Source organism: Corylus avellana, chromosome 7, assembly GCF_965113065.1.
Source record: "Corylus avellana chromosome 7, dhCorAvel1.hap1.2, whole genome shotgun sequence".
Taxonomy (NCBI): domain Eukaryota; kingdom Viridiplantae; phylum Streptophyta; class Magnoliopsida; order Fagales; family Betulaceae; genus Corylus; species Corylus avellana.
This window is the reverse complement of record NC_142496.1, coordinates 9297376-9369464: the sequence shown is the minus strand read 5'-3', so window position 1 is coordinate 9369464 and position 72089 is coordinate 9297376. Positions and strand designations below refer to the sequence as shown.

The 72089-nt window shown below is 36.6% G+C and overlaps 3 protein-coding genes across 3 annotated transcripts; 1 reads left to right on the top strand and 2 right to left on the bottom strand.

Annotated features, from left to right (window-relative positions):
- Nucleotides 1-24003: 24003 nt before the first annotated feature.
- On the bottom strand, nt 24004-30026 carry LOC132185766 (NADH dehydrogenase [ubiquinone] 1 beta subcomplex subunit 10-B). Its single transcript, XM_059599544.2, has 3 exons — nt 29689-30026; nt 29554-29606; nt 24004-24294 (listed from the first exon to the last, which is right to left on the bottom strand). The coding sequence occupies exons 1-2, from the start codon at nt 29972-29974 to the stop codon at nt 29575-29577; spliced, it is 318 nt and encodes a 105-aa protein (XP_059455527.1). The 5' UTR covers nt 29975-30026; the 3' UTR covers nt 24004-24294; nt 29554-29574.
- A 998-nt stretch (nt 30027-31024) lies between these two features.
- On the bottom strand, nt 31025-32390 carry LOC132184814 (LOB domain-containing protein 40). Its single transcript, XM_059598585.2, has 2 exons — nt 31991-32390; nt 31025-31884 (listed from the first exon to the last, which is right to left on the bottom strand). Exons 1-2 carry the CDS (start codon nt 32178-32180, stop codon nt 31256-31258), a joined length of 819 nt encoding a protein of 272 aa, XP_059454568.2. The 5' UTR covers nt 32181-32390; the 3' UTR covers nt 31025-31255.
- An 18188-nt stretch (nt 32391-50578) lies between these two features.
- LOC132185285 (kinesin-like protein KIN-14J) lies at nt 50579-58957 on the top strand. Its single transcript, XM_088518455.1, has 20 exons — nt 50579-50678; nt 50768-50925; nt 51027-51134; nt 52295-52520; nt 52674-52801; nt 52892-52975; nt 53085-53162; nt 53248-53340; nt 53443-53487; nt 53626-53967; nt 54054-54135; nt 54220-54315; nt 54394-54573; nt 54759-54865; nt 54955-55060; nt 55414-55576; nt 55668-55921; nt 56078-56241; nt 57634-58157; nt 58867-58957. The coding sequence occupies exons 1-20, from the start codon at nt 50579-50581 to the stop codon at nt 58955-58957; spliced, it is 3129 nt and encodes a 1042-aa protein (XP_088374581.1).
- The last annotated feature ends 13132 nt before the right edge of the window (nt 58958-72089 follow it).

The following is a 72089-nucleotide window of genomic DNA, read 5'->3' as shown; positions in this document are numbered from 1 at the left end:
GTACATTATTTGAATGATGATTGTGGAGGGAGGGATGTGTTGTTGGGGGCTCCAAATGAAGATGATTGGAATAAGGTTCGACACATTGTTAAATTCTTGCGTGTGTTTTATGACGAAACAATTCATATGTCGGGTTCCTAGTACTCAACTTCTAACTTGTTTTTGGGTATTCCTCAAAATGTTTATCATTGTTTGGATGAGTATTGTGAAAGTAATGATTATTCATTGAGTACCATGGCAATGCAAATGAAAGAGATATATGATAACTATTGGGGAAATTTTTTGGCTATTAACCCCTTGTTGTTTGTTGCTTCGGTGCTTGATCCACGTTACAAGATAAATGTCTTGGAATTTTGGTTCCAAACGAATGTGGGTCTAGTAAAAGCAAAAGAAATTGTTATCAAATTAAAGGATGTCTTGAGCCGGTTATATGAGCAATATGCTAAGAATGAAAGTGGGGCTAGGTTTGGAAATGAAGAGCGTAGTTGCACAAGTTCCAAAGGTGTGGGTGTGGGTGTGGGTACTAATAAGAAAGATACTTTAGCTATTTACCATTCATTTCGGGCGTCCAAAAATGTGATGATGTGTCGGACAAAGATAGAGCAATATTATACGGAAGAGGTGGAGACTCCAAGTGACAACTTTGATATTTTAATGTGGTGGAGGGTAAATAAGGTAAAGTTTCCGGTTCTCGCCGTGATGGCACGAGATGTCCTGGCAATTCCACTTACTTCTGTTGCTTCTGAGTCGGCCTTTAGCACCGGAGGTCGCATCATAAATCCTTTTCGAAGTTCTTTGGCTCCGAAAACAGTGGAAGCTCTTATTTGTTGTCAAAATTGGTTGAGATCTTCTCCCAATTTTCAGTATGTTGAGTCACTTTTGCCTGATATTGAAGATGAAGAAAGCTACAAGCTTGAGTCGGGTAATATTTGTTAATTTCAAATTTATTCATTATTCTAATTATTTGATTAAATTATTTTTACTAATCCTTTAAAAATTTCATTGTGGTAGAAATTTTGTCTAATTCCCTCACATTTGACGCGAATTAAGGCTTAATGGATGAACTTTGCGGGGTAATGTTTTGTTTAAAGTATTTGGTAAGTTTTTTGCATCTTATTTTTTTCTTATTTGATATTTATTTCTTACTCTTTAATATTAATTACTAATATTGATTCACTTTATTTATGTTTTGATTTGTTGGATTATTGAAGGAAGCAAATTTAAGGAATTGAAGATAATCTATGTTCGAGGTGGCTCAAGGAAATTATTGTGTAACCTTGTTGATGTTGATGTTTATCCATATTGATCATTATCTTTATGTTTTCTCTCTTTTATATTTGTGTAATGGTGTTGCCAATGACTTATTTTCCTTTTGCTAAGTGACTTTAATTAATTAATACTTTGTTTATTATTCATTAATGAATTTTATTTTAATTTGAGTTTGGGTAGGTTTGATGTTTTTTTTTAAGTGATGGCATTTGATGGGATTTCTTTACCTTTGGTAAAAGCATTTTTCATTAACTAGTTTTGCTAGTCTAATTAGCATTCATTATGTTAATTAGTCCATTTGCTTTGGAAAAATGTATTTTATAATATATAAAAAAAAAAAAAAAAAAGAGTTGAAGTGGATCAATATAAAAAAGCTTCAATTTTTAGCCCAAAAAACAAATATTTGGGTCCTAACAAAAAGTATTTGGTCCCTAAAACAACTCATTTTTAATAAATTATTTTAGCCCAATAAAAAGTATTTGGGTTCTCAAAAGTCAAAAAAACTCATTTTTGGTTTTTGGCCAAACAAAATAAATCAATATAAAGCTCTCGGTTAAATCGGTTAACCGGTTTAACCGGACCGTTTAACCGTGTACCGTTTTAACCGAAATTATCGGTTAAAATTCTTATTGGTTCAGTATCAGTTAATAAACCATTTAACCGAAAATTATCGGTTAATAACCGATAAGGTCCTTAACCTGACCGTTTTGACCGATACCCAGGCCTAGTTTTAAAGTTTGGGGCTTGTCAAATCTCGTGGTAATTCAGGGGTCTAAAGTGAAATTACCATTTTTTTTTTTATTGAATATGTTAGAAATTTTTTCTTGTGTCAAACACAACCAAATTTCACATGTAAAAGAGAAAAAATGTTAATAAAGGAGTCTGTCAAGGATGTCAATGGAGAATAACTCTAATGCTTAATTAAGTTAATGAGTATTTTAGAAGATGGAAACTGTTAAAATATTCGGAATAAAAGTTTTGGGCAAGGACCAAAAGTTCATTTTTACCTATTATCGTAATGATTAAGTGATTAAATTTATTTCTTCTTATTAGCTTAAACTTTTGGGATAATTGTTAATTTAACATGGTATCAGAGCCAAAGGCCGTGTAATCGAATCTTGACTCTGTCAAATTACTCTTCATTTAAATTAAATATTCCATGTGTTAGATCTCAGATATTAAAAAGAAGTTTGAGCCTACACGTGAGAGAGAGTGTTAAAATAATGATTTAAGTGATTAAATTTATCTCCTCCTATTAATTTAAACTTTAGAACAAATGATAATTTAACATTACCTCACCAGATGCTGGCCATAACCCTTATCTCACACTCAATTATTTCCACGTGGGCCTTAATTTGAGTGTCGTGTGTCCCTTGAATCTTATCCATATTTCACAAGATGCACTTGGAAGAGATGGTGGGTAGATGGTATTGAGAATGAAAAAAGAAGAATATCTCTTCACACTATAGATGAAATGCACTACTTAAAGAAGTATCGGCACTTAATTATTTTCCACGTGGGCCTTAGTCAAAGTGCTCACAGCTTAAAAGGGTAAAACGACGTATTTTTGTGGTCGTTTGTTGTAGTGCCGATAATTTACTAGTGTATTATTCTGGGCGTTTGTTAAGCGCCCGTAATTATTTTTCAAAGAGAAATGAAGAGTTTTGGAGTTATTGTGTTTGGTGGGTTGATTGTTTTGGCCAAATAACGAGGATTTCATGGTTAATTTACTGAATTTCTGTTGGATTTGTGGAATTTGCTTTGCATTAATGCAACCAAACAAAATGATGCATCATAATGGAATTAGACCCAGCCATACATGCATTTGGCCAATAGCCATTTCCATCCCATAAAAGCATAGATCTTATTCTATCATTTATTTACTTATTTATTTGAATAAATAAATAGGTGAGACCCAACACGAAAAATATTTAATTTAAATGAGAGGTGAATCAACGAAGTCAAGATTTGAACTTAGGACCTTTAACTCTAATATTATGAAAGAAACGACAATTGTAAAAAAAAAATTAAAGGGAAATGCGGAATGAAGAAAATAGATACTAGAATTAAATTACGTGGTTCGATCTATGACCTACATTTACAGGATAAAGCCCTAAGGGCTACACTGTTGCTCTTATTCACTATATAAAAAATGATTTGCTTATATGGGTATTTATAGACCGCAAATGATCCTTCTAGCTTCCAATATTAATTGCACTCATATAACTCCCAATTGCATTATAAATGCTCAGTAACCCTCACATGTAGAATAAATCCTATGTAACTCTCACATGTAAAATAAATTCTTGTGACCTACACAATATATTCTAACATCCCCTCAAACTTAAGGTGGAAATTTGTGAAATCTTGAGTTTGAATTTGTTGAGGCCAGAAACTCGTTGAAGTTAGTGGTGGTTGGCAGCGGTGACTGAAGTTGATGGCAGTCGAAGATGTTGACCAAAGATGGGCCTTTAACAATAATAGGCCAAAAATATTTGGTCAATCAAAGGACCAAAATATGGCTAACTAAAGGCTAAAATGAAGCCAATTATGGGGTTAAATAATAGGGTTAAATACTCTTTTGCCCCTTAGGGTTTCAAGATTTTATTTTTTCTCCCTTAGGGTTTCATTTTTATCACATGAGGTGCCTATGGTTTTCATAAAGACCAAAATGGTAACTCCATTAAAATTCCGTCCAAAACTTAACGAAATGCCACGTAAGCACCAATTAGATGGTACCACGTGTCATATAATTAATTTTTTTAAAAAAATATATATATTTTTTTAAAAAAAATTGAGGGTGGTGACCATTTGGGGGGTGGCTAGCCACCCCCTTTGGCCATGGGGGTAGCTTGGCCACCTTCATCTGGCCGGTTTGCGGGTGGCAAGCCACCCCCACGGCCGGATGGGGGGTGGCTGAGCCACCCCCAAGGAGCCCATTACTTCCATGACCTTCACGGCCAATTTCTTCAGTTCTGCTCGGTATTCAACCATGGCTCCTGTCATCAGCATCATAAGTTCATTTTGAGTATTTGAGTTTCATAAATTTACAGGTTCAAATGCTACAGTAGACATAATAAAGCATGGATTTCATGCAAAGATGAGACCCACATGGTGCCAGGAGATGGAATCTAAGGGTTGTTTCGGCCACCACTTGGGCTCCTTGGGGGTGGCGAGACCAGATTGGGGGTGGCTAGGCCACCTCCATGGCCAAAGGGGTGGCCTTGGGGGATAACTCAACGAGTTCCCCCTAGGAAGACTTGATAGCTAAAAGTTACAAGCAAATGCCAAATGTTGAAGATTTTATACTTATTTTTCATTACTAAAATTGCATCTATTAGAATGTGAATTGTCATTGCTTACGTTTATAAACTTTTTGGACATCAAATGGATGTTAAAATTATTTTTCTAAATGTTGAAGAGATTTATATGGAGCAACCTGAGGGACTAGTAATCCTCGGTCAAGAAAACTAGTAAAATCCTTGTATGAATTAGAGCAAGCTCCTAAACAATGGCATGACAAATTTGATAAGGTGACGTTGTCTAATGCATATTTGATTAATGGTGTAGGTAAATGCATAACAAGTTTTAAAATAATGAATGTGTCATTATTTGTTTTTGATATATTGATGACTTGCTTGTTTTTTGAACTAACATTGATGTTGTGCATAAAGCTAGATTATTTCTTGCATCTAATTTTGATATGTAAAACATAGGTAAATCTAATGTCATGTTGGACATTAAAGTGATTAGAGATAATGATTGCATTATTTTATCACATACATATTATGTTGAAAAATGCTTAAAAGATTTGAGCACTTTTATTATCCACCTATGTTTGCACCATATGATTCAAAAATACACTTTGTTAAGAATCATGATGATGGTGTTTTTGCAAGAAAAATATGTACAAATCATTGGAAGCTTGATGTTTTGAAAAATTGTATATGCCTTGGTATTACATATATTATTAGTAAATTGAGTATATATACTCATAATCATGGTATTGAGCCATTGTGATGCTATCTCTAAATTGTTGAGATTCTTAAAGGGCACAATTAATTTTGGTTTGTCATATTGTGATTATCATGCTATATTGAAAGGATATTGTGATGCTAATTGCATTTTTGATTCAGATGAGCAAAGCCTAGTAATGGCTATTATGTGTTTACTCTGACTGGAAGAGCTATCTCTTGAAAGTCCTCAAAGCAGGCTTGCATAGCAAGGTTTACTATAGAGTCAGAGTTAGTTGCTTTGGAGAAAGTAAGAACTGAAGATAAATTGCCGATGAGCCTATTGATAAATTAATTTGCTTTTATATGCTAATTCAATTCCACCTGTGTTTTCAATTTGATTGATAGGCTGTCATAGCTCGAGCAAAGAGCAAAGAATTTATAATGAGAAAGTGCACAATATTGTGAGGCAGCTTATTGAGAACGATATATGTCCATGGACTTTGTGAGGTCATAAAAGAATTCTATAGATTCTTTGACCATGCCACTAGCAAGAAGGCTAGTGAGAGAAGCATCGAGGGAGATAGGACTGATACCCAAATTATGACACTGTGATTGATACCCAACCTGTGTGATTGGAGATCCCATGAATGAGGTTTAATGAGAAACGAATTCACAAGTGAAATGAGGTATGGTACTGTCAATTTATGTTTATTAACTATCTTGTTGATAAGATTAGTGATGAGTCCATCCCTATGGTGTAAGACAGTATAAGATGTAGAGTGATTAAGAATGAGCTTAAATCTCTTAATGGATCTATAGTCCCTACCTGTTGGGATGGGGTATTCTCTGCACACACTCTTGATGGATACCATCTATATGAGTGTGGAGATGCTATCTCCTATGAGACTTGAGTAGGTCTTTAGAGTGCTCATGAAATCTATTTTATGGTATAACAACAAAAGATGCAGAGTGAGTAACTTAATGGGTCCATAGTTCCTACTTGTTGGGATGGGGTGTTCTCTGCACACATTCTTGATGGATGCCACCTATGTGAGTGTGGAGGTGGTGCCGCCTCCTATGAGACTTTGGCAAGTCTCTAGAGCACTCATGAAACCCAGATGCGCATGGCCTGTATAAGGCACCAACCCGCTAAAGAACAACCCAATTTTTTTTTATTTGATTTGATTTTTTTTTTTTAGAAAGTTATGTGGATGATAAGTTTGGTCAACTTGTGGATTTGGTTAAAAGTGTATAAGTTACCATGATTCATTAAGTTCCTAACTTATTTATCCTAGGTGCGGTTAAAACCTTCAGGTACCACATCGATGCATGCTTTAAATCTTCTTCTATTTTAATGTTTGTAACATGTGGGGATTGTTGTAATGTTACAAACCTGCTTTAAGTTTTCAGCCCTTTTTCTTAACAGTTTTTATGGTTTCTAATATTCAAATGCTTATTAACATTTGTTATTAAGACATTCATGAGCTTTACCGCTTTTTACCATTTGTATTTAAGACAAGATAGCATTTTACTCTAAAGCAATCTTGTTTCATGAGTATTTAATATAGTATTATATTACTTTGATAACATTTTAAAGTTATTGATTTTTCTTTTGATCATTTGGTCATTAACATATATTGAAGATTATATTATAACCATTGGCCATTAATAAGTTTTATGCATTTGATTCTTCAATTGATATGGTCATTATTTCGTCGTTTTGATGACTTTTAAGAGAAGCTCCACACACACACACACACATATATATATCACCAAAAGAGTATTTTATAAGATGACTTCTTTGGTTTAAAAATGACCATTGATATATTGGCTACATACATTCGGTTTTGAGCTTTATTTTTCTCTTTCTCTATTCTTGCCCCACTAGCAATGATTTTTTGCTATTGCAATTTATATGCATCCCTCAGGCCCCAAATCCCAATACACACAAATCTCATTATCACACAATAGAGATTATTCTAAATGAGAAAACAAAAGACAGGAATACAAACTCTTCTTCTTTTGTTGGGATAGGATGGCGGCTGGTCTCTATTTCTCTTTCTCTTCCACAATAACACCCTTTCTTTTTCTCTCTTATTTTGGCTCCTTCAAAAAATCAAGAAGAAAACAATCGGTGCCCTTTGATCACACACCCAACAGCCCACCTTTCTACTATGCCGCACTTGTGAAAACTGAGAAAACCTTGTGATGCTAGCTTTGTCAGGTTCTGTGTTGTGATACTTCTAAAGGCTGAACATATGCCTATATATAAGGCTCAAAGTCGGTGCTTTTTCTCCTCTTACAACTAGGTCTTGGATTCTATGTAGTACAAGGAAAAAACAAACATTTCCTTCTTAGAGAAGGACAAAGCCTTGGGGCCCATACAAAGCTTGAGGGGTCAAGGCACCCACGTCAACAATCTCCACCTTTGCTTGAATCCCATCAAGTCACAACAATACGAATTTCCTTTTGATGCCTCCGCCTAAGCCCCTAAAGGCTATCACAATTCATAAGTGTCACTCATGTCCAAGCACGTCTTGAACTTGAGCATAGGATCTGGTTTAGACAGACTACCATGCTTCTCTACCAGTCCTCTAGGCCACATATCTTTCTCTATTGGCTCTTTCTTTCTGTAGACCCATCTGCACCCTTTAGCCTTCTTTCCCTTGAGCAATTTTGTCGATTCCCAAGCTTTACCATTTTGTAGTAACTCCACCTCTGTCGGTATGCCATTCTGAATAGACGATGAGACTCCACTACCAACTGTCAGAGCAAAGGAAACCATGTCCTCAAATTCATACCTCTCCGGTGCTTTTTGATCACATTTCTCTCTGCCTCTTGCTAAAGAATAAGGCTCTTCTTAGTGCTCTGAAACTCTTGACGATTCTTCATCATCACATATGTCCGTGAGTGAATGCTGTTCATCAAGCTCCACCTCCACGACCTGTTTCCCTTTTTGGCTCTCAGTCGATACTTCACCCTCACCCTTTCTTAACATATAGCCCTCATCAAATACCACGTCTCTGCTAACAATCTTCTTCTTCGAGACTGGATCCCAGAGCCTATAGCCTTTAATACGAGATTCCAAACCAAGACAAATACATTTTCTTGACTTTGAATCTAATTTCGATCATTCTTCACTCTGCACATGAACATATGTCGAACTACCAAATATTCTCAACATAGAATAATCAACCAATTTACCTGACCATACTTCCTTTGGAACCTTGAAGTCAATCTCAACGGTTGGAGATCGGTTGGTGACAAAGCATGCATAATTAACTTACTCAGCCTAGAAACTCTTTGGCAATCCTGCACTCAACCTCATACATCTCACATTTTCCAACAGTGTTCTGTTCATCCTTTCGGCAACTCCATTCTGCTGTGGAGACCCTCTCACTGTGAAGTGATGAGTAATGCCTTCTGTTTTGCAGAATTCCAAGAATGCAGTGTCTTTGTATTCTAACCCATTGTCGGATCTCAGATACTTCACTCTTCTTCCAATCTGATTTTCCCCCCGCGTCTTCCACTGCTTGAAGATGGTGAAAACCTCTGACTTGTGCTTCATAAAATACACACATACCTTTCTTGAGAAATCATCAATAAAACTAACAAAATAATGTGCGTCTCCGTTTGATGGCACCGCCATTGGTCCCCAAACATCTAAGTGAACATAGTCGAGAACACCTTTGCTTGTATAAGATGCCACCTTAAAGCTGACTCTTCGTTGCTTCCCATACAGACAATAATTGCAGAAACCCAATTTACATGACTTTACACCTTTCAACAAATTCCTCTTGTGAAGCTCAAACATACTACGCTTGCCTAAATGACTAAGCCGAATATGCCACAAAACTATGTTATCATTATTTAGTTTTGCCGAGGTGGACACTGCAGCTCCGCCTATAACTATGTCCTCGAGTAACTTACACAAATTGCCAATTTTCTTGCCTTTCATTATCACCATAGCACCTTTAGTTATTTTCATAACTTCATCTTTGGTTGAATAACCATAGCCCAAAAAATCTAATGTGCCTAATGAGATTAAATTTTTCTTAAGGTCGGGAACATATTTGACATTAGTGAGTATCCTGACAATCCCATCAAACATCTTGACTTTTATGGTACCTAGTCCAATGGCTGTTGTGCAAAAATATACCTAAATTAATAGGTAAATAATTGTACGTTTTAACTCGCAAGTGCACAAGATCAAAACAATAGTATAGTAGGCAAATACGAGATCATTCCCACGAGGATTGGTAAATTATGTTTAGAAGTAAATTCCTATTTAATTAAAAGATAAAATTCAACTGTCACGATTGAATTCAATAGAATAAAAGATAAACAAAAACTAAAGGATTAGGGTTTTGATATCCACCACTAATTATATTCAATTAATATAACAATATGCCAATGCTTTGATCAAGTTATGCATATTTAATGTTTGCCAACCTAAGGGTTAAACCCTAACTCCTTAAGCTATTAATTTCCCTAAGCAACGAATTAGCCACTTGGTCCATACTCTAATTCTTTTCTTTCCTAAAGGATTTAGCATGTCTATACTAAGTTGTTCTTTAGAAAAGCATATGTTCTATGGAAATCGACAAACACACAAAGCCTAGGGCATGGATACATACTCCTAGTTCCCTATGTTGATTAACCCAAGAATCGCGGTGTGGATTCTTTTGTTACTTAAGTTAAACCCAGGATTCGGTCATCCAAATTGATCTAACTAACAAGTCCATACCACATGCACATGTTGATCAGGCATACACATATGAGGATATGATTGCGACTGGTCTCTTCTATTTTTGCTCTCACTATGCGGCTATTTCTCTCTTGTTTTCTTTGCTGCCATACTCACTACGGCACGTCTAAAAAACCAAGTAGAATTGATCTCTTTTCTTGCAGTGTAGTAGGCCCTCTTATTTTCTCTCAAGAAGAATAGGGCCTCTGTCTGAGCACACATGTAACGACCCCGATGGACAAGTCAATTAGCTAGTAATTGATCCCATGGTCCGTCTCCCAGCCCTATCCCTCACGGGACAAGACTCAGGGATTTCAACCTCTCATAAATGAGAGACCTCAGCGGAAGACTTTCTAAACTATACGAATAATGAGCATTACATACACAATACACATTCATACACCAGAGTAAACAAAATACCTCATAATATAAAGATAATCATCAAATGTACCGGTCATCAGTCCATCATCAAATAAAGTTACAACCCATAATATAATTATCTTAACAAAAGATCAACAGATCAAATTCTAAGTTTAAGCAAAGCTAGGGAGATAACAATCTTGATCATGTCTGCTCGGGTGGTTCCTCCATCAGTCCACATAGAGTGTAACCAGACTGGGTCCAAATCCTCAAAAATTACTCGGATCAAATCCTATGCGATCACCCACGGGCCACGTTTGCTCCGAAGGCATCTTCCTCTAAGCTAGCTAAACTGCGCGATTACCGTAATGGAGGGAAAAAACATAAAATAAAGGGGTAAGTCTAAAGACTTAGGAATGTGAACGCAGATAATGCCCATGCCAGTTTTTATAATGAACTCTAGTTTTTATAAAGTATGAAACAGTTCCATCATGATAGTTTATCATAAATGTGATATAGATATATGATATATGCATATGATATAAAGTAACGGTCATAGTTCAATAGTATGGTGTACCCGAGATATTACCCATTTTCAGAAGGATTGACGTTGTCCCGAAGGACCTGTAATACAATGCAAAAGCCCCAGTCATTGTGCGCTACCGTACATAACACTAGTAGCACGACCGAGTCCAACCTCGGGTGGCCCACACCGCTAATGATGCTCATCCTGTAGTGACTGCCCATTAAGGCTATACTGGTCATGAAACAACCATTGGATCCAAGGCCTATATAACATACCAATTTGACCATAAAGTTAACATGTATAGTAAGCTCATGGCCATTACACCGCATGTACCAGTGTACCATGTCATACGATGCAATTTATCTTGTTTGTATTTTATAGGCATGCTTTTTACAAGTCTCACTTTGTTAACATATTCAACACAATATTTTTCTGAAAAATGCTAGAGTTCATGTGCAACAAGTGTAAATCGTAAGAGTTACAAATATGCATGTTTTGGTACACAAAATAAACGTGTAGTCATGGAAAAATAACAGCGAGCATTATATGAGTTAAAACTCACCTAGGTCGATTAAATCCTCTGAGTATTCCTTCAACAAGTTTATGTCCTCCAAATCTGTGAAAACCCTTCTATTAGTCCTAGGTCTGACTAAAACAACATTCGAGCATGAAAACATGAGCTATCGAACGGTCGACCAAAATAGTGTTCCCTGTAATGCTTCTGACCATACGTCCGGGCCCGATGTCGTACGTCCGCCCAAAACGTTTCAGGTAGAACCTTATTTTGTCCATTCATCTTTCTATCCTCCCAAATCGATTTCTAAGGCTACCAAACAGCTTTCTAAGACTAGCTATCTCAAAACAATGTCTTCATGCAATAACAAACATAATGGATTGCTAAACCCAACTCTAAACAACATCAAAGGTATAATATGTCTAAATCTTAAACCAACATCTAAGCTACTCTAGAAAGCCTTAAAGGAGCATAACGACTTAGAAAGAAAAGGTTAGGTGCAGAGGGTTACCTTCAAGAAAACACCTCTCCTTCTCCACAAAACACACAATCTTACAAGAACACACTCACAAAAGGGTTTCTAGGAGCTTGGGGTGAGTTTGAACGAGAAAAGGGTGAGGGTAGGGTTACTATTTATAGAGGAAAAAAACTAGAGACGTTCACCAACTCTCTTGAAAAGTAGAGTACGTCCGGTACTATTGGGGCGTACGTCCGGTACTGTTTACACAGCGATCCAAAGGCTGTAGCGTACGTCTGGTGGTCCCTTATCGTACGTCCTTGTACTATTGGCAGAGTACGGCATACTTTTGACAGCATACGTATGGTGGTCCCCATGCATACGACATCTACTAAAAACAGGAGCGTACATCCAGCAACCCTAACGTACGTCCAGTCAGAAATTCCAAAATACCCAAAGCGCCCTTCTAGCTATTCCTAGTGACCCAAAACCCAAATTAACCCTCTAACTAAGCTACCTAAGCTCAATTAATTATTTGGGTCACAACAACACAACAGCCCACCTTTTCACTAATATTGTGCGGCTCTGTTGCTTGCCCCATTCACGCACAACATTATGGCTTTATACATGGGCAAAGTTGGTGCACTCCAATTCTCCCAATACAAGTCATTCATGGATTCCATACAAAACAAAAACCACAAAACCTTTCCTTCTTAGAGAATGACCACGTTGGGGACCCATAAAGCATGATGGGTTGAAAGTCACTTATATCAACAATCTCCACCTTGACTTTAAACCCATCAAGTCCCAAAAATACGAATCTCCTTCTGATGCCTCTGTCCAAGCCCCTACGGGCTATCACAATCCACAAGTGACACTCAAGTCCAAGCACTTCTTGAACTTGAACATAGGACCTAGTTTAGACAGAAAAACCATGCTTTTTTGCCAGTCCTCTAGGCCACACGGCTTTCTATGTTGGCTCTTTCTTTCTGTAGACCCATCTACACCCTTTAGCCTCCTTTGCCTTGAGCAATTCTATCGATTCTCAAGCTTTACCTTTCTATAGTAACTCCACCTCTGTCGGCATACCATTCTGAACAGATGATGAGTCTCCACTACCAGCTGTCAGGACAAAGGAAACCATGTCCTCAAATCCATACATCTGCGGTGCTTTTCGATCACATTTCTCTCTACCTCTTGCTAAAGAATAATGTTCTTCTCAGTGCTCTGAATCGCTTGAAGATTCTTCTTCATCACATATGTTCGTGAGTGAAAGATGTTCATCAAGCTCCACCTCCACGACATGTTTTCTTTTCTAGCTATCAGTCGATGCTTCATCTTCACCCTTTTTTAACATATAGGCCTCATGAAACACCACATCTTTGCTAACAACCTTCTTCTTTGAGACTGAATCTCAAAGCTTATATCCTTTAACACCAGACTCCAAACCAAGACAAATACATTTTCTTGAATTTGAATCTAATTTCGACCGCTCTCCACTTTGCACATATACATATGTCGGACAACCAAATACTATCAACATAGAATAATCAATTGGTTTACCTGACCATACTTCCTCTAGAACCTTGAAGTCAATCCCAGCAGCTGGAGATCGGTTGGTGACGAACCATGTATAATTAACTGACTCAACCCATAAACTCTTTGGCAATCCTGTACTTAACCTCATACATCTCGCCTTTCCAACAGTATTCTGTTCATCCTTTCAGCAACTCCATTATGCTGTGGAGTCCCTCTCACTGTGAAGTGACGAGTAATGTCTTTTGTTTTGCGGAATTCCAAGAATGCAGTGCCTTTGTATTCTAACCCATTGTTAGATCTCAAATACTTCACTTTTCTTTTAGTATGATTTTTCACTTGTGCCTTCCACTGCTTGAAGATGGTGAAAACCTCTGACTTGTGCTTTATAAAATACACCCAAATCTTTCTTGAAAAATTATCAATAAAACTGATAAAATAAAGCACACCTCCGTTTGACGGTACCGCCACTGGTCTCCAAACATCTAAGTGAACATAGTCGAGAACACCTTTACTTGTATGAGACGCCACCTTAAAGCTTACTCTTCGTTGCTTCCCATACACATAGTACTTGTAGAAACCAAATTTACATGACTTCACACCTTTCAACAAATTCTTCTTGTGAAACTCAAACATACTACGCTCACCTAAATGACCAAGCTACATATGCCACAAAACTGTGTTATCATTATTTGGTTTTGTCAAGGTGGACACTACAGCTCCACTTGTAACTGTGTCCCTGAGTAACTTATACAAATTGACAATTTTCTTACCCTTTATTTGTATCGCCTCCAAAATTAGCCTTGGCTAACCTGGCAGGTTTATTGGCAATTACCCCACTTAAACCAATTTGTAGACAAATGGGGAATAACTCCTCTAAGCATTATTAGAGTTAATGCATAGGAAGGTGAAATTAATCTGAGAAAAACTATAAATCATTATGGCACAAGTAAAATCCTCAAAATAAAGATATCAAGCAACTAATTAATAATAAAAGACAAACCTGATAACAGTATAGAGAATCCTAAGTCTGTAGTGGCTGCCACACCACTCTCGGGTTCTAGAAACAGATTTCCTAAAACGGTAATAACAGCGTAAGTCTAACGACTTAGTAAGTAAACCTCACAATTAGGTATGATTGAGCCCATTTAAACAGAAATAAACGGGCAGTTTTAGTAAACATTTAAAAAGGTGTTGTCTCTGTTAATACACCATAAAATAGCATTTTGGTTTTCAAAAGTGTGGTGTACTACCGGCGGCAATCGCCTAAGTATTTTAATGCAGGAAGAATAATGCTTTTATAGGTCATAACTCTCATGTATGGTCTACTTGAGATATTACATTTTCTCAGCAAGGTTGGCACTATCCCGATGGACCAATAATACAATGCTAGTGCCCTAGCCATTGTACGCTACCGTACATAACATTAGCAGCACAACCAAGTCCGATCTCGGGTGGCCCACACCACTAATGATGTCCGTCCTGTAGTGACCGAGTCATTAGGGAATGACTGCGCCTGGTCACGAAACCATTGGATCCAAAGCTCACATAACACACACACATTTGACCATAGCATTAAGTCCATGGCCATTTTACCGCACGTACCGATGTACCATGTCATACGGTGCATCTTATTAATCAGTTGATAAAACAGTTACCAAGTTATTATGAAAAGTAGACATGTTCATATCATACTCGTGGTCAGTCAACTGACATATCTCACGTTTTTAAGGAAAGAGTTCGTAAGTGTTTACTTACCTCGTACGTTCGCTTGAATCCTCCGACATTACTAAATCCTGCTATAACAGAATATAACACACTGTTATACGTAGTACTAGAGGACCCTTACGACTAAGATACTAGGCCTTTTCTAACAAAATGACTATTAGGCTCTAAAATACACACGAGTGGGGCTTAAAGGCCGGTGCCTAGTTTTCTGACCATACGTCTGGGCTCGAGGGCGTACATCCGATCAATGAATTAAGCCATCTATCTAAGCTTCAAACTGTGTTTTAAGGCTTCTATAAAATATGCATGCTACTATATCCCCTTCTAGGCTAAGGAATAAATACATGCAACATAAGAAAACTCAACATCATACAATACAAGGAATCAAAGAAGCTTTTGAAACTATTTTGAAAGAATTTCTTGTTTTGTAAGGAAAAGAGTAAAGAGCTTAACACAACATCTTTTGAGAACTCATAACATTTAAGAAAGCAATAAAAACAGTAATGAAAGCATAAAACGGGCACGGGGTTAACTTGGAAATCGGCAAGAATGCACAAAAATGCTTCCTTCCTTCTCAAATCACAAATCTCACAAAGATATTCACTCAAGGGGTTTCAAAGGGCCTGGAGACGAGAAATATGTTTGAAGGGCGATGGGGGGGTTGGGTATTTATAGAGGAGAAAAGTTGGAGGCGCTCACCAACTATTTTGAAAAGTAGCAGACGTTCGGTACTATAGAGGCGTACGTCTGGTACTATTACACATTGGGTAAAAGGGTTCAGTGTACGTTCTGGGTATTATCCAAGGGTTTTCCAAAAAGTAGCATACGTCCGCTGTGGTCCCCTAGTGTACGTCTGGTGCTAGAGACAACCCCACACGTACGTCATCTACTAAAGACGAGCGTACGTCCGGTTTCCTGGGTGCACGTACGGTCAGAAATGGTAGGTTTGGGTTTTACTTCAAGGCTTTATGGTTAAGTGTGAGGGCGTTTGGGTTATGCTAAGATGGTTTAGGGTTTTCTGCTTAGGACTGATTTAGAAGGCTATTTGTTGAGTAAGGGTTTAAAACTCTTTTTTAAAACAATTTAAAAAGTCAGGGTATTACATCATTATCAACATAGCACCTTTAGTTATTTTTATAACTCCATGTTTGGCTGAATAACCATAGCCCAAAGAATCCAATGTGCCTAATGAGATCAAATTTTTCTTAAGGTCAAGAACATATCTGACATAGTGAGTATCCTGACAATCTCATCCAACATCCTGACTTTTATGGTACCTAGACCAATTGCCTTAAAGCTAGCATCATTGTCCATTAGCATTGTACCCGCATTACAGGATTTAAATGTGCCGAACCATTGCCTATTCGGACACATATGATTTGAACAAGCATAATCCAAAATCCAAGAGTCTATGACAAAATTTGTACTTAAGGAAACTAAAAGAACATCTGCCTTGACCTCACTATCATCGAACTCTCCATCAGCCACACTAACTAAATATGTGGAACCTTGTTTTCAAGGTCTTGCTTCATCAGCCTACAAAACTTTCTGTAGTGCCCTTTCTTATGATAATAATAGCACATCTTTTGCATCTGACCAAGATTCTCCACCTTGTGCCAATCGTGATATAGACCAAGACTGCTTACCTCTGCCATTCTTCCCCATAAACTCATCTCTTCCGCGCTTTGGCTCAAACCGTGCCACAAGCCTATTAGCCTGATCATTGACAGGTTTTATCCGCATCTCATGTGACAAGAAAGATCCCGTCACCTCTTCAAATGCCAGAGTCTTTTCCATACAACAATTTTGTAACTAGGTGATCATAAGAAGGGGGAAGCGATGCCAAGAGAAGTATCACTTTATCTTCTTCTTCAATCTTCACTACAAAATTCAACAACTGTGTATTCAACATGTTGAACTTGTTGAGGTGCTCCAGCAGATCTGTATTTTCCTCCATCTGTAAACCATATAGCTACTTCTTCACGTACAACTTATTTGTCAAATTCTTCGCCACATACAGACTCTCCAATTTTTGCCAAATTGACTCTGCATTTTCTTCATCAATCACATTGTGAATGACTTCATTTGACAAATTAAGACGGATCGCACTAGAAGCCTTCGCATCCATCTCTTCCCATACATCATTGTCCATCTTCTCGAGTTTCTTCGCCTTGCCCAATAACACCTTGTGAACTCCTTGCTGAATCAGCAAATCTTTCATCATTCTCTGCCAAAGAGAGAAATTGTTCTTCCATTAAACTTCTCCACTTCAAACTTGGTACTCACTATATTTGCTATCAATTTGATTCTCGAACCTAAGCTCTGATAGCACTTGTTAGGAGATAAAGTGGTTAAGAAGTTTTTACCAAAAGTACATTAATATACATAATTGAACTCCACTCTAGCCCAAAAGCCTAAGTTAATAGGCTAAGTTCCACTTAGGTAGATTAAGTACTCTTTTCTTTTATATTTTCTTAATGCGGGACTCAACACTCGCAAGTGCACTCATAACAAACCAAATGATGAAGTCATGAAAGGAATAGTTTCAAAAAAATTACAAAACTAATTATTATTGATTAAATTGGCTTAGGCTGATGTAATGCTTGATAGCAGATTTATCTTTTAATAACGAGTGTACCCCGATACAATTAAGATTTTGTCAATGTCAATGAGAGGATTAGATTAATTCCTATATATCTTCTTCTGACAAAGATGAGGAGAAATGCTACACACAATGTCATTCTTACACTTTCAAATGCACACTCACTGACATGATATTAAAAATTACCATGAGATAAAGAAATAATATTCTTTATAATTATTGGTGCTAGCTAGTATATGTACTATTAACCTTTCACATCTAGTGACTTCTTATACTTTGATTGGAGAAAAAAACTATGGCATTGGATTGGTTCAAATCCTTACCCTACAATAGATTAATGCATCTTGTCGTAATCTATAATTTATGTTAATATTGTATGAATATTCCTTAAATATGCCTTAGATGACTTTTCACGTGTCCTTTCAAGTTTTCAACATCTGTGAATAAAAAATTCCTCCAACGGATTTATGTACTTATTTTCTTATTCTCATGTTTCGAAGTTTACAATTGAAATTATGAAATTTTTCTAGAATTGCTATATGTAAAATTTGTAAGCTTTGTGGTATCTTGAAGATGATTTGCCAGTAATTTGATAACAAATTCTTTTCGAGTGGGGGCAAATATCATCTTGAAGATAATTGTTATATATTCGCCTCAAAGCCAACTTTTGTTTCTTATTCTTTTGCTTTCGCACAATATTTTCCTATCAATTTTAGTAATATTTTTTTTATTATTCTTCTTCTTTATCAAATAATAAAAATCGGTCAATTAAACAGGATGGAATTCTGATGTGCTCATTTGATTGAATTTCATTATGCTAATCCATTTGCTTAACAATTTAACCTAATCTCATCTTAGAAACACAACATACATGAACACATGCACAAATTAATATTAGGGTCCATTTGGGATTACGGTTTCAATAAATGCGATTTTAAAAATTACGTTTCTAAAATTGCAAAGGCATTTGGTAAATTAAATATGTTAAAAAAAAACTTTTTTTTATCAAATATTTGTTATGCAGAATCATAATTTTGGTTTAAATTTGTGCTTTTTCAAATAAGTACCCATAGCCTGTTTATAGAAATTGCAGATTTTTTTTTTTTTTTTCTATTTTAGATAAGTGCTTTTTAAATCGCAATGCCTAACGCCTTATATTTTGTGATATCTTTTAAAAACGCAGATTATTGTTACGAAATCACAATTTCAAACGCACTCTTAATTAGATTACCGGCCACTCAAAGAAGTTCTGACTAATTACGTCCTAGCCCCTGATATAGGTCGCCATGTCTTACAAAGAATGAGTTTAACCGATATGGACAAAGCTTGTTTAAATTGGGTTGAAAAAAATATCTTTACTTCAGGCTCTTAAATTGATATGTCTTAGAATATGTAACTCTTATATGCATTTTTAAAATGTATGCAAGAATCACATACTTAATTTATATTAAAAATAAATATGATAATCACATGTAAATGTCAACTTAATAGACTGGTTTGAAAATTTTACACGAAAACAAACGGAGACTAAAGAAAACTTTGTCCAGCTCATATTAGTCAGGTTTATTTTTTTTCTAATTGAATAAGGAAAATGGTTTCAAGAGAGGATCATTCACTCCTTATCCGAAAGGAAAAGAAAGTTAACAATCTTAAAATTGAAAAAAGGGTGTGCTCCCCAATAATAGACCAAAAAGAATTAAAACAGTGCAGAAATACATACAAATGATAAAAATAAAAAATAAAATAAATAAATAAAGGGTTAAACAAGTAACTCGGTCTTCTCAAAGGGTCGCTCAAAGCAGTTACAGAAGAAAATAAACAAAGATTAAGATGAACTTATCTTAACCCTCACATAAAAACAACAACGGCCACCGAAAGGTGACTAAAGCAGTAAATACATTCTTTAAGTATGTATCAAAAATAGAAAAAGAGAGAGAAACCAACACATATTAGTCTTAACTCATCTCATAAAATCGGTTCAATAAAAGAGGGTTGCCTACTCCTTATAAACATGTTCAAGATCTTGTCCACAAGTAATGAAAGATTATTCCTCAACACCCTCCGTCACGTGCAGGCCAGTATTTTTTCTGGTCCTTGTCACAGGGTAAATAGTGTAGACCCTATTCATATTATGGTAGGCTTTGATACAATAAAAAAATTTGTGAACCTAATTTATTTCATAAAACTTATTTAATAAAAAATAGTGTTTTCCAGTCTTTATAAATATGCCAGAAATCTTATTAATACGTGTAGTAAATGATATTTTGAAGCCCTTTGTTTCTCTGTCTTCCATATATTTCTTACGTAAAAGTGAGAGACTAAAGCAGCTGGTTGCTGGAGAATCAGAATCCAAGCATGGGGGAGCAGGACAAGTCTCCTCGTAACTCAACAAAGTTTTGCCACAAAAAAGATTCAAACAAGACAAGAGGATTCAGAGCCCAATGAGACCATAAATGTCAATGACGTCAGGTTAGATCTGAGCAATGGAAGGCTAGGGATGTAGGTGCAGTTGAGTAGGGTGGGTAGAGGGAGTACATAATTACACCTTTTTATAACTTTTTTAACTACGTGAATTGAATCTGGGCAAAGGAAAGCCCTGAACAATGACGAACTGTGTTGATCTCATGGGAATATTGAAGTACTGAAATCTTTTTTGAAGATTTTGTGAGCTAAAAACAAACAAACACGATTAAACGTAGTTTTTATGTTGTTTTTACTTTTCTATTTTGTAATTATGTGATGAAGTAATTCAAATTTATTGGTCAAATTAGTGGGTTACTACCCCATGAAAGTGAAAACTGATCTATAAGCCAAGGTTGATGAACAAGACCCTTGAATTATGAAGATTAATAATGGAGGGTTATGTAAATAATGTAGTTTAAAACATTATTACTTGAAAGGTACCTTTTTTTTTAATATAAATACAACAGATCGAAGAAACCGAACCAAAAACAACAAACATTACAGCAACAAAAACTATAAAATAATAATAAATAAGATCCAAATACAAGCAAACTAATGAAAAGACCCAATTTAGATAGACGGCTAGCTCCCCGGTATTTCGTAGGGAGACCTCGATTGTAGAAGGCGAACGGAAATGCTGTCAATGAAACTGCAGGTTGTAGATGAAAATTGGGAGTGCTAACAAGAAAACCATGTAAAACTTAGCTTTTGACTAGTTTTTGAGAAAATTTGAGAGACTAAGGTATATTTACATAAGTTGAGGGATCTCCTTCTAAGGGGGTGAGTAGGAAGCCCAACAAGATAACTTCATCATGCAAGAAAGCAATTGAAGTTTGATTAACCATTCATAAATGCCTAATTAACTAGGATGAAAGCTATGGATTTAAGTACTAAGTAAAAGTAAGGTGGTATCCATACATATGATATCAAAATTAAAGGTGGCAATTAGTGTTAGGGTTGCTGTGTTTGGTTCATGTTGACGCATGTATGTGTATAAGATGATATAAGTCAACTCTAACCCGGTTTATTTAATTAAACGGGTCAAACCCTACATCTCGAACCCTTTAATTTTATATTGGATTTGTGAGTTACGTCAAAAATTGTTTGTCATTATGTCGTGTTTCGAGTTTAAGTCATGTCGAATCATGAATATAAGATTATATAGGTCAATCTTAACCCAACTTATTTAATTAAATGAGTCAAACCACTCAATCATAATCCTTTAATTTTGTATTTGATTCGTGTCAAGTTCGCAAGTTATGTTAAAAATTGTTTGTCATTATGTCGCATTTCAAGTTTAGGTCATGCCAAAACATGAATATAAGATTATATAGGTCAATTTTAACCCGATCCATTAATTAAATAAGTCAAACTCCTCAGCCCTAAGCTTTTAATTTCGTGTTGAGTTCGTCGGTCGTATCAAAAATTAATAGCCCTAATCAAAACCTCATTTAGACACCTTCTGATCGAGTAATTATCTCTCCAATAAGTGAGATTAAATGTATAACAATTAAAGATAGCTTATTGAGATGAATTTAAACACTTAATGGATTGGTAAATTCCTATGACTTTTTATCCATGTTTCCTAGATAGAGTAGTTAAGTAAAGCCATGTTGTGTCCTATATAGTGTTTGATTATATAAATTTAAGGTTGTGTTATGATATGTCTCAACATTTATATCAAAACCATATTATGTATCTATATCTTCCTGACATTTGGAAGGAGGATAAGACAAATACAAAGCCATATAACCTCCAATGAGTATGATGGGATCTGGTTTGTCCCATCTTCGTATGTGGCACGTTGGGATTGCACACAAGGCAACCACAATATCCTGATAATAACTCCATGACTACTGAGGTTAAAAGATCCCTTCACGAGAACCCCATTTGAGAAAACATACACTACAGAATTCACAAGATCCCAAATAAAATCACAATCTTTTCCAAGGCTAGTTACTTGACGTGTGCATGGCTGGCATCTATGAAAAAATAAAAAATAAAAAATAAAAAACAAAAATAATAATCTTTTGTGGGAGTGAAAAGTTGTATATATAAGGAAGCAAGGAGAGAAAAGGAGAGGAAGAGGGGAAAGGCTAAGGAAGGAGCTTCTTTCAGTCCAATACAGAGGGCTGAGGAATGGCTAGAGCTGCCATCTCATGCATTCGGCTACCCTTAATGTTTTTTCATCGTATCAGAGGATTTTTAACGTTGAGTTTGGCCAGCTGCATGGTGTGGGAGCAACTCCTTCCGCTTGCTTAGCCCACCCATTGGACTGAAGGGAGCTCCTCTTTTCTTTTCTTTTTTGGTTTTTGAAATCCCATAAGGCAAGGCCACTTTGTGATCTATTCTTGTCGGGTAAACTCTGGACACACGATCTCGTCCGCAAGAATACCAAACCAATCGAGTTGATTATTCGAGTTGACCCTGGGGGACTAAATATGCCAATTATTTTTCCTGGTTGACTAGTGTTCTAGTAGGTTAAATAGCAATGGAAGGGCTGGAATAAGATCGTGTTAAGATTTTGTATGGTTTTATTATTGTGGCTGCTCTCATCATATATATACTTGAAGTAACTTACATTAGGTTTTGTTTGCCTTTTGAACAGGGTAAAATATAAAGCACAGTTGCTGCAAAGTCGCCACAGACGAAAGAATCTCAAGATTTGGAGCTCCCTTCTAAGGCGAAAAGAAATCGCAAAGTGTGAGATATTGTATTAAGTTATCTTCTTTGTTTTCATTTCTCTTTCTTTTTTCCCGTTTGAGTTTTCTCCCTTTCTTCTTTTTGGTATGGAAGGGGGGACAGTATTGTGATCCACAACAACCACATGCAGGAGAAGTGCTACATTTGCCAATTTTTTTTTTTTTTTTTTTCTTTAAAAATTGATTCTTAAATGACGTGTACGTCAATATAGATGAAATTTATTATTTTGAAAAATTTGAAGCATGGCTTAAGATTCCACAAGATGTTTTTACCATGCTACTAGATTCTAATACAAAATGATGTGAAGTGCACTTTTTAATCGAGATGTACAATACAACTTATGTTTCTCATCCATTTAAGTAAAATACAGCTGTAGCACAGCTCTTTTGTTGTTTTTTATTTTTTTATTTTTATTTTTTTTGGGTTTATACACCTATTCTGACGTGGTTGATCTACCTTGGGAGGCTTTTGCTTTTGCTCATCAATCTTCGACAGTGTCTCCTCGGTCATCGGTAATATCTTCCTTTCAACAACTACTTCATGGTGGTTATTGCCATTATCTCATGGAACTCCTCACCATGCCCCTTGCCATCTATTATCGGCTTATGTGGCTCTTGGAGAAGCCCGGATCATTTATGGTTCCTCTAGGATTATCAATGGATTCATTGCCTACTGTTTATATTTGTTTCTATCTTAATATTGCCTTTATCGTTAAAGTACTCACCCCTTTATGATGTTTGATTGCATGTAACTATTTCTCTTTTATTGCACACAAAAAAAAAAAAAGTTCGTACTGCAAAAATTAGAAAATTAAGTTAATTTTCTGTATGAGCAAAGTTTTTTTTTTCCAAACTCACTCAATCTATTAAACTGACAAATATATCTTTAAAGCACACAATTCTCGCATGCTATTAATTTTATTGATTAACATCTATTCTCTCGCGCCTTAAGGTTTAATATGCTAAATTGAGTGAATTATCTTCAACCCAATTTGAAGAAAACTTTGTTCCATCTATATATTATAAACAAAATCCATATTATACAAGTAGCTAATAGCACATTATATTTTCTCAAATACACGTATAAAAGATACAGAACATTGCAGTCTTATAACCCTCCTCCAAGCCATATTGAAAAAGGTATACAGCACAACCAAGGAGTGACTGGAAATTTTATTGAATCTGATGGTACTTTCATACACGGCCTGGTCCAGATCACTGCCATGTTTGGATGCTATCAAGCAATTAAATCTAAGATGAAAGCCGAAGCAATAACATTTGGCTTCTGCACATAACGAAAGAAAATGTTTTGTGGATGACTACAAGTCCAAATAAAACAAAAGAACCACAATACAACCAAACTGCCAAATATAGGCAGTCCCCCACGTCCGTCCTCTTTGAGCATTCACCTACGGACCAACCAAATTGAGTTCCCTGCAATAAGGAAAGCACAAGTGAATTCCTTTTATCCTGTCCATGAAGGCCCCCACAGAGAAAAAAAGGATAAAAAAATAATAATAAGAACATTGTTCAATATAGATAAACAAACTAGAATAATCGTCAAGTCTATGAAGGCTAACTTTTAACTAAAGTTATTGAGGCATTTCTGTTTATTTCTTAACTCATATCCTTTTGCACAAGGAAATGAAATGCAAATTGATGCAGAACAAAAGCTGTGATGTCAAAACAGATGTAGGAGTTTCTGGACAGGAACTTGTTTTAGATTTTAGGATGAGCTATGACTAAGGTTTTGGTGGGGAAAGGCTGTAAAATATTTGGGTTTTTAATGGTATGACAAAAGGGTAGGATTTGGAGATGAAATAAAGAGGAAAACTTAGGTTTACGTGGCTGTTCCTAGGCTGTGAACAGTAACCCGATAATAGTATTTGGACCTCTTATGGGTTCTTTGAGAGCCATTTGATGGATGGATGGATGTATGATTTGGGGTTGTTTTACAATTGGATCTAAGAAAATAATCTATGAAAAATCAGATTAATATTGGTTGGAATTTGAAAATAAAATTGCTAGAAAAATGGAAACAAACTAGAAAGGAGAAAAGAGAGATAAACCTACCCATCATCCCTAATTTTTCTAGGCATCACAATTAGGATTTTCTTAACATCACACCTCGGACAAAGGGTTGCATCGCACAATTCTCAAGAGTAACCAATACTGGAAATTTCATAGCTGACTTCTTATTCATCCATCATAGAAAAACCCTAACATCCATATTTATAGGCATCTAATGCTAACCCTAATGGACTAAGAATTCTTGGGCTTTAACTACTAAAGTCCAAACCAAATAACTAATAAAACCTATAATAAAACCTTTACAAGGCGAGGCCCTTCAGACCCACCCCTACAAAGTAAACCTCAGTCCCGTGTACCGCACTCTCGGAAGTTTCCCTACACGGAACTGGATAAATCGTTGGCTTTTCACAGGGGGTGTGGCCCCAAGGGATTGTTTGCACCCAAAAGGTGTTGAACCTTGGACCTTCAAGGGAGCAAACCTCCAAGACCAAGGCCTTCACCACTTAGGCCACCCCCTTGGGGTTTATAATAAAACTTAATAACATAGTAAACCCAAAATAAGACCTAATGGATCAAAAGTACAACTCCTGCACAAAATTATAAAATCATTGACATATCCTCTAATTCTTAAAATTAAATAAATTTGACTTCTCGTTGCCTGGATCAAAAACTGAGCCAATACCTTAAGGGATAGAAATACAATGTGAAGCAGAAAAAGATGCCACAATAACTGATAATCCAGCACACAAATAACTAGCACACTGTGTACTGGTTCCTATTTCGTGTATTACAAGAATCCTTATTCAGGTAACATTGGTTGTATCACCATGATGAAATAAAAGATAAAATAAAACCAATAAACACACATCAGATTGATGGATCCAAATAAAACAATACAAGAACTGAAAGGAAATAAGCATTGCATATGGTTTGTTTTTTTTTTGCATATGGTTTGTTCCAACCCTAATTGGAACTTGTTTAGTGATCAATTGTTCCATTCGGGTTATTACTTATTAAAAAAAAAAAAATTATTCCATTCGGGTCCAATCAATTAGTATCAGACCTAATGACAATGAATAAGAAAAGGATCAAGAAGCTGGAAGATGAGGTGCACAATGTGCATGAAGCAATTTGCTGATATTAAGTGGCATCAAGCGCAGAAACCCAAACTATTACTGAAGGTCGTAGAGGGTAGATGAGACCATGAAGGAATTGTTGGGATTGATTTTGGATTCCCACAATCAAACTGATCAGTCGTTGACAAGCAGGAGAATGTGAGGTCTTATTTGCACCCTAATATGGAGGATGATGATGCAACTCACTAGTTCTTGAATTACCTTGGCCTCCTTTCACTTGGAAGGAAGAAGGGTTCGTCATCTCGTAACAAATTTTTGAGCCAACTAAGCAAGAAAACTTTGATGAGGTGTCATCCGAGATTAAGCAGATGATGACTCTGAGAGATCAATGTTTCTTCAAACAGTTAGCCAGCCATGTGGCTTGTCGAACTCAGAAGGCGCTAATTTATACCTTTCTAGGAGGACTTGAGGACTAATGTTCGTATGTTTAAGACTAAAACATTGAGTGAAACTTTGCCTTACCTATGATTATGAAGAAACTACTTACTATATTTTACAACTGCATTAGACTTCTCAAACAGATCCCATTGGCATGGCATTTCATCCCAAGTATGATACCAACCGCCGTACATTCCATCAATTGCCAAGCAACTGCTTTCTCAATAAAGAAAAATTGATGGGAAGAGATGCAAACATAGGGAAGAAAAAAGACTCTCGCAACTAACAATTTACTCTTGCCCATAAGTGTCAGACTCCATAGCTACTCCTTATTAAGAATGTCCATTATGTGAAAAGCAAGACAGCCTCTGAAGATCTTAGTACAGTGGAAGTCCTTGCCATTGAAAGAAGCAACTGGGAAAGAGGTAGATCGGTTCTCCAACCATTTTCCAAATCTGAACCTTGAGGATAAGGGAAGTGGGACATGCTGCATGTGCTGGCAGCATGAATGTGGGTTGGCTGAAATGTAGGGCTTAGTTGCACTCCGTTTTGAAAGGTCAAAAACAGGGGATGAACGTGAGCCTGTGCTGCTGAGGGTGTGAGGCTGGTTGTGCTCTCCTGTTTCATGGGTGGTGTTGTGTTTTATGTGTACCATGTTTGTGTTTTTAAGTGAATTTCATAATGGGTACATTCTGTTCCATCAAAGATCTAACAAACTAAGCCAAAAGACATTTTAAATGCAATTATATTATAAATTCATAATTTTCTTTCTTGAGCTGAGCATTACCCCGCCTTTTGTTTCTACACAATGCATCACCCTGCTTAATAGAAAACATAATCCATATCTCTTCACTAATGACACAAAAGTTACACTATTGATGTTTCCCAGAAATTTGAAAAGTAATTAGATTTTATGAGAAACATCTCCTGCTCAGCCAAAGGCTTTTGGGGATGCAAGCCTGGATCAACAATCATATACTAGCTACTTCCTAACCCATTACATATGGCATTTCCTTCATTTTACTCCTAAGATAAATCAAAGAACTGTTGAACTGTTAAAACACAAATTTCTATGATCATTCAAACCAGGTTTTCAATTTCAAGGTTAAACTCTTCCCCCAAAGGAAAAACCACCACCACCCAGAAGAAGGAAACGGGGAAAGAACAATATTCCACTTCACTAGAAAGCCACTCCTTATCCACTCACCACCTCATAAGTCTCTTCCAAGTAAATGGCCTATTTCACAATGCTGTAATTATCTCGCAAACTCAAGAGTAATATCAAGAGCCCATGAAACCTTACCAGACTTCAAAATCACTTGCTAAAGGGTTAGCACTGGACTATGAATGACCTCATATTTCAAGCTGCCTGGTCTTCAGTACCAAGGCCTAACACTACACACCACAGAGCTAACTATAAGATCGTTACCCTCATGGTTCAAACAGAACTCCAAATTACATGATAGATGACACCTAGAAAAGAAAAAATACATTACGTTCATCCAATACCAAAAGACAAGAACTGAAACAGAAAGGATCATACAAGTAATCAATTTTCATAGCAGAACCACATACAAACAAAAAGGAAATGAAGTAGGAGCCACAAAGACAGACCCAGATCTCCTTACTTTGACGTACAAAATATGACAAAGTCAAAAGTTTTAAAAAATCCTCCTTCCTGTATGACCCAGATTAGACAACTGAGTTTCAATTCTCCTTGATGAGGATAAGGTGAGGAATGTACCTGTGCCATTAACTCTGCACAGTGACTAAATCCACCCTTTCTATTAAAAAGTCTCACACATTAAGGAAACTCATAACAGCTTAACATTAATCATCTTTGATTTTATTAAACATATACACAAGAGTCTTCTCATTTGCACTGTAGCATTCTCTTTCCATTAAAAGTTTACCAGTCTAGTTTCCACTGGTATTATTGTAAGTTCCTCCACTGTTATCAGCCAAAGAAGAAATAATTATCTAAAAGATATCTAAGAAACCCTAAGCTCATCAGAACCAGCAAAGGTCCGGTTGGAGAGAGCTCATTTGTAAAATAAGATTCCTGTTGGACTTACATCATACACACATGAAATTCAAAATGTTATTATAAAAGCTAAAAGCTTGGAAAAAGTTGTATCATGCTCAAAAGCGAAGAGAGACGGAGGGGGAAAAATTAACTCTGCACAGTGACTAAATCCACCCTTTCTATTAAAAAGTCTCACACATTAAGGAAACTCATAACAGCTTAACATTAATCATCTTTGATTTTATTAAACATATACACAAGAGTCTTCTCATTTGCACTGTAGCATTCTCTTTCCATTAAAAGTTTACCAGTCTAGTTTCCACTGGTATTATTGTAAGTTCCTCCACTGTTATCAGCCAAAGAAGAAATAATTATCTAAAAGATATCTAAGAAACCCTAAGCTCATCAGAACCAGCAAAGGTCCGGTTGGAGAGAGCTCATTTGTAAAATAAGATTCCTGTTGGACTTACATCATACACACATGAAATTCAAAATGTTATTATAAAAGCTAAAAGCTTGGAAAAAGTTGTATCATGCTCAAAAGCGGAGAGAGACGGAGGGGGAAAAATTCTAAACTAAGGGTTCTAACTAGTCAAAGCTCTAGAGTTCTTACTAGAATAAAGAAGCAAAAAAAGAGAGACAAAGATCATAATCAAAAGTTACAAACAATATATTTTAGATGGATAATTACAAGTATTGCATCTATATACAACCTACAGTATCCTTATCCTACTTTATCTTCCAGGATGTGAAGATAATGTCATGTTAAGTTTATATATCGAGCCACCAAAAACAACTCGTAAATCCATCCATCACACATTGTAAATCCTCTATTCTCTTCTCCCTCATCAGGAAAGCCAAAAGGGTAGTTTCTTTTGTTCTACAATGCGACCATAGATTGCTACAAAACTGTAGACAAAATGTAAAGATTTTGGCGTAGATGATTTGAATTTTTCATCGATTTCTTTCTCCCCTCCGTATTCTCAGCAATCACAGGAGGAAAAAGAAAAACTCCATAGTTCCATTAACAACAACGGCAGTGAAAAGGAAAGATTAACAAAATCTACTATTGTTATAGAGCATAGATTGTAAAGTTCAGAAAAAAGCAAACTGTAAGAATACCTTTAAAATTAAAGCTGCCGATCATTCAGACTCAACCGCCTCGACCTTCGGACCTGATTCAGAAAATCAAAAGAAACAAAACTCAGCAACCTGAGGAGCAAAAGAGAGAGCAAGAGAGAGAGAGAGAGTGGGTACCGTGGAGGGAGAGGGGGCGATGGTCCTTGCCCCAGCCGATGCCGCGGGTGGCGTCGAGGTACTGTTGGACGAGGTGGCGGCATTTCTGGAGGTGGTTAACGCCTTCGATGCGGTAGCACCACCGGAGCTTCTCCCTCAGGATCTTCGCCTTCTCGATGTCGATCCACTTCTCCCTTACAATGTGCTCCCTCATCTCCAGCATCGCCACCGGATCCTTGTACGGATTCGACGGATCGAAGTCATCCGGTGCCGCCTCATCGAATTCCACTCCCTTCTTTCTCCCCATTTTCTACGCTCTAGCTCTCTCCCCTCTGCTTTCTTTTACTTCTACTTACCGTCCCACCACCTGCTGTAAATGTGACCAATCTCAGCTGTGTGGGCTTCTGTTCGGAGTTCAGGGCCTGCTCACATTTTAACAGGCCTAAACCGGCCCATCTGTAAATCATTCCGGGTTAGTACAAGTGGGTTTTTTTTTTTTCTTTGTTTTGGATAAGTGACAATTGACTAAAAGGAAAATTGGAAGACAATTAATTTACGTATTTTGGATAAGTGACATTTAATTTATGTATTTTAGTTTAGGTGCAATGTCATGTCATTTTGAAAAAAGAATTGCCCAGAGGAAAAGTTTCTTTGACGCTACTGAGGGTGATAGGTGGCCGATAATCCTATAGGAGTAAATGGGTGGTCGGTCATCTCTACTAAGTGAAATTTGAAGGACACACAACCACTCTTGAGCTAAATCTAGTGGTTGATTACCATATCTCTTTGATGTAATGCAATGCAACTGTTTTTTTTTTTTTTATCTAAGTTAACCACATGACGTAGCACTGCCACATCAACTCGTAAAGAGTTTGTAAAACGCACGTTCGGTAGCATTACTCGAATTAGAAACACAAAGGTTGTTATAATCTTCTACTACTTAGGAGTTAGGACTCAAAGTCTAATTACTATTATCTACCTAATTGATAGGATATCCCCCATAATCTTTTATTTAATGGTCTCCTAATATTTTTCATAGTCATAATGATTGAATATGATTGCAATCTCCTTATTCTAGACATTATTTTATAATAATTATTTTCGTAGAACAAGATGCAATGCTCTTCATAAAATAACGCAGATGCCGGTATGACAATTAAATCCATGAAAGTTTGTTAACAAACTACGTGTTCGTCAAGATGTCCAAATTTCCCGTAAAACCCTAATTTATTTCATTATAGACTTAATATTTAAGTTCGTAAGTCGTAGCAAATGTGTATCCGAAACAAATAGAGATTACGAATAACTTTTATGAGTAGCTAGCTTTTCAAATTGGCAATGAAGCCATATACCCATGTGTGTAAATTATGTAATCATACGGACCTCGTCAAAAGTTTACATGTGAGAATACAAAGACAGAGAGAAACCAAATTGTATCATTATCTTTCCTTCACATTATCTATTACATACAATATACCATTTCAACGGTAACAACAAAAAAAAAAAAAAAAAAAAAAAACAGGTATTACAAACGGAAAATTGGTTGTAATCACCATCTGATCTAAACACTGCCACGGCCACACTCATTTTACACATGGGCTGAGCCGCTCCGGATCCCCACTTCCATCTTACACGTGTCATCATCGACACCGTCCAGCTGTTCCCCATCCTTTACTCGATCCCAGTGGCCGAAGCCCAAAGTTAGGTCCAAGTCCACGTCGCTACTATCGGCTCGCTCGTCCGGCTTCGCCAGCGTAGCCTCCACAGTCTCAGCAGAAACACAGTCAGCCTCTCCGCTATCACCTCCGCGACTCGGATTCTGACTCGCCCACAACTCGTGACTCACCGATCCACCGAACTCGTCTTCATTTCCTGATGACCCGGTCACAATCGCAAACTCCAAAGCACTATACTCCACTTTCTGCTTCGCAGCAGAGCTCTTGAGCCGGTTCCGAGACTTCTTAACCTTGTGAAGCTGATCGGAAGGAGCCGCTTTCTCCCTCTTCGACACGTGGCGTATATCGCAGGCTTTAAGCGGTGGGCTCATGCTGCTCACAGCGGACTCGGAAGAAATCTGCATGATCGGCGCGCCTCTGAGAACCGCCTCCACGGCGGCTTGGCAGAGATGCCAGCTCCCGGACCAAATCAACCCGGCTGACCCGTAAATCGGATTCACTATCCGCCCACACGCTTCGTATAGCAAGGATTTGAATATTTCTGTACCCAAAAAAACAGCAACAATTAACTCCGAAGAATAACAAATAGCATGTTTTCAATTTTCAGCAACCAATTTGGATTGGAAAATTGAAGAAAGATGGATTACCAGGACGGAGATGTTGGGGGCCGGCATTGATGAGGTTAACGAGGCCAGCGCGACCATAGAACTTGGCGAGGAATACGGTAGCGTTGGATTGGGATTGGGCGGTTTTGATCCACTGAAGGCAGGGTCTGATGGTGCAGCTGTCGCCGCAGCCTTTGCGGAGGACTCGGCAGCCATTACAACTCATCCGCATGATTGTGCGTCTTGTTTGGTAAGCGAGAAACGGGTGGGAAAATGTGAGTAAATGGAGGAAAGTGAAGGAATTGTGTGGGATTTTGGAGAGAATGGCGGGTGATGTGGAGGCATTTTTGTAAGCAAGCAGAGGACGTGGGTTTGTAATGGGGGGCCGCAGTTGTTTCCGAGAAAACGGTAGTCTGGTTTTTGGGAAAAGTCATGCGTAGCCGTCGTGCCTTGCTTGGTCGGTGTACGTTCACATGTTGCTAAATTGCGCCATTAAATATATTGTGAGTGCTTTTTCGAGTGACGTGTTTCACGTTAATAAAATATATATATATATATATAAAAAACAAAAATTTCTTAATTTGGAGAAAATTTCTAACCTAAAAAAAAAAAAATTAATATAATATTGTTAAGAGAAATACTATACATTTTCACTTTTTTTTTTTTTTTTTTTTTATATTATTAAGTGCACATTTTTTGAAACGGTAATAAAAATTATAATTTAAATTTAAAATTTAATAAAGATTCATTCAAAATTTAATAGTAATTGTCATTGTCACATCAAAGAATATACACTTAAAAATGTGGAGATCATGCCTCATGATATAAATGTTATTAGATCAAATCTCTTTCTCCCTTGTCCTCCCATTGTGCGAATATGTAAAAAAAAAATGTAAAAATAGGAACGTGTGTAGTATTTCTTGATTGTTACTGTATTTTTTTAAGGCTCAAAAATAAGAATAATTTTTTTAAAAAAAATACACACCACATAACAATAGCAGATATATATATATATATATATATATATATAACTTGTTGAACTTTAGATAGACTTTATAATCCATCGTTGAATTCTTAAGAGTCATAAAATTAAGGAGAAACTTCACTTTACCCCTTGAACTTTCACCCGATTTAACAAATCCTCTCTGAACTTTCAAATCTCTCATTTTAAACTCATGAACTTTCAATTACTCTCAATTAGAACCCTTCCGTTAATTTTAACCGTTAAAAATACAAAAAAGAAAAAGACCAAAATGTCCTTGATTTTCATTTTTTTTGAAATAAAAAAATGTTTTGAAGGTTTAAATTTTATACAAAAGTCATGGGTATAAATGTCATGTAACGTTTAAAATCTGACGAAATGGTCCACATTGAGAGTAATTGAAAGTTTAAGGGTCCAAAATAAAAAATTTGAAAATTTAGGAAAAATTTATAAAATCGAGTGGAAGTTCAGAGGGTCTAAATGAAATTTTTCCTAAAATTAATTATTAGGTTTGAAAATAAAAATAGACCCATTCTAAGTTAGTTTTATAATTTTGTAGTTTGCTGATTTTCTCGTGCAGGTGATCATCAGCCACCGGTTACTGGGTTTCTAATCGCAATGGATGACGTAAAGAAAATGTATTGTGAATTTATCAAAATGAATCTACGAAATAGTATACATAGTTGGTTTACATGCTTGTCAAGAAAAAGTGCCTGAGTTATTAAAATCTACAGTAATTTTTTGTCCAGTTACTGTCGATTTGAACGACAAATGTTTGGTTTCATTTTATTCAATATTTTTCTTCAATCTCGGAACATATATTTTTTTTTAAAAAAAAATGACAAGAAATGGCAGGAGAATGTCATGAAATCTGCATTTATCCCAAAAGTTGAAGTAGATAAAAGATGATAAATTTAATAATTTAATTAATTCTTTAATAATCTCACATTACATGCTCAAATTGCAAATGATTTAAAAAAAAAAAAAATTAAAAATTCTCAAATTATAGAATTTTAGATCTCCTATAATTTCAAAAAACAATATAGAATTCTCACATTTGGGATTAGGATCTCCGACAATTTCAAAAAAATTACAAATTCTCAAATTATAGAATTTAAGACATCTTAAGCAAACACTTACTATTAAGGTAATTTTAGACAACACAAAAGAAAAACTTCAAGAGGGATCTTCCATTCTCCTCTTTTATGGTAGCAGTACTCGATGTCTTTTCTGTAGGCTCTACCGGCCGTTTCTGGCGGGTTGCTTTAGATCTAGTTTATAGATCTAGATCTAAATCTAGTCTCTTCAACCTTAGATCTAATCGTCTTCTTCGGCTAAGGCGTGTCTTCCAAAGGGATGTCTACGATGCTGTGCTCCTCCGCTGCTGCTTGTGGGGTTTTTGTTTTTGTTTTTTGTTTTTTATTTTGTTTGTCCTGCCCTTTGAGTTGAGGATGAATTTGTTGTCTTGGCCTTAGGGTTGAGGATGGAGTAGATCAATGTGAGGGCTTAACTCTCACGGCCGGATTTTTAGTTTCTACTTGTTTTTTATTTTTGTTTTGTATTTGGACTACCCATGTCCTAGATCTAGTGTGCACGAAGCATATTTGCTTCTTAAATGTAATTGTACATGGGTTAGTGGAAGCTTGAAGTCATTTTTATGACTTTGCAACCTTCATAGCTTTTGGCTATGATTTTTAAGAGTTGTATGCTCTGTGGTATAGAGCTTATGCTCATGAAATTTCATCAATGGAAGTTCCATATTTCTTAAAAAAAAAAAAAAAAAGAAGCAAACACTTGGAAAATGACATTATTAAAAAAAAAATGTGACATTTTCTAAAGGCAGCTAGAAATAAAATTTCTTCTGAAAAATCTACTTTTTCACTTTTACCTAGATGTTTCTTCTTCAGAAAATCAAAACACACTTTTTGGCTCAAAACTTTTTAGAAGATAGAGAGCATGAACTTGATAAAAATATGGGGAAATGTTAGGTGCTCTCATGGGTGTTTTTTCAATCATATGTAGATATTATTTTTTAAAAAAACAAAAAAGAAAGTGACTTTTATTTCTCTCACTCGATTTTTAGAAAATAATATTCACGGAGAACTAGGAGAACACAGACATTTTCCTAAAAAAATACTCAGATCTCAAGTGTAACATGTCACCTTTTAAATAAGTAGCACTTTTCAAGCGTTACGATGTCTAAAATGGTCATAAACTCTATAATTTGAAAATTTACAATTTCTTTTATGGGTAATTACCTTTTTCTCCCATCGATTACAACGTCTTGGCACTTTGTTCTCATGAATTACCAACTGTAACACTCGACTCCCATGAACTACCATTTTGTGTTCAAAACTCTCATTTCGTCAGTCAAAGGCCACTTCCGTTAGTCAAAGGCATTAACTCAGACGGTCTACATGTCACTTTGCCCCCATAAACTATAATTCATTATCACTTTGCCCCATGAACTATAACGAATTGTCACTTTGTCCTATGAATTACAATGTATTGTCACTTTGATTGTCTGAGTTAACGCATTTGATTGACGGAAGAGAGTTTTGAGCACAAAATGGTCGTTCATGGGGGTCGGGTGTCACAATTGGTAGTTCATGGGGTAAAATAAAAATGCATTATAATTAATAGGAAAAAAAAATGTAATTACCCATTTCTTTTTGAATAGTAGGAATCCTAATCCCAATTTAGATCAATAATTACTTAAATTTCAATATGTACTAAAGCATCGATCCTAAGGATTTGAATTTAATAATGATAAGACATCTAAGTTAATCATTGGATATTGTTCAACAAGAATCTCTTGTTATAGAGATGTTGACTTAAAAATAAATGATTGTATTAAAAACAAAATCTAAATTTGCTGATATTTGTTTGCAAATATGGCTTTGTAGTAACAGAGGTTAAAATAGTCGGTTCGCGTTAAGAAGACGGTGAGTACAATTGTAATTATAGGTGATAGAAGGGACTTTTTATGAGAAGAGGAAGGCATGCAAATCGGTCCGAAAGTAGGAGCAGCACGCAAGCGACACGTTGGAACACGTCCAGTGCTCATAGTGCTGACGAGTCGCCACATGTACATCTCCCTTCATGTTCCTGAACTCAGATTTTGGAATAATGCTGGCGTGCATGGCATGTCAGCCAAATTTTTTTTTTTTTTTTTTTTTGACTGACATGCCATGTACGTCAGTGTTCCTGTCTCATGACCCCAGATTTTGATATGTTAAAATTCAGAATTTAAAATATTTTTTTACTTATTGCACGTGTAAGAAAAATATGTCGTTTTATTTTTTTCCCCATACACCTCCGTGTTATGTGTTGAAATTCATATTTTAAAATTTTCTTAATTTTTTTAATTCATTGTTTATCATATGTAATAAATAATGACATAATGTCTTTAAGGAATATCTCAATCAGGAGTACACCACGTCTCGTGAAACGGAAGTTATTAATTCGAATTTTTTTTTTCACCTTTTCTTATGTGGACATGTAAAAAAATATAATAATAAATAACATTATAAAATTTAAAACATTTGCTTTAAAAATAATGATTAAATTTTAAAAATTATAACTAGAGTTTCTTAGAATTTTAAAATATCATAATCTCAAAATACTAAAGCTAAAAATAAAAAAAAAGCTTAAAAAATTTTAACTCCACCCCTCTACCAAGGTGGAGCTCCTCCCCTCCAGCGATGAAGAGGTCCGCCCTCCCACCTCCCAAGTGGCAAAGAGAGGAGTCCAATCCCCTCCATTTTTTTTTTTTAATCTTTTATTTTATTTTTTGGATTTCCTATTTTAGTTTATTATTATTATTATTATTACTTTTATACAACAATGATGTGAATACAGTAATTTTTCTTAAACAAACCAAATAAAATAAATAAAAAAAGAAAAAGTAAACGAAGATAGAAGGGGGGCGCGTGAGAACGCCGCCAGCGTTCGTCCACTCCCGGTATTGTGGAATGATAGGGCGGTTTTGAATTTTGATACGAGGTACTGTGGGCGCCACTAGGTTTTGGCCTCTGGTTTTTTGTGTCTTACCTGGTAATCCAACAACCGTGGAGCTGACGCCTCTTTGACTTCTAGCTAGGCAGTAACTGGATTGGAATCATTGGATGGATTCTTTCGTTTATTTATTTATTTATTTTTTAAAAAAACCATTTTACTATAAGGAAAGATATTGAGACAAACTTAGATCAATCTGTCAGGTTTTTTAATAAATAATCTGTTTGGTGAGGTTTTTTTTAATAAGGATGTTTAAGATTTTTTTTTTAAAAAAAAAATAAAAATAAAAATAAGATTGCTTGTTTGATAGCCTGAGTTTCTTCCTAATATAATTTATATTAGCCAAATACTATTTAATTAGTAGTGTTATACAATAGAGATTGTGTGACAGTAAAAATTAATATTTGAATTTGTAAAAAAAAAAAATTAATGACTGATTTTCACTAAAAAAATGCTATTTAGTAAACGCTTATACTACTGCCATACAACTGTAGCGATGTGTCAATGAAAATCATAATTGGATTAATGAGAGCTTATAACAAGAAAAAATTAATGTCATTTTTATTGCCACATCACCATAATTATATGGCAGTAGTATGAGAGTTTATTAAATATCATTTTTTTTTTACATGTCCGCACAAGAGAGGGATGATGATTCGAATTAGTGACATCTGCTTCATTAGACGTGGTTCCAGCCGATTGAGCTACCTCTTGAAGACTACTAAATATCATTTCTCTTTTCATTGCCATGTCATTTCAATCTTTTCACTGTCATGTCATTTCAATTATATAATAGTCGTATGGCAATCTACTATAAATAATGTTTCTCTTTATATATTGATTTTGGTTTTTTCTTTTTTGTGGTTTTTGAAAAACTGATTAAAGAATACTTTTTAAAACAGCAGGAAGAGGTGGCTTTTTTAAGTTCTAAAAGGCTAATAGCTCCCAAACTGGTTTTTTTTATTTAATGATTCAAAGGATAGTCTCCACCCACATCAACAATATGTGGGGTGTACACCTTTAAATACAACTGTTTACAAGGTGTTCATGGAGGTTAAGAAAGATCCGAGCTTCAGATGGCCAGGAAGGATGAAAGCCCTTTCACAAAACCGCAACACCCAGTAGTTCTGCAAATATCATAATGATCATGGGCATTATACCGAGAATTGCATCAATCTTTGGTTCGAGATTGAAAAATTCCTAAGGAATGGAAAGTTGTAAAATTTTTTAGCTGAAGAGAAGAGCAAAGAAAAAGATCCTCAGGACGGTCAGGGTCAACGAGCGAAGCAGAACAATGGTCGCTTGCTCAACCAAAAGCAAAGACGTGATGAACCGAGGATATCTCTGGACAATCAACGAAGTCCTCAAAATCAAACCATTGTTGGTGAGATTCGGACAATCTCGGGAGGTTTGGCTGGCGGAGGAGAATCTAGTTCGGTAAGAAAAGCCTACGTTAAGCAAGTGAGAATGGAAGAAATATTTTTTGAGAAGCCCTCTAAAGTGCAGAAACAAGAACCGAGCGTTCTAACATTTTCGTAGGAGGATGCGAAAGAAATTTCCATGTCACATGATGACACGTTGGTGATAACTCTAACAGTGGCTAACCATGCTGTTCATCGAGTTCTGGTGGACAATGGAAGTTCAGTTGATATTCTGTATTGGACAGTTGTTCAGCAATTGGGCATTGGCTGGCTGAGATAAGTTGAAGCCCTTCCAATCACCATTGATAGGGTTTGCAGGGGAGCGTGTTCAATCCATCGGAATGATTTCCCTTCCGGTAACAGTAGGAACCACTCCCAAACAGTCCACTATTATGGTAGATTTTTTGGTAATTGACCAACCATCGGCATACAATGTGATCATCGGTCGTCCAGCTTTGAATCAACTGAAAGCTGCAACTTCCACCTATTATTTGAAGGTGAAATTTCCGACAGTCGAAGGTGTTGGCGAGGTTAAAGGTGATCAGGTTGTCGCCAGAAGATGTTATAATACATCTTTGAAAAAATGCCCAGAGTCGGCACTCTTGACGATCGGCAATTTGGGAAATGATAGGAAGATTCAGTTGAAGAAAGAACCAGCCGAGCCATTAATTGATATACTAATAGCTGTAGGAAAGATTGTGAAGATCGGATCCCAACTAACTTCAGAAGTTAGAGAAGTTCTCGTTCGGTTTCTTCGGGAAAACCTAGGAGTCTTTGCATGGTCTCCTGAGGACATGCCAGGGATTGATCCTAAGGACATTGTTCACCATCTAAGCGTCAATCCAGAAGTAAAGCCGGTGAAACAAAAGCGAAGAAAGTTTGCTCCAGAGAGAAATATGGCAATTGTAGAGGAGGTAAACAAATTGCTCAAAGCTCAGTTTATTGAAGAAGTACATTATTCCGATTTGTTTGCCAATGTGGTGATGGTTAAGAAGTCTTCGGGAAAATGGAGGATGTGTGTGGATTTAACTGAGGAAACCCCTTATGGGTTAGCCTATGGAACCGAGGCTGTCATTCCAGCCGAGATCGGGTCAAGAAGTTTTCGCGTGGACACCTTCAACCCCGAACTCAGCGGCGAGGGTCTGAAACTACATCTAGATTAGTTACAAGAAAAATAGGATCAGGCTCAGATTACTATGGCAGCATATTAGCAGAGGGTAGCTCGATATTTCAATTAGCGGGTTAAACATCGTAGTTTTCAAATGGGAGGTTTGGTCTTGAAAAAAGCCACACTTGCAACCAAAGATACAACTAATGGAAAGCTGGCACCAAACTGGAAAGGACCATACAAGGTGATCACATGTGGCAAAGCAGGAGCGTATCATCTCACAAACTCCAAAGGAAAACAACTCCAGCGACCATGGAATGCTGAGCATCTTAAGAAGTATTTTGTATAGAATTATATGTCTCAGAGATTCACTTTTGTTGTATTCCTGCCATAACGAATAAATGTTTATAAATGAAGAATCTTCTGAGGTTATAATCATGCAAAAATCTTAAACTGTGTAGCAGACCATACTCTCTATTTTTCACTCGAAAAACATTGCTAGATCATGCATTTGGAGAAGTAGCTATTTGTAGCGCTTCCAACCCTTTGGTGAAATATAGCTGGAGAGATTCCTGAGCGTCACTTGGTGAAATATCACTAAGGTGCTTTCCTGAAGAAGAGGTCGTAAATATAGCTGACTAAAAGCGCTTTCCGAACTTAAGACTTTTACCCAAAGGTTCCACTTCGAAAATATAGCCAAAGAATTTCCCGAGCATGACTCGGCAAAATATCACTAAGGCGCTTTCCTAAAGAAAATTCGGAAATATAGCTAAACAAAGCATTTTCCGAATTTAACCTGGGCCAAAGGTTCCATTTTGGAGAAATATAGCCAGAGAATTTCCTGAACTTGGATCAGTGAAATATCGCTAAGGCGCTTTCCCGAGGAAGAAGTTCATAAACATAACTAAAATGAGGTGTTATCCTCGAGCTTAAACCTTTACCCCAGAGGTTAATGTTTAAAGAGACATACTCAAACCAAGCACTTTCCCAAAGCAAGATGTTCAACTATTACGTTTGAACAAAGATATTCTCACAAACCGAATTACTTCATAAAGGATTCCCATCATCCTCCCAGACCATGCATTCTCGGTAGAGCATATGGTTCGTTCAAATTTTCACAAAGTCGAGCATTGAATAACACAAATCACAACAAGTCAAAATTTTTACCCCACATTTCATAAAGATTCTCATTATTATAAATTAAATTTATAGCCTATGAGAATCGGGGGGGAGTATACATATATATAGAGCATAAATTATAGAATCAATCTCTATCAAAATTGATCTCTGTCAAAAACATTTCTATTTCATTGTCAAAAATAAAGCAATTAGATACAAGAGGTTATGTCATCCTCAGTAATTACATTCGGAAAAATCAAATAGCTCCATCTGATGCATGATCCCATTCTTCATCGGACAGAGTCACTGATTTTTCTAAACCATCAGATGAAGATCCTTCAGCCTCAATGTGCTCCGCTGCAGCAGAAGGCTCCCCAGATTGATATCGAGCAAATGGGTTGAAGCCGAAGAATGTGATGCCTTTACAGTCGGGCATTTGCTCTTGACCGACTATAGCAATCTTCGCAATGGTCTCTTCGGTTGAGGGAATATCTTCAGGTTTAACTGTGTCATGGTCAACACCCTCAGGAGGATTCTTCGACCAACTTCGGATAATTTCAAAACCCGAGATGAAACCTATACTCCAGCCATAATCTCGGCCCAAGAAGCGAAATAAAGCTGCTTATAGAAATTCCAAGCCTTATCCTTGTACCTAATCACTTGTTCTTTGGCTCGGGAAAATCTTCTCTTAAAGCTTTCAATCCTCTTCTCAGCAGGTTTAAGCTTTTTTTCGGTCGACTTTCGTTTCTTTCGAGCCACCAGGAGATGATCTTCGGCCACCTTTAATTTTCTTTCAGCCACCTTAGCTCTTGTACATTGTGCACCCGAGTATCTTTGAGCTTCTTCGAGTTCTTCGAAAACCAAGTTAATGCGAGACTCGGTAGCTCAACATTGAAGCTCGGCGTCAACATGTTTATCTTTTAACAGAGGCTTCAGTTTCCAGGTTGGAGTAGTCAGTCAGCAACCTCTGACCTTTAGCTTTCTCAACAGCCAACTTAGCTCCGAGTTCCTGAATCCGAAGGTCAGCTTGGGCATGCCGAGCCTCCAACCCAGTAATCTGCTCCTTAGAAAGAAGAACCTCGTCCCTTTGCTGAGATGATAGCTCTTGTATTCGTTTTATCTCGGCCTCAGCCTCTTCAAGTTTCTTCTTTACATTCTCGGTTTCCAAAGCTGAGCTCTCTGCAGACCTTCTAAAATGGAGGTAGTAGTTCATGCTTTGCATTGATCCCTACCAAAGAAAGAAGCCTTTTAGTAAAAAGAAAGAGAGAGGAGCAACACAAAAGAAGAGAGACATTTACCTTAAGTTGATGGTATAGCATGTGTTCCATCACCTCCTTTGAAAAATTGAGCACTGATACCGGGGGAGTTATTAGCCTAAATCAAGTTGACTAGGGTAACAAAATGGTTCCCCAGCCAACTGTCACCCAGCCGAGAAAGGGGTTCCCCGAATGTCCAGGTGATTGGATCAGGTGTACGATCTGCCGAAGGACCGGTTGCCTGTGAAGTCTCAGTAGAGGGCGGTACAAGTTCATTCAAAGGGCTATCTCTCAGTAGCTGAGGCAAACCTCCGAGGTTAGCCGGTCCTCCCTCAGTTTCATAAGTAGTCGCAACAGGGTCGGCATCTGCTTGCTTGGGAACTTCACAGACACTTGCCACCTCTTCAACAGTGGTATGATCAGCAAGTATAGGCTCCAGAATTACTGGCACATCACCAACAGGCTCAGTAACAGAGGGTTCAGCAATCACAGGTTCCTCGGCAACCTGAGTCTCAATAGCCACAGTCTCGGTGTGAACAACCTTGGGATGCATATCAGAGCTCCCAGCTTCGGTCTGCCCTGGGAAGATTACGACAAGAGGTTGTATTATTGGCATCTTCAAGGCAAGATCCCTAAGGATCTGACCAACATCCATAGGTTCTTCTTCCTCGGAATCAGAATAACTTAGTTGTACAGCCTTAGTAGGAGTGGAGGAAGGAGGAACGGCCGAGATTGGGTCGACTTCTAAAGCTTCAAAGGCAGAAACTTTGGCTTTAATGGGTGTGTGAGAAGATGATTGGGGAGGCTGTTTTGCAAGAAGGGCATCCTGAGCCGATTTGTCTTGTCTACTCAGGAACTCCTTGACCCCACCAAGAACCTCCGAGTATGCTCTAATGTGAGGAGCATGTATTTCTACCCCAGGGGCAGGTCTCTTCTCAGGGGCTCCCAAATCACTTGCAACTCCGCTTCTCTCTTCTTCATGTAAAGCATCTGGGTGTACTGCTACCTCCTCCGACCCAAGGTCGGTAACTGGCCCCGCTGCCTTCAAACTACTCTCGGTTTTCTTTGCCTTCTTCTTACTCTTCTTTAGAGAAGGAATGCTGGGATCCTTAGGCCCGTCGGAAACCACCAGAGAAACTCTTGCAGCAATTGGTGCCGAAGTTTTTTTTGAAAAGGCATCGTCGGCTTTCCTCTTGCCTTTTCCTTTAGAAGGCTCCTCAGCTCTAATGGTTCTTCTTCTTGGAGGGCCAGTAGGTTCGGCAATCAAAACTCTCGGCACCTCGGCAGATGGTACTCTCGGTGGAGCAGCTTCTACTAACCTCGCAGGTGCGAGAGTCCACAGGTATAATCGCTTGTTTTCCTCAGACAATGACCACATCATAATCCATTTCTAGTGGATGAAGCTCGGCATATCGGAGAACGTCTTTTACATGCTGCTTTTCATCACTATTCAAAGTCGGTTCTTGTTGACTTGAAAGCATACATTAAGATTAGCTTTGCTGCAAAAAGAATAAACCAAAAAATAAACAAATGCGAAGCTCGGTTTATACCTCGGTTTGATGGGGCGATGGTTTCCTGAGGGACACTCGAGTCTCTGATTACTTCCGAAGGTGAAAACTCCCAATCACCTTGAATGAAGAAGAATTCATCTTTCCACCCCTTGTTGCTGGTATAAGTGGGCCTGAAGTGAGGAGCTTTAACTTTTTCCGAGTTTGGAAAGTGAATAAAAACTCGGTTCTGGGACACTTTGTTAATCGGTAAACCTTCAAAAACTCCACCACGGTGAGGGGGTGTTCTGCCCCGAGGATTTTTGGCCAACCAATCATACAAGCAAAGAAAACCCTCCATGCGTTTGGCAACAGTTGGTGTGGAGCTATCCTAAGGTAACTCAGCAGCTCCCGGACTATCCTCAAAAACAGAAGTCTCAAACCTATCTGAAACATCTCCAGATAAATGTAGACTTCATTACTGTCAGTGTGCACCACAGCTCCAACGTTGTCGTTATCAAAGCGTAATTGAATCGAGTCGGGAAGCTAACAGATTCGACGAACTTCAGGTTCGTTATCATCTGACAGATTCGATTCCCACGTAACCGGGTGTAAAGCGCCCAACACACTAGGGGCATCCTCGGTTCTACGACTCATTAGGTACTGGAATTCAGAGGTTAACTGGCGTGGAATGGAGGACAGACCTTGCCGAATCAAAAGATGGGCAACACTTAAACGGAGGTGACTGACCGAGGGTTCAATTAGGGGAAGAAGAAGGTCTAGATAATTAGGGGTGGGCAGATTAACCGATTACCGATTACCGACCGATTACCGACTTTAACCGAACCGATATTAACCGTAACCGATAGTTATCAGTCGGTAATCGGTTAAAAATTTTATACCGATAAGCTTATCGGTCGGTAATCGGTCGGTTAAAATTTTTTTATCGGTTAACCGATATGACCGATAAGTTATTTTAATTTTTTAAAATTTTATATTTATTATTAAAAGTTAAAACCAAAACGACGTCGAATTTCCTTCCAATGAAGAATTTCAATTTTGCCATTTTGAATCAGATAAAGCTTGATTTTTTGGTTGACATATTTTGTTCATTGGAACGAAATGGGCTTCCAGAAGCTAGAACAGTAGAATCGATTCTGCATTTCTGCTCATGCAATCTCAGATGATGCTCCCAATAAGAGAAAGAGTTTATTATATTAATATAAACTAAAAGAAAAAAAAAAAAAAAAAAAAAAGCCTAATAAAAAGCCCACAAAACTCAATCTAGCAATTCTCAAATTAATTTTTGGCCCAATTAGCAATCAGTAAAAAAGCCCACAAAAGCCCAAACCGGTTTAACCGACCGATTAACCGACCGGTTAACCGATTACCGATTTGACCGATAATTTTCGGTTAAGACTTCTTATCGGTCGGTAATCGGTTAAGATTTGATTAACCGATAGCTTATCGGTTAACCGACCGATAAGTCCATTAACCAGTCTTAACCGACTGATACCCAGCCCTATAGATAATGAAGTATGGGGCAGTTTGGGTGAACGAAAGGCTCGGCTAAAGGAACAGACTCAACCGAGGTTCTGAAATATACTACTCTCAAAAAGTAATACTCGGCAGAAAGGTTCGAATGAAGGAGTGCCAATTTAGAGAGAGAGAGAGAAAACCGCAAAAGCTCACAAGGGGACAACAATGGCTTCTACACTGGAAAGTTATGAAGGGTGAACGAAGAAGGGAACGTTTTAAAAAGACTTTAGAAAGATGAAACTCAATCGGCACATTTAATACCCTAGAATCTAGGGTTCGGCGAAAAGACGCCCTTTTCCATTCTCACTCTCCATGTGGATGCTGACGCATGGCCACCACAATTTCGACCACAGAGAGCTTGACGCGTGGTTCTCAAAAAACGGAGGTAAGTCATTTGTTGCTCCCATTATATTATCTTTTGAAAATTCAAAAATTCAAAAGTTTAAAAATTAGAGCCTAATCGCCTTATTTTGTTAAAAAAAAAAAAAAAAAAGCTGACCCATTCTCAGAAATACGAAATTTACATATTTTGTTAGAATAGGAAATTGGGGGGTAACTGTTGGATCATGGGTCAGCTATATTGGGCCCGGTAAAATAATCCATCAGCCCATCACTAAAAGCTCGGTTAATTTTTACTGTTCATCAAACTTATGCTCGGTAATTCATACTTATTTGAACTCGGTACACAACGCTCGGTCCTAAGACTCGGTACGAGTCTTACGTGGACTATCGAGTGTTACTCTCGAAATATTGGATATATCTGCATGATATTTTTTCATCCTTCTTTGAATATATATATTGCTTGACACGTGGATCCTCGGTAAAGTCCTCAGTGTCAAGCAAACAAGTACAACCTGATGCCTATAAAAGGGGGGTCCCCTCTCAGATTCTGGTAATTTCTTTTTCCCTCTCAAAAACTGAATATCTCTGCTTATTATCATCTGATCCATCATTTTCGAAGTTATATTTTTCTTAAACACAGTGACTGTCTTAGGCATCGGAGGTATCCCCCACCGGACAACGCTGGCAGCTTTGGTCCTTTTCCTTTGTTATTTCATATCCAGGTGATTCCTCAGGCATCAGGCCATTCACAGGGCCCATTCCACGTCATCATTCGAAAAACTGTCCAAACAATCTGCATGGCTATTTCCTGAAAAGGTAAAAAACACGACAACAATTGACAAATAACAGGCAAGAGAGATTCATATGAGATTGTTATCGAAACAGCCTTTTTCCTCTCATTATTGGTCTCTAGCTACCTGCTAAACATGGGCTGGTGTTAAATCTGGTGGAGTTGGAGCTGGTGCCACGCACCTGCCACGCTCCTACCTGTTGTTCTCTGCAAATTTGAGGCTTTGTTAGTGCAAGCACTTCTACTTCTCCTCCTTGTTCCACTTTGACAAGTAATAGAATTCTTTGGTGGACTTCACTATGTCTTTGGAAGGTGGAAGGAACATGCTCCTCCACTGTGGGAAGTGAACCAACATCACAGAAAGAGTACAACACACAATCATCACCCCCATCAGAGAGAGTCTTGTTGCAGGAGAATCCTGAGCTTGCGAAGAACACTAATTGGGTGAACCCGAAGCCGAAGTTCCCACTAGCGCTGGTCAAGCCTGATATAATACCCAACGATCGACGAGAAATAAAGGGTATGATGCCAAAAGTGGCTCTGCAGGCAGCTTGAGCTCCGACGGAGAAGAGGATCATTGCCAAGATGGCGACAGTGAGTGAATTTGCACGGCCGTTGTCGCTAGGAGCACGAGAGTTTTGTTGTGTGGATGTTGGAGTGAAAACGAAAAGGAGCATGAGTGGGGTTCAAAAGAGTTGACGATATGCATTGGGTTTAATGAGGGGCACTGTGGTAATTTCACATAGTTGGTTGGGTGCAAAATGGGGAGACTCAGCATAAAAGTCTCGCGTGAGACTCACGTGATGTCATTTCTGTCTACTTAGACGGCAATTAGTAATGGAGGGTGTTAATTGCAAATTTTTGAAATATTAGGAAGGTACATTGCAAATTTTTAAACATTGGGGTTCAAATTGGAAAAGACCTCAAACTTCATGGCAGTAAAATAAATTTTCCCCAAACATCAATTTTCTATTTGCTTTTTTCAACAATTTTTATTGCTATAAATTCTACTAATTCCTACAAAAGACAATTTCTTGCATTAATACATCTCAAGCTCACGATTAGTAATTGAACACTATTTCACAATTAAATATATAAAATGTAAGAATTAGAACATAATCGAGTATAACAATACTTATTTTAATAGAGAAAATAAGAACATTTAAGCTGTTATTAAAAATATTGTGCTTAGATCATCGTAAGCACTAATTAAACTAAATATATTATGTCAATTCATATGATGATAAATCTTAGACGATATATATATATATATATATTGGATGAATCATTATCTATTTCTCCATATATGATAAGCAGTAGAACCATATGCAAGCCTACAAACATAAGCTTTGAAAACCTTCTTCCTCCATTGATTCAGGCTTTCAGCCCTCCTTCAACAATATTTTTCCAGCTTCATAACACTTTTCCAAATTCTACCATGTAGCTACAGCTAAATAACAAATTATCCCTATCTTCAATGACATTCTGGCCAAAATGGGTGACCAGGCATCCCCAATTTTGTTCTATATTTATTTATTTTTAGTTTTAGGTAATTGTTTTTTATTATATTCGGCATCTGAGGTTGCATAAATACAACAGGTATCGTGTGTAACATAGTGACACGTCATAGGATATGTTGAGTTGTATTATAAGAGATAAGTACTACGATTTAACACATAGTGACATGGTGTTCTGTTAAAAAAAAATAATAGAAATACCAAGTTGGTATTTAGGTTTATTAGAAGAACCACCTGTGCCACTTTTTGAAATCAAGGTGGCTAGCTAGTTGATGTTGGTCCTAACCACACAGACCGGAAAAGCATTTGCAAGAAAAAATAAATAAGATTCGTACAAAAATAAAATGACTTGCTATTTTTACAGAATGGTTGGGTGTGACACTTGTATCCTGGTCACATTGTGCTGCCACCTGATTTCTGTTCAAATTGATACATTGGGTAATCCAACTGTCTAAAATGATCCCCTACCTTTAGGTGGTTGACAAAATCTATTAGATGCCATGTGGATCCACGTGACAACCAATTGTGGAGTAGCATGTGGCATAGCAGATGACTTAACTTGTTATAAAATTACATATTTACCCCTAAATTAACAATAAAAGGTAAAATTTTTTTTTTTAAAGAAAAAAATAAAATAAAATATAAACCTCGGCCAGTCCTCCCAAGCAGAAAAAGGTTGGTTGTGACAAACTCTCCCACCAAATTTGGGCTGGATATTTCTTCAAAGAATTGGTGTGTACCCCAATTTTCTCAACAGGATCTTTTGTTGCACAGGTGTCAAATAAAAAGAACATTACAGGAACATTCTAGTTGCATGAATAAATTTCTCATGTCATTCACAAATATGATGTTATATGAACACATTAATTTAGGAAGGTGAAAGCAAACAAGCATATCTACAAAACCCTAGAATGCTCAAAATTGTAGCATGAGATCAAGAACAAGTATTATGAGTTTTATAATATTAATTAAATGATTAAATTTGTTTATTTTTTATACTAGCCAGAGTTGTAAGAGAGAGAATGGGCAAGACTGGGAGCATATTTGAAATTTCGTTGAGAAATAAAACTTTTAAAGTCCGAAAGAGCTTTTATTAAAAAAAAAAAAAAAAAAAACACTTTACAATTTTAAGCCTTTTTTTAAAACTAAGAGCATGTTTGGGGTTGCATTTGAGAAATATAGTTTTTAAGTAAAAAAAAAAAAAAACACTTTTTGGTAAAAGCTTAAATGAAATTTTTGCCAAAAGTATGTTTTCACAATTTTTGGGCTTTTTGAACTCTTAAAAGCACTATTAATTTGTTTACCAAATGAATACTTTTTTCTTCAAACGAACTTTTTGATTGTTAAACGCACTTTTAAGCCTTTCAAACGCACACCCAAACAGATCCCGAATGTTTTTTAATAAAACATACTAAAAATACTTTTTAATATTCTTAACATAACCCCAAATAGTCTCCGACAGTAAACCCCAAGCTGTTTTTTTTTTTTAATTATATTTTTTTATTTAAATATTATTATTATTATTATTTTTTATGAAAGGAAAACAAGCAACCTTAAACTCAAAACAATGCCTATTTTGTTGGCTTACCGAATACATGGGCGATAAAAAAAATACCACTTTCCACTTTTCACTGACCACCAAAGGTAGCACAGAAGACAGACCGTCACTTTTTGGTTTGAGACACGTGGCAAAGCCCCCCAACTTTCACGTAGAGTGTTGGCTGTTGCAATGTTCCCACTTTCTCGGACCGGTCATTTCCTCGATCTCATGCTATTATGCAATACCAAATTGTACACGGAATACAAATCAAATTCAAAAGGATTCGAAAAAAAAATTCTCCAATCATCTGACGTGACAGAGTTTAATTCAACAATCTTAAACATCAACATCCACAGCTAATATAATAATAGCTTCGGCTCTCTTTGTTCCCTCAGGTTGGTTTTCGAAGCATTTCTTTTTCTTCAAATGCTTGGATTTTAATTGTTTCCAAGAATTTGATTGTGGGTACTTATAATACATTCTTGGGTCAACCTACATCTTCTTAAACATACGTTCTTGATGAATGTTGTTTGGCATTAGGACTTGATGTTCAAGCTCTAGTTTGTGACCATGTTTTTTTGAAACAACTTGGTATGTAATGTGAAAATTGAGAATGCCAATCTGTTGTTGCAATCTTGATTTGGTTTCATGCATTTTGGCATTTGAAATGTTTGTTTTATTGTCCAATTCCAAGCTTCTTATGTAGTTTTTCCTGCTTTTAATCTTGTTCTAGTGTTATTCTTGGTTCCTCTTTAATTATCCTTTTACAAAACACACACATATAGATTATGTTAGAACAACAAAGATTCTGTGTTCGAACAATGTTTTTGTCATTCACCGAGTGCAGTTTTAGCAAATTGTGCTTTCAATAACTTTCTTTTGAATCTTTTTCCTGAAGCTTGTAATGTTGTTTGCATCTTTCAAAGACTTGGGATTTGATAGGCTAAACTTTGCATTGCAGTTGCAAATATTGAAATTCATTCTAACAAATGCATGCATTTATGTTCAGTGTTTTGAAAGGATGATGATCATCAATTGCAGAGATACCTTTGCAATGGAGGAAACTAAAAGTTTCAATGAACTTATGAATTATGCTATATCTCTACAAGTTTAGTACACGACTAAAATATATCCAGAAACCAAAGTAAAAGTTTATAAAATCCAATTGCTTCTAAGGGAAATCCATCATATATATTCTGGAGAGAATTTGGGGAGCTATCAATGCATACAAGTGGAAAAAGTTTTAGCCAAGTGGTTTCCTGACTGTTAATGTTCTAACCTGCTGATAACACTAGCCCAGTTAATGACAATATATTGGTTCATTATTGTAGATTTTACTGCATCTTGTAGCATGATCCAGACTGTCAAAAACAAAATTCCTATATTTTGATATTTTTGATCGGTTGTTTGAACAGGGGGACAGTGTTTTCAGGTTTCAGGACTGGGAATTCACTTTTGTCATGTTTCCATAATTGAGCTGTGAATCTAGATCCCCCTGTCAAGGAATTGATGATGAATTCCACAAAAGAATATGAAGGATTTAACAGCTCAAAGGTAGCTAGTAATGTGGACGTTTCAGGACGAATAGTAAATGATAATGGAGAGGGGGAAGGTAAAGAAAGCTAATTTCTCCCTCTTTGCTTTCTCTGAATTTCTTTATTGGTAAACTAATTTTTTGCCTTTTGATTTCATTTTTTCCAGCCAAGCAGCGAGCAATGTTATTGGAGTGGTTGACTAATACCCTCCCTGATTTAAGCTTGCCACTCAATGCTTCAGATGAAGACTTGAGAATGTGCTTGAATGATGGTACTGTTTTGTGTCGGTTACTGAGTAGGCTGAGACCTGGTTTTGTGAAAGAGGTTGTTGAAAGTTTTTTTCATTTTTCTCTTTTACCAAGCTATGCTATAAAATGGAACTTGGATGTTAAATTCCAGTTGCTAAACTTTATTTTACATTCCAGGAAGGTGATCCCAATCATTCTTCAGCATGTACAGACAATATTAGAAGGTTTCTGGCAGTGATGGATGACTTGGGGATCCCTAGATTTGAGATGTCAGACTTAGAGAAGGTATTCATCTATTACATGCATATATAGACCTATGATTGCTTTGTGATACACACACATCACAGTTTTAGGTCATGGACTTGAGCAAATCCTAAACTATATGTTCAAATAAATATGACTGACATATATGAGTAGTCCGTGATAATGTAACCATTCTATGTTTGTTCATACAGTAACACTTGTTTAGCAAACTGATATATGACTGTCATATAATTTGAGTAATGTAATAGTGAAAATCAGCTCTTGATTTTTTTATTTTATTTTATTTACAAGTATAAATCCAAAGGCTAATTTTTAAGGCCACATCATCAAGTTGTATGACAGTTAATCTGCTAAATAGAATTACTCTTGTTCATATGTACAATAATTTTAGTCTTTAACCACTTGTTGGTAATTGCTTAAAGATCTTACTTATTCTTCTGGTGTGATTGTTTAGTTTAATTTGAGGTGTTTGCTTTCGGGGTGTGAGGCTGGTGTTTGGCTTTGATTTGGTTCTTAGCCTTATTAGCACCATTTTGAAGTCTTCAGATAAGATCTAACATCAACAAACAAAGCCTCAATGCAACGGATAAAGTGCAGCCTAGTTGAACTAGTCTCAAGTGTAGATATGGTTTATTTGTCTTTTGAATTCGAATATAGTTTGAATATAATTCAGTTACAATCGTATCAGATATTGTATACATCGATTATAAATAGAAACCAGACACAAAGATTGAATTGGGCTGATTTACCAAAAACTCACATGTCATTATATGGTATCACGGCCAGGTTATGAGTTCAAATCTTGACTCCAGCAATTTACCCAAATTTCAATTAAATATTTCATGTGTTGACCCTTACCTATTAAAATGAAGTTTGATCCTACACGTGAGGGGGCGTATTAGAATTTAATTAAATGATTAAATTCATTTATTCCTATTAGCTTAAGCTCTTAAGACAAGTAGTTAATTAACACGGTATTAAAGTCAAGTTTCGATCCTGGAACTTGTGGGTTATGGGCCTAGGTTTTGCTAGGTTCATAGAATGTAATGAGTTTGGTTGCCCATAAAAGTTGCTTATTCTTCCCCCCCAAAAAAAAAAAAAAAAAAAAAAAAAAAAAAAAAAGATGTCACTTATTCTTCTAGTCTCTCCCATCTCACATTTGCGAGTTTTATATTATGCAGGGATCTATGAAGGTTGTTACTGACTGCCTTCTAGCACTTAGAGCACGATTCATGCCAAATGTTGTTGGAGATTATTTTTCTCTCAATAGTCTGATGAATAAATCTGGAAGCCCTCGTGGGGATGCATCTTCCCGTGGACATTTTTCTCCATTATCTGGAGAAGAAAGGCGGAAGGTTTTGTCTGACTCTAAATTTCAACATGTTTTGCGTACTCCTATCCTGTCAGGTATGTGTTTGTATAACTACCGCCATGCAGACCCCCGTGTTAAATAATTAGCTATAATGCTAATGCTAATGTTCTATTTGCTTGTTGCAGTTGAACAATTTTACATTCAGTTTTGGTCATTCAGAGTAATTCATGTTTTTTCCTTTTGCACAGAACCATCAGCTGCATCAAAACATCCTGGTGGACATAAGTTCCATGAAGTGTTTCAACTGAAACAAGGACGATATGCAGACCTACCTGCTGCAAAAATTACAGAGATGATGAAACCGAACAGCCTAGATGTAAGTTGTTGAAATCTTTTACTTGTCAACAATTCTTGTTATTTGGCCAGGTCTTAAATATCTTTTCATGATCAGTATCTCTTATTGCAGAATGCCCCAACTCAGTCACTCTTAAGTGTTGTGAATGGAATTCTGGATGAAAGCGTTGAAAGAAAGAATGGTGAAATTCCTGATGTATGTCAGTGGATTTTGTTAGTAATGCATGTATGCATATATGTATGTACATGCATATTATGCATATATAGTTCTACAACTGTGCTCTAACACTATCTTTTTTGCTCAGCGTGTGGCATGTTTGTTGAGAAAAGTTGTGCAGGAGATAGAGCGACGCATATCAACTCAAGCAGATCACTTGAGAACTGTAACATGTCTTATGGATTTTGTTACATCTAATGCTTTTCTCTTTGCAACCCCATGTTAATTTCTCTGTGTTTTTGTGCATACAGCAAAACAATCTTTTTAAGGCACGTGAAGAGAAATACCAGTCAAGGATAAGAGTACTTGAAACCCTTGCGTCAGGGACTAGTGAACAGAGCCAGGTATATCGAATAATATAAGTCAACAGGTTGAAATTGTATTTGTATTACAGTTGTAGGCGTCTTTATTTGTACTTGATACTAATATTTTCTTTATTAAATTAGAGTTGTTCGTTACAAATTGTAATGGACCAGCTTCAGCATATAAAGGTACATTTCGGATTGAACGGCTTGTATCATTTGATGTTATGGTTATAGAATACATAGACAATACTTGTGAAAATATGTAAACAACAATCATTTTAAGCATAACTTTTACAATAGTTTTATAAAGGAATTTTTTTGCAGATGGAGAGGACCAAAATGGAAGAAAAGAAGAAATTTGAGGATGATGATTTGGATAAATTGATGAAAATGAGGGAGCAAAACGATATTGAAGTTTCAGAATTGAAGCAAGATCTGGAAATAACCAAAAAGATGTATGAACTTCGATGCTTGCAAATGGAAACAGAAGCCAAGGGTGCTAAAACAGAGCTCGAGGAGAGATCAAAAGAACTTGAGCAACTCTTAGAAGACTCCAAAAACAAGGTGAAACAGCTTGAGTCATATTCTGAATCAAAATATGAGAGTTGGAATCAGAAAGAGCACATCTGCCAGAGCCTTATGGAGTTTCAGTTTGGTGCACTGCGGGTATGCTTTTAAATGATAAACTGTTTCAGATTTGAGTGTACTGATGTTTAACATCAGACCCTTTTCTAACTTCATGAAAGATACAGGACTTGAGGTTTGCTTCTGCATCCATTAAACAAGAAATTCTGAACACACAAAATAGCTATTCGGAGGAATTTAATCACTTAGGTGGGGGTAGTTATTAGAATGTTTAAGTATATGCATGCTGTTTTTGAATGGCAGGCTCTCATAAGTTAACTTTACTTTGCATAGGAGTAAAGCTTAAAGTATTAGCAGATGCAGCTGAAAACTATAATGCAATTCTTACTGAAAACCGGAAGATGTTTAATGAGCTTCAAGATTTAAAAGGTGCCACTACTTATTCTGGTTCTATTACCTTGGATTTGAGTATAGTTTTTGAGATCAAATCTGAATTTTCTTGAGCAGGAAACATTAGGGTGTTCTGTCGGATAAGGCCTTTTCTTCCTGGACAGAAAGAAAAGCGGTCAACCGTAGACTATATTGGGGAAAATGGAGAGTTGGTTGTTGCTAACCCCGCAAAGCCAGGAAAAGAAGGTCATCGTTTATTCAAGTTTAATAAGGTCTTTGCTCCCACTGCAACTCAAGGTTTTTATCACTCCCTATAACATTCTATTTCCTTATTTTGTCTATAAGCATAGACGGGTCGATTGGCCGATTAATTTGATTTTTTTGCAATCTTATTGTTATATAGGTAGTTTTTTGTATGCATGTTTGTTTGTTTTATGGTGAGAATTGCAGTGTGTAACTTATTCTGTTTCAAATGATGGCAGTGGAGGTGTTTTCTGATGTCCAACCCTTGATTCGGTCTGTACTTGATGGATATAATGTTTGTATATTTGCTTATGGTCAAACTGGTTCAGGGAAAACTTACACAATGGTATGAACTCCCTCTGTATTGTACTTTTCATGATTTGTTTGATGCTAATTTCCAACAATTCTAACGCAAATAAAGGCATTTCTTCACAGTCTGGTCCCAATGGAGCAGCTAAAGAGAATTGGGGGGTCAACTATCGAGCTTTAAATGACCTTTTCGAGATATCTCGAAGTAGAAGAAGCTCCATTATGTATGAAATAGGGGTTCAAATGGTCGAAATATATAACGAACAAGTGCGCGATTTATTATCAAGTGATGGCTCTCAAAAGAAATATCCTTTTCTTATTGACCAAATGTGCTTCGAATATATGGAGAGTAAATTTTTGGTTCTATTGGTGATTTACTTCTCTAATCTCGATAATATGATTTGGTTTGTTTCATTTTAGAGTTTTGAGGTTTATTCATCCTTCATAGTTTTTACTTGTTTTCATTTTCATTTATGTTTTCCTTACTTATACTTCCTCTTTTAATGTGTTGTTTCATTTACATGAAAAGCATAATGTTGGTAATTTTGGCATGGCAATCATTTGTTTCCCTTGATTTGCGCACACTTGGGATTTTGAGTAATTTTCAACCCAATGGGTTAGCTGTACCTGATGCTACCATGAGATCTGTTGAATCAACCTCAGATGTAATCGAATTAATAGATATGGGATTGAGGAACAGAGTTGTTGGTGCCACTGCCTTGAACGAAAGAAGTAGCCGCTCTCACAGGTTCATATATCTCATCTGTTACATAAATTTATCTCTCTGTATTGTTTTTTCTCTACTATGCCCTGATTTTCAGGGAGATGTATTTGTACAGTATTGTCACTATACATGTTCGTGGGAGGGACTTGAAGGCTGGTGCTGCCTTGCATGGTAATCTTCATTTGGTAGATCTTGCAGGAAGTGAAAGGGTAGATCGTTCTGAGGTAACTGGGGACAGACTCAAAGAAGCACAACACATAAACAAATCGCTATCTGCCCTTGGAGATGTCATTTATGCTCTTGCTCAAAAGACCAGTCATGTTCCTTACCGAAATAGCAAGCTTACTCAAGTCCTACAAAGCTCTCTGGGTATTATTTCCTTGTTACTTATCTTCTTTTATTCACAAGATGCCTTCAATATCTTGATAGTTTCTATAGGATGTTAAATTTTGTCTCCATCTTCATGCATTAATAGGTATGTTAGAGATAATCTGAAACACATTTTTCGCTTAATATCTATCACAGGTGGTCAAGCAAAGACCCTTATGTTTGTTCAGCTTAATCCTGATGCGAGTTCATACTCTGAAAGTCTAAGTACTTTGAAGTTTGCTGAGAGGGCTTCTGGAGTTGAGCTGGGTGCTGCACGGAGCAGCAAAGAGGGTAAAGATGCCAGGGAATTAATGGAGCAGGTGCTTATCCATCTATTTATTTGTTTAATTCCTTTAGAAGCATTCAATTAGAAGTTAGAATGACCCTTGGAGATATAAGAACGACTCTTTCAGAGATCAATGTTCTATTGCTAATAAGAACTCATAATTTTGAGAACAAAGTGGAATTCACTGAACAGGAAATGCAAATCAACTAGATTAGAAAAAAAAACATTAATCTTTTAAGATGTGATGAAAATTATCAAATGTCCCTAAGAGTTAACTAACTTTGTGAAGCTTATGTATACAATTAGGGAACAGAACCCATTTCATATCATATTATGCAGTATTTTTGATTGCTGTATAGCACAAATGCATGGGAGCTTTCGAAATTCTCTGCACTTATTTGTAACAAAATAGCTTATTTTGCATTCCTTGAATTTTTTTAATATCAAGTCAGGTCATTGTTGTATGCGTCAATTATTAGTTTTTAGTGTCAATAGCTATGAGACCATTCAGTATCTCACCATTATGACTTGCTCTGCACAAATTTTGCACGCTTTAGAAAAGTGAATTTGATAAGAAAATAGTTTATAGGGGAAAATGCAGTTTACCCGTTTGAAGTTTTAGGAGTTTTTCAATTTTAACCAAAAAGTTTAAAATTGGCAATCTACCTCCCTGAAGTTTAAAAAATTGGCAATTTAAACCTTCCGTTACTAATTTCTGTTAAATTGGATGGAAATTAAAAAAAAAAAAAAAAGCCTGAGGGGAATGATGTAATTTCATAGATTTCCGTCCATTTAGACGAAAAAATTAAACGGAAGATTTAAATTGCCAATTTTTAAAACTTCAGGGGGGTAAATTGCCAATTTTTGAACTTTGAGGTTAAAATTGAAAAACCCCTTAAACTTCAAGGGGGTAAACTGCATTTTCCCTTAGTTTATATCACATTTTCTTCAAATTCTGATCTTGTGTTGGTCTGTCACAGTCATACTAAATAACAATTAGAAATGGAAATTGATTTCTTTTGTGAAAAAACGACACCTTTTCTTTATTCTCTGAAGAAGTATTATTTGTTCCTTGGATCTGTGCGACTTGAAGCCAAAAGACTGAAGAAACTATGCAACTCCTTGGATCCAAAAATGGGAGATACTGATAATTACATGAATTATTTCATTCAAATTTAGAGTGAAAGATATAGAGGGGCACCTCAACAATGCTTTACTAGACATTGGCCAATGTGCACCATTTATGCTGAAAAAAAGATGCAATTCAATGTATTTTGGGAGATCATATTTTTATATACCTGCTCACTCCTTAAAAGTTCTAGTTAAACGTCAGATATATGCTGAAAAAGAAAAAGAAAAAAACAAATTATATTATGCACAAAGCAGCTTCAAGCTATTGCTTTTTAAGTTTCTGCTGACCATTCAGGTGGCTTCTCTCAAAGACACCATTGCAAAGAAAGATGAGGAGATCGAGCGGTTGCAATTACTTAAAGACTTCAAAAATGTGTATCCTGGTGTCAATGGTGAGAAGCGTGGGACAGCTTCTTTGAGATACGGATCTTCCTCCCCAAGCAAAGAATCTGTAGGTGGGATTCCTCAGCGAAGCCAGAAACCATCAGGTGGGAAAGGCTTAGGACTTCCTGAGAAAGCAGCTTCTGAGCATGAAAATTGTTCAGAGCACAGTGATAAGCATTCTGAAGCTAACTCCCAGCAGTCCATGGATGACCTTAAATACCAGAAAGAATTTCTCCGGCAATCAGAGGTTGCTGGAGAGGACATAAGTCAAAATATTCCTGCAGAAGTTGAGATCTTAGGATATGGGGATACAGAGTATGAGGAAAGATTGAGTGTCATGTCTGATGGTGGTCTTTCTGTGGGAACAGAAACTGATGGATCTGCAGAAAATGGTATTTTCTCTGAGGGCTCAAGGCAGCTAGATAATCTAGAGAAGTGAGTATTACTTATCTTTTTAAAGCTTTTACAGATATGAAAAACATTTGGTGTTCGAAACAATGATCCTTTTTCATTTTGTTCTTTTGTAAAACATAAAATGTGCTATTTTGGGACATTTTGGTGCTTATAAGATCTATATGATCTGTCTTTGGTTTTAATAGACACAGATACAAAGTCTCCACAATATGGCAAATATGTCAGATTGTAATTGTGGTTTCTTCATTTGAATGGCATTTCACATACGCCTTGGGTAATGGTTTTTAGTAGAATGTTATACGACTGCTATACAATCCCAAAAAATAAGCCCTTAAGCTTCCTTTCACAACTTCACAATTATTTTCCCTCTTTCTCATTACATTCTGATGGGGCTTGTGAAGTTCTTGAAGGAATTAAACTACTCTTGATGCACTTAGATTGGATTATTAATAGTAGACATTCATTATTTGCAGTTTTCCTAAAAATCTTCTTGTTCTTCTAAAAACTGATATCTTCAAGTAGGATCAGGATCATTTTTGTGTGAGTGTAATTACCTTATTTGTATCTTAAATAAAAGCACAATGTAGCCCTTAGGGCAATTCTTAATGGTGGGTGTGTTGTTGAACCACCCTATATTATTTTGTATTCTTTTTCTCATACACATGCTAATGATTAATGATTAATAGTCAAATGAATTAATATTTTTTAATCCTATTTCTATTTTATGCAGGCCAAAACTACTATCTAGATCTCCTCGTGTCACACGAAAATCTGGAGAGATTGTGAGTAAGGACTCTACAAAGGTGTCATCAAGTACGTAAACTTAGAGTTTTTCACACCTTATACAACTGTCATATAATTTGATGATATGACAATGAAAAAAAAAATTAATGACTAATTTTTACTATCACGTTATTTTAATTATATGACATTTATGTAGATGTCTAATAAATAACATTATTCTTCCTTAATTTTTTCGTGAATAAAATTGATAGTCTTGTAATCATTTTCCTTGCATGGCAACTAACCCTCTCACAATTAATTGGTCCTTTCAGAGATTCTTAAAAGAGCTGGCAGCTCTTCTTCACTCAAGCCTCAAAGTCAAAGACGATGGGTGTAAATTAAAAAAAAAAAAAAAAAAAGAAAAAAAAAAAGACGATGGGTGTAAACTGTAAAGTAAAAGGCAGTCATTGTATTCTTGTTTCTAAAAAAAATGAAAATTCTTAATATCCACGCACATACATATAATCATTGTTTTGTACATTCTGTTCATAATTGGTTTTGCACTGCTATGTAGTTTTTGTAATTATCATTGTTCTGATGCCTCTAATTTCATTCATAGTTTTTTCTTTTTTTTTTTTTAATTTTTTTAAATTTTTTTTTTTAACTTAATTTCGAAACCTGGTCGGGCCATTGCCCAGATTTTGTTGGGACCCACCAAGCCACTGCCCGAACTTTGCTAGAACCCGATCGAGTTCCCACAGTGACTGAGTTGGGACGTTGCCGGAACTTGGTCGGGCTTCTACCCGAATCTCGTCCGGACCTGCTAGGCCATAATTTGGACTTTGCCGGGATCCGGTTGGGACCCCGTCGAGCAACCACCCGGACTTTGTCAGGACCTAATTGGGACTTGTTTGAGTAATTTGAATAATTGACAAATCGGTGTTAAGCGTAACGAGACCCTTAAGTGAACACTTGTCCTCTGTGGTGGTTAATTATTATTATTACTGCTAGCACATAACTAGCACAAGATTATTCTTTATAATTTAATTTTAAAATTTAAGCACATCTCCATCTTAATTACTTTTCATGTGAAAATATCTATTATACCTCTTTTAATGAAAAGACATATTTATACACCAGTACATTATTGAACATGCACTTTGTTTTTTTTTTTTTTTTAAGTGTATCGAACATGTACTTAATGACTCAATCACACACAAATGAATTAAAACATAAGACCATTGAATTTAGTTTAATTTATATAAACTAAAACATGGTAAGATCTTTTTTTCCCTTCGGAGTAGTTTAAAATGAAAAGAAGTATAAAGAGAAAAAGAGAAAAAAAAAAAAAATAGCAAGAATAAAACTTGAATTCTAATTATCAAAGCATTAATAGAAATTAGTAAGAATATATTATATTGTTGGTGTGATACCTATTATATTTTAATACAAATAAAACTCTATACTTTTGAACATTTGAAGAAGAAGAAAAAAATAATAATAAACACAAAGAAAAATAAACAAAATATTTTTTTATGAATACAAAATTTTTATTCAACATTTAATGTAATCAAATAAAGTTTCTCACATCAGATTCAATGCTTAATTACCTATCTTGTGTTTCCAAAAAACGAAAATATTTTGTTTTTTGCACAGTAATCAAATAAAATTTTTCTTTCTTTTGCCTGAAAATCTCATAAAACATTCAAATGAATTACAACATATTTGTAAAAATGTTAAAATATTTTTTCTCATGTGAGTAGTTTAAAATGAAAATAATAGCAAGAAGAAAACATGTGGATTTTGATTATCAAAGCATTAGTTTTTAATATTAGGGTTAAATACTAAATACCTCACTGGAATTTTATTACTTTATTTTTTTTCCCTCTCGGGGTTTGATTTTTATCATAGGAGGTCCCAATAGTTTTGATAATAGACAAAGTTAGTCCTTCGTTAGTTGACTTAACGGAATTCCACGTGGAGCAATAAAATGTTGACACGTGACATCTACTTAATTTTTTATAAAATAAAAAAAAATGTAAAAAATCAAAAAAAAAGAAAAAAAAATTGGGGGTGGCCGAGGCTCCAAGGGGGTGGCTGAAACCACCCCCAGTGGGTATTGGGGGTGGCTCGACCACCCCCATGGAGCCTAGGGGTGGCCGAAACCACCCCAAACCACCATTGGGGGTGGTTTCGGCCACCCCCTAGGCTCCATGGGGGTGGCCGAGCCACCCTCAGTACCCACTGGGGGTGGTTTCGACCACCCCCTTGGGCACCAAGGGAGTGGCTCGGCCACCCCCTTCGCGCCAAGGGGGTGGCCGAGCCATCCCCATCTGGCAAAATGGGGGCGGCTAGGCCACCCCCATGGCCAAAGGCCACCCCCAAATGGCCAAGAACCACCCCCAATTTTTTTTTCTTTACTTTTTTTTTTTTATTTAATTTAAAAAAAAATTAAAAAAACTTAAATAGGTGTCACGTGTCAACATCTGATTGGTCCACGTGGAATTCAGTTAAGTCAACTAACGGTCAGCTAATAGAATGACTAATTTGGATTATTATCAAAACTACAAGGACCTCTTGTGATAAAAATCAAACCCTAGGGGGGAAAAAAATAAAGTTATGAAACCCTAGGGGGTATTTAGTATTTAACCCTTAATATTATTGGTCTGATACCTATTATATTTCAATGAAAATTAAAATTCATATAATTATAAACATTCTAACAAAATACAAAGCAAACTAAACGAACTATTTTTTTATGAATACAAAATAAAACAAAATCTTTCACTGAACCTTTAATGCAATCAAATCAATCCTCACATAAGGTGCAATGCTTATCTTTGGTATTTCGAAAGCATTTATGTTCGATTTATGCTTATTAATCAAATAAATGTTTGCCTAGTTTTGCTTTCAAAAGCATAAAAACACTTTAAAAAATGGTCGAGCATCGACTAAATCACATAAACAAAACAAAAAATTAAGTAAAACATAAGAGCCTGTATTTTAGTTTAATTCATATACATTAAAACATGTTTTAATCTTGTTTCGTATAAGTATATATAATTTAAAATGAAAAGTATAAAAAATAAAAAATAAACTAAAAAAGAAAAAAGAATACATGAATTATAATATAAAAAATTAGTTGGAATATTTAATATTTTTAGTGTGATATCTATTGAAAAAAATATATCAACACTTTGAAAATCTGTTTCCAATTTCCTAGCATCAAATCCTACATATTGTTAAAAAAATTTATAAAAAAAATCATATATATGGTTATATATATATATATACTACCATTTTTTTTTTAAAAAAAAAAAGTAGCAAAAAGAATACATGGATTATAATATAGAAAATTAGCATGAATATTTAATATTTTTAGTGTGGCATCTATAATATTTCAATACAAATCAAGCGCATATAATTTTAAACATTTGAAAAAAAAAAAAATCATACAAAGGAAAATAAACAATTTTTTTTTTTTTTTTAATAAAAATTTGTTCCTATAGATGAAATTAGTTTAAAATAAAAAGTATAAAGAAAAAAAAAATAGCCTTTTAAAAAAATGGGCTATATGGCCGATTTTTATTTTATTTTATTTTATTATTATTATTATTATTTTTTTATGACTTATATGGCCGATTATGAGTAGTTTTCTGTTGTTTTTTTTGAAATGGGATTCCAATATTTCATTAAGCCAAAATGTCTTGATTGGTGATTACAATATCCCTAATGCATGGGGGTATATATTCCTTCCAACTAGTGTCTTCAGTGATCTTTAGAGCCATTTTCGCGAGTCGATGTACAGCTTCATTAGCCTCCCTCTTGACATGGTTGATACTCCAATGTTGGATTCGTTGGAGAAGGTTCTTAGCATCGTCCACCAGATGGTCATAAGTAGTCCAGCAGCTGTTCTCACTATGAATTGCATTTACCACCTCAAGCGAATCGCCCTCAAGGTTTATGCTGGAGAACCCCATCTGTAAGCCAAAATCCACCGACGCCCACGCAACAAACGCCTCAACTACCGCTGGGTCTGATATCCTGATGTGGTATTTTTGTGTCCAAAAATATCAATAATAAAAATAACCACTCGCAATAGTACGAATCCTGTAGGATAGGGCTATATTGAGGGTGTCGAACCTCAAGGACTGCAGAGATTTTATTATCAAAATTCGAAAGATTAAAATTAACTTAATTAAAAAGAGAATTGATTTGATTTTCTTTAAAACTTAAAGTGCATGAAAATAAAAGAGACTTAAAATAAGAGAGAGTGTAGGGTATTGACTTCACCTCTATCCGCACAACAATGGCTAATCATAATTAATCCCAGAAATTCATTCTATGCATGTTATAAATAAACAAGAAACTACCTTACTAAAGAATAAGCATAATCTATCTTCGGTTGGCACGAATCGTCCACCTAACCACTAAGATGCGGTACGACCCGTCTTTCCTAGGTATAAATTATCAAACTCTTTAACAGGATACATACAATCAATGAATAAGTGTAACCCATCTTCGGTTGGCACGGACTGTCTACCTAAATTACACTAAACTAGGATGTAGTACAATCCGTCTTCCCTAGGCATGGCCTATCAAATTCTATTGATCATATGTCAATTAAACCCATTGTATAACCATCATCCTCATAATCACAGAAAACAAGAATGATTTGAGATCAATAAAAGTAAAATACTTTCTAAGACAAGAGAATGATTTCACAAATATTGATTTTGGAATTTAAGAATAATTGCATTTAATATGAAGAACATAAATCAATTGTAGCAATCCTCATAGTTATACAATCAACATACATAAATTGAAAATCTAGAAATTAAGTACAATCAAACCATTGTGCTTGGATAGGGTTACATCAACACCCCACAAAGGGGTTTAGCCGCTCATGATCTTCTAAGCTTCAAAGACAAATTTATGATTTCTAGCTCTAAGAAGTGGTGTGTTTTTTCTCAATGCTTAGAGGCCTATTTATAGGGCTTAGGAGACTCCTAGAAGCCCTAGTAATCCTAAAATTTTTGGAGATTTAAGTCCAAGTTCAATTAGATAAAGAAAACCTAAGTCCAAATCGGAATAGGATTCGCACAGAATTGCGTTCATATATTGCGGGGCAATTTTGGCATTGCGGCACTTCGAATTAGGAAAATGCTATTTCACAATGATTTGTATCAATTTGAGTTATCTTTCCAACACCGCTTGAATCACCTCAATCAGATATTTGAACCAAAAGTTATGGCCAAAATACTGAGACATATGCAGAATCCAAATTTGAATCCAATCCGATTTTGACTCCAATTTGAGAAATTCCGAATTAATCATTTTCTTTATTTGATTAAACTTAACCACAACATATAAGTCCTCTGTTATGATTGGCTAAGCTTAATCATCTCAAAGTGTGCTTTTAAGCCCAAAATCAATGGAATTAATTGCATCTTTATTTATAACCTGAAAATACAAAAACAAAACAAAATCAAACAAATAACAACGCTAAGGAATTAACATATGCAAATTAAGGAGCTTGAATGTGCAACATTCGGCGCTTATCACACCCCCAAACTTACATATTGCTAGTCCCTTAGCAATACAAAACAGAAAATAAACTGAAAAATAAAAAGATAAATCCATCTTTCGTGGGATATACGATTGCATTTAGCGTATGCAACAAGTCTTTTAAACCCCTAGGAGTTCCCTAAAAGACGAGCGAAGTCTCGACAGGGTTTTCCAAGAATGATACCCACAAACATTGTCATCATTATGTCATTCAAAAGGATAAAGCATCACAAAAATAATGGTTCTCATTCATTAGCATGCTTAAAATTATAAACCCCATCTTCAAAATTCCAAAGAATTTACAAGTCAAATCACTTACAAATGGCAGATTGAGATAAACAAATTTCAATTAGTGCAAAGTGAACCAATACATAGTCATGAGGCTTCAAAATAATTCCAATATGAATGAATTACCATCTCAAAATTCATTGGACTTCATATCAAATGAAACAACCAAGGCATACATTTTTTTTTTCTTTTCTTTTATTTATTTATTTATTTTTTAATTTTTTTTTAAGGGCTTTGTAATGCTTAGCTCCCTTAAGCTTTCTAGTTGACTCATGTATCGAGTGTAAGGCCAATGTCTCCCAAACCAAATGGCTTTAGGGCACTAGGTGTAAAGACACTCCTAAGGACTTACTAACTCGAGTCAAAAAGGCTACGAAGCTAAGCTAGCCATTTTATTAATCAACCCAAAAATTTCACTTTTTGACGCGAACACTCACTGCTTAATGAGGTAAGAGATCCGGTTACTCAGCGAAGAATTCAAACTTGATTTTTTTTTTTTTTATTATTATTATTATTTTTTAGCATGCCAAAGTTATCCATCCAATATGTCACCCAACATAATTCAAGACATTGAAAACAAAGATAATTGGTCTTAAAATTCATACCTCACAGACATGTGCTAGTGTGCTCAAGATAGATTGAAATTGAAACAAGAAGCATCTCATATTGCCAAAAGTAAGTAACAAGACCCAAAATTCCTAAGTCATATGATCATGTGTTCACAACTTTAAGCTTACCAATGAAATTTAAACCAAAATCAAAACTCAATCATATGCTTAAGAATGACATAACAACAGGAATAGACCATGTTTTATTTTTCATACCCCCAAACTTGAATCATATATTGTCCCCAATGTATGGATAGACCTAAAGAATAAAATCAAGAGTATAGGAATACCTAAATGAGCAGATGTGGAGTATATCATACCCCCAACTTGAATGCAAAAACACATGTCCTAAAAATAAAGTGATACTCCAACCAAATACCAATTAGGTGCACACATTGTTGTAAAAAGATAAACAAAGAATGAAGCAACAATGGATAAAATAAACCTGGATGGAGATCATATGCCCTGATGGAGTGAAGAGTCAAGCGCACAGGGCCTGCACTTGATCCTATGAGGTATGTCTCAATGTAAGTCCGAGTCCCGAAGGATCTTACTTCGATCCTTCAGAAGTCCAATCAAGCTCTTCCATCCCTTCTTCTTTATGATCATGTAGCACTCCACAAGGAAGAGGATTCCTCTTAACATCCCAAAACTACTTCTCTCAGCTAATAGGTCTTGATGCTCTCCGTGACGATGTTTAGGGTGTTTGTCTCGAACTGGTTTCATGATCAACCTCTTGTCTCTATGGGAGTTCTTAAAAACTAGGGTTGCCAGAGAATTTGCCAAAAAAAATTTCCATCCCAATGAAATCAACTTCAGCAACCTCTGATTGAAATATGTCCCTTGTGGGGTTGTCATCAGGTGGTGGAGTACTTGAAGTGAGAGGCGTAGGCTCCGGTGGGTTGCTCCATGATGGGACTTCAGATAGAGGATCAGGAGGTGGTTCTTCAACAGTTTCTCCAATGTCATCCAAGAAAAAACATGTATTCTGATCAGGTGCATTCTGGAAGGCATTGAAGATGTTCAGTCTGATCTTCAAATTCCCAAAGGAGATCTTCATTACTCCGGTCCGACAATTGATGCATGCATTGCCTGTGGCGAGGAAAGGACGCCCAAGGATGACTGGAATCTGCTTCTCTGGATTTAAGACCGGTTCTGTGTCCAGAACTATAAAGTCAACTGGATAGTAGATCTTGTCCACCTTGATAATGACATCTTCCACAATCCCACGGGGTTTCTTGATTGAGCGGTCAGCCAATTGCAAGACAGTACTTGTCGGTTTCAATTCCCCTAAGCCCAGTTTCTGATATACCGAGTATGAAAGCAGATTAACACCAGCTCCTAAGTCGAGGAGAGCTCTCTCAATCTCAGTGTTTCCGATGACGAACAAAATTGTAGGCGCCCCGGGGTCTTTGAACTTTGGAGGAGTGTTATGTTGAATCAGAGAACTTACTTGCTTGGTAAGAATGACCTTCTTGGGAATGTGCTTCTGATTCTTCCTCTTTTGAGTGCACAAGTCTTTGAGAAATTTTGCATAGGCTGGAATTTGCTTGATGGCATCAAGGAGTGGGACGTTGATTTGAACTTGAAGGTTTCCATCATGTCTTGTATCTTTTCTCCTTGTTTCCCGAAGTGGGAAGGTGCCTTGAGACGTCCTGGGAAAGGGGCCTTAGGCTCATATGGTACCTCAGGAGTGGGGGTAGATGATGAAGATGGCGAAGCCTCTTTGCTCACTTACTTACCCTTGTCTTGATGCAGATTCTGTGGGGCCTCAATTTGCTCATCCTTCTTTTCTTCCACATGATTGTCAACCAGTCTTCCTCTTCGCAATGTGGTGATGGCTTGAACTTGCTCCAGTTGAGATGTGCTTCCTTCTACCATGTATAGTCCCCTAGGGTTGGTCACTGGCTGACTTGGAAGCTTTCCTTCTTCCCTCCTGTTGAGGGTATTGGCAAGTTCTCCGACTTGAGCTTCTAGCTTGGCAATGGAGTGGGTATGTGAGTTTACTCTTTCCTCTTGAGATTTGATTGACTGCTTTATCTCGCTGGTCAGCTCATTCACTGCTTTTAGAATCCGATCCTCAAAATTACACTCTGATGGAGACTGGTAGTGCTGCTGTGGAGGCCGGTAAGTGGAATGAGGTTGGTAAGGCTGCCTGTTGGATTGAGCTTGATTGTATGGCCCTGGGGCTGAGTTGCCCGAATTTGAATTCTCCCACGAGAAATTTGGATGATTTCTCCACCCGGGGTTGTAGGTATTGAAGTACTGATCATTACCCGGTCTGGAGAAAGCTGCATTAACCTGCTCATTTGCAATATCAGTATAATTTCCAGTAACAGGGCAGTTATTTACCTGATGCATAGGACTGGAACAGAATGAGCATGATTCAGTGTGTGTGTGAGTAGCATTAGGAGCAAAACTAGCAGTCAACAGAACTTGGTCTAGCTTCTTGGAGATAGCTTCAACCACTTGGTTGGCCATGTTTGGGGAATGGCCCGCTTCATACAAACTCTCCTTCTTGAGTGCTTTAGGTGCTGGTGCCCTCCGTCTAGTGGAAACCTGCTGAAGAGAATTGTTACTCAAGTTTTCAAACATAGACCAAGCTTCATCTTCACTTTTTAACATGAATGTTCCCCCACATGATGCATCCACCATTTTTCTATTGGACTCGGTCAGGCCATCATAAAAACACTGCACGAGCTGCCATTTCGGGACAGCGTGGTGTGGACGTGATTGAAGCAAACTCTGCAACCTATCCCAAGTCTCATGGAAATCTTCTCCCTCATACTGGGAGAAGGTAGTGATGGCTCTCCTAGTATCATTGGTCATTCCTATGAGAAAATACTTCTTAAGAAATTCTTGCTGCAATTGAGTCCAAGAAGTAATAGAGTTAGGTGTTAAGGATTGGAACCAATGTTTTGCTTTTTCCTTGAGGGAGAAAGGGAAAAGACGCATCCTTAGGGCATCCTCAGTGAATCCATTCATTTTAGTGGTATCACAAATTGCTTCAAAATCATGAGGAAGTCATAAGGATTTTCAGTGCTAAGCCCTAGGAAAGAAGGTAAACTTCGTATAGTGCTGGGCTTAATTTCATAATGGGTTGCCGTAATTTCTGGCAACCGGAGACATGTGGGAGTAGTGTAAGTGGTAGGAAGATAATGATCTTGCAAAGCTACGTGATTACCGTCTCCCATGGTCTCAGTGGAACGCTCTTTTAGCAAATTAGGGGACCTTAGGGATCTAATTCGTCTAAGAGTGCGTTCAATTTCAAGGTCGCAAGAAATTAATGGAAAAGACAAAGAACGGCGACCTAGCATAAACTAAACAGGAAATAAAAAATAAAATAATAAATAATAAAAAAAAAGAACAGAAAAAAAAGCTAAAACAGAAAAGAACAAAGCTCACAAACGGCCTTAGCTGCATTGAGGGTTCTGGATGCAAGCTGCCGTAAGTGCGCTCGATCGCACGACAAGGTACGTTCGAGCGCACTGTCGCAGATGGGTGCGAGCGCACGAGGAGAGGGCTCGAGCGCTGCTGACTTGGTGCCTGCTGAAGTGCGTCCGTGCGCTCGATCGCAGTCACAGAGAAAGCAGCTACGGACCTGTTTGCAAATTCTAAAAAAAATAATAAAAACCAAACACAACAGAATTAAAATTAGCAACTTAAAATAGAAAAATAAATCATTAAGCTAAAATTAATCCCAAAATTTAGACAATGAAACCGTTAAGCAGTCCCCGGCAACGGCGCCAAAAATTGATGTGGTATTTTTGTGTCCAAAAATATCAATAATAAAAAAAACCACTCGCAATAGTATGAATCCTGTAGGATAGGGCTATATTGAGGGTGTCGAACCTCGAGGACTGCAGGGGTTTTATTATCAAAATTTGAAAGATTAAAATTAACTTAATTAAAAAGAGAATTGATTTGATTTTCTTTAAAACTTAAAGTGCATGAAAATAAAAGAGATTTAAAATAAGAGAGAGTGTAGAGTATTGACTTCACCTCTATCCGCACAACAATGGCTAATCATAATTAATCTCAGAAATTCATTCTATGCATGTTATAAATAAACAATAAACTACCTTATTAAAGAATAAGCATAATCTATTTTCGGTTGGCACGGATCGTCCACCTAACCACTAAGATGCGGTACAACCCGTCTTCCCTAGGTGTAAATTATCAAACTCTTTAACAGGATACATACAATCAATGAATAGGTGTAACCCATCTTTGGTTGGCATGGACTGTCTACCTAAATTACACTAAACTAGGGTGTAGTACAATCCGTCTTCCCTAGGCAAAGCCTATCAAATCCTATTGATCATATGTCAATTAAACCCATTGTATAACCATCATCCTCATAATCACAGAAAACAAGAATGATTTGAGATCAATAAAAGTAAAATACTTTCTAAGACAAGAGAAGGATTTCACAAATATTGATTTTGGAATTTAAGAACAATTGCATTTAATATGAAGAACATAAATCAATTGTAGCAATCCTCGTAGTTATACAATCAACATACATAAATTGAAAATCTAGAAATTAAATACAATCAAACCATTGTGCTTGGATAGGGTTACATCAACACCCCACAAAGGGGTTTAGCCGCTCATGATCTTCTAAGCTCCAAAGACAAATTTCTGATTTTTAGCTCTAAGAAGCGGTGTGTTTTTTCTCAATGCTTAGAGGCCTATTTATAGGGCTTAGGAGACTCCTAGATGCCCTAGTAATCCTAGAAATTTCGGAGATTTAAGTCCAAGTCCAATTAGGATAAAGAAAACTTAAGTCCAAATCGGAATAGGATTTGCCCAGAATTGCGTTCCTATATTGCGGGGCGATTTTGGCATTGCGGCGCTTCGAATTAGGAAAATGCTATGTCACAATGATTTGTATTAATTTGAGTTAGCTTTCCAACGCCGCTTCAATCACTTCAATCGAATATTTGAACTGAAATTTATGGCCAAAATACCGAGACGTATGCAGAATCCAAATTTGAATCCAATCCGATTTGGACTCCAATTTGAGAAATTCCGAATTAATCCTTTTCTTTATTTGATTAAACTTAACCACAACATATAAGTCCTCTGTTATGATTGGCTAAGCTTAATCATCTCAAAGTGTGCTTTTAAGCCCAAAATCAATGGAATTAATTGCATCTTTATTTATAACCTGAAAACACAAAAACAAAACAAAATCAAACAAATAACAATGCTAAGGAATTAACATATGCAAATTAAGGAGCTTGAATGTGCAACATTCGGCACTTATCATATCCGAGGCCATCGCACGCATTTTGTTGCTAGAACACGCCCTTCAAGGTCCCTTGCAATTATACCAACTCCCATTACCCTCCTCTGTTTATCTAGAGCTGCGTCCATGTTGATTTTCATCATTCCCTCGCTTGGCTTTTCCATTTGTCTCTACATGTCTCACCTGTGCCTTGGGGACTTCCTTGCTCAATTTGGCTTTCCTTGGCCATCGCTTCCATTTGGTCATGGGCCCGGTGGACCACCACTTTAGGAGGAGAAAAATCCACCCCAAAGACTACTTTGTTTCTCCTAAGCCATATTTGTCTAGCCACACTTACTGCAAGCTCAATCTCCTCTTCCTCCAATCTATTGAACAACTTGTCAAGTATATTTATAAAAGCTTCCTCATCACTAGTGCTCTTTTGGAGTTTTTTATAGCACTCCAACCATACATCCTGTGCTGCTTGGCAATTCCAAATAGCATGCTACACCGTCTCTACAATAGATTCACAAATTGGGCATAATGGGTCATTGGTAATATATCGCCGATGGAGATTCTCCTTTGTGGGGAGGATATTGTTACACACCTGCCGAAGAAAAGTCATCACCACCCGTGGAACTCTAAGCCTCCACACCCTCTTCCAGAAATTGCAAAGTGGTTGTGTTGTGGAGCTAGAGCCTGCTTCTATTTGCTTCTCCTCCTAGGTCATGTGGTAAGCACTGCACACAGAGAATTCCCCGCTTTTGTTACCCACCTATACCAGCTTGTTTGCTTGCAGTGTTGGGCAAATGGCTAACTTATAGATCTTCGTTGCATCCTCCCCATTGAAAACCTCCTCAACCAATGGGATATTCCACCACTTAGTTGTCTCATCTATGAGTGCACTTACCGTGGCATTTTCCTCAAGAACCCGAATAGGGGTTTGTACTGCATATGTCATGGGTGAATGCAACCACCGATCCTTCCATATATTTATCCTCCTCCCTTCGCCCACCCGCCATATCAATCCTGCTTGTAGGCATTTTTTCACATTCCAAATGCTACGCCAAGCATAGGAAGGTTTTTTCCCCAATGATACTTCCAAAAAAGTGCCATTGGGAAAATATTTCTCCCTAAAAATCTTTGCCACATAAGAATCCAGATTTTAAGTCAGCCTCCAACCTTGTTTCGCAAGTAACGCCATGTTAAAGCTTTCTAGATCATGAAAGTTCAATCCACCCTTCTCTTTGGCCCTCCCCATTTTTTCCTAACTCATCCATGCCATCTTCAATTCACCCTTGTGCCCCCACCAAAATTTTGCCATCTTTGCGTTAATCTCCTTTCATAAAGTCTTTGGAATTTGGAACACACTCATAGTGTAAGTGGGAATTGCCTGCATTATCGCTTTCAATAGGACCTCCTTACCTGCTTGAGACAAAAATTTCTCCTTCCACCCATGCATCCGATCCCAAATCCGCCCCTTTATCCCTAAGAAGGTGCTGATTTTTGATCTTCCTACGAGCACAGGTAGCC

What these genes read in the sequence shown, in the direction of transcription:
- LOC132184814 (XM_059598585.2), bottom strand. Translation starts at nt 32,180, where the DNA reads ATGCGGATGAGTTGTAATGGCTGCCGAGTCCTCCGCAAAGGCTGCGGC. An exon ending in CCCCCAACATCTCCGTCCTG is followed by an intron (nt 31,885 to 31,990) that starts GTAATCCATCTT and finishes TTTTGGGTACAG; the next exon opens with AAATATTCAAATCCTTGCTA.
- LOC132185285 (XM_088518455.1), top strand. Translation starts at nt 50,579, where the DNA reads ATGAATTCCACAAAAGAATATGAAGGATTTAACAGCTCAAAGGTAGCT. An exon ending in TGATAATGGAGAGGGGGAAG is followed by an intron (nt 50,679 to 50,767) that starts GTAAAGAAAGCT and finishes CATTTTTTCCAG; the next exon opens with CCAAGCAGCGAGCAATGTTA. An exon ending in ACCAGCTTCAGCATATAAAG is followed by an intron (nt 53,488 to 53,625) that starts GTACATTTCGGA and finishes ATTTTTTTGCAG; the next exon opens with ATGGAGAGGACCAAAATGGA.
- LOC132185766 (XM_059599544.2), bottom strand. Translation starts at nt 29,974, where the DNA reads ATGGGGAGAAAGAAGGGAGTGGAATTCGATGAGGCGGCACCGGATGAC. An exon ending in TCGCCCCCTCTCCCTCCACG is followed by an intron (nt 29,607 to 29,688) that starts GTACCCACTCTC and finishes TTTCTGAATCAG; the next exon opens with GTCCGAAGGTCGAGGCGGTT.